Genomic DNA, 72,089 nt, shown 5'->3' on the forward strand with positions numbered 1-72,089 from the left:
TTCGTAACTTTTCGGTCTCACCGAAAGAGCGGATCGGTCCCACCGAGATTGCAATGTAAATTCAGTGTTTCCTTTTTGTAACTTTTCGGTCTCACCAAAAGAGCAAATCGGTCCCACCGAGTTTGTCTGACCAACTCTCTGGTTAGCTAATTACCAAACTCGGTCTCACCGAGTTTGTGTAATCGGTCTCACCGAGATTACGTTATGCCCAAACCCTAACCATATCGGTCCTACCGAGTTGCATGTCAGTCCCACCGAAAATCTCTAACGGTCACTAGGTTTACCTTTTCGGTCCGACCGAGTTTGTTGATTCGGTCCCACCGAGATTGGAAAACTGTGTGTAACGGTTGGATTTTGTGTGGAGGCTATATATACCCCTCCACCTCCTCTTCATTCGTGGAGAGAGCCATCAGAACACATACACAATTCCAACTCATATGTTCTGAGAGAGAACCACCTACTCATGTGTTGAGACCAAGATATTCCATTCCTACCATATGAATCTTGATCTCTAGCCTTCCCCAAGTTGCTTTCCACTCAAACCTTCTTTCCACCAGATCCAAATCCTATGAGAGAGAGTTGAGTGTTGGGGAGACTATCATTTGAAGCACAAGAGCAAGGATTTCATCATCAACACACCATTTGTTACTTCTTGGAGAGTGGTGTCTCCTAGATTGGCTAGGTGTTACTTGGGAGCCTCCGACAAGATTGTGGAGTTGAACCAAGGAGTTTTTAAGGGCAAGCAGATCGCCTACTTCGTGAAGATCTACCGCTAGTGAGGCAAGTCCTTCGTGGGCGATGGCCATGGTGGGATAGACAAGGTTGCTTCTTCGTGGACCCTTCGTGGGTGGTTGCTTCTTCGTGGACCCTTCGTGGGTGGAGCCCTCCATGGACTCGCGCAACCATTACACTTCGTGGGTGGAGCCCTCCGTGGACTCGCGCAACCGTTACCCTTCGTGGGTTGAAGTCTCCATCAACGTGGATGTAGGATAGCACCACCTATCTGAACCACGGGAAAAACATCCGTGTCTCCAATTGCGTTTGAATTCTCCAAACCCTTCCCTTTACATTCTTGCAAGTTGCATGCTTTACTTTTCGCTACCAATATACTCTTTGCATGCTTGCTTGAATTGTGTGATGATTGCTTGACTTGCCCTACAATAGCTAAAATCTGCCAAGAACTAAAATTGGGAAAAGGTTAAGTTTTTATTTGGTCAAGTAGTATAATCACCCCCCTCTAGACATACTTTCGATCCTACACAAACTTTGAGGTGTGATGTGGGTCCTTGATCCAGCACCTGGCTCCAAATACTCTGAAGTAACTGACATTTGGCTTCTTGCCAGTAAGGAGCTCATAAGATGTCTTGTTCAGAAGCTTGTGAAGATAAACACGATTGATTGTATGGCATGCAGTATCAATGGATTCAGGCCAGAATTTTTTTTGGAGTCTTGTATTCATCTAGCATTGTTCTGGCCATCTCAATGAGTGTTCTGTTCTTGCGTTCGATGACGCCATTCTGCTGTGGCGTGTACGGGGCCGAGAATTCATGTGTGATGCCCAAGGTATCAAGATATGTATCAAGGCCAGTGTTCTTGAATTCAGTGCCATTGTCACTTCTGATGTGCTTTATCTTGGCGCCATAATTGTTCATAGCTCGATTGGCGAAGCGTCTGAAGACATCCTGCATTTCAGTCTTGTAAAGGATTATGTGCACCCAAGTATATCTAGAATAATCATCAACAATGACAAAGCCATAGAGACAAGCAGTAGTAGTAAGAGTAGAGTAATGAGTGGGACCGAAGGGATCCATGTGAAGCAGTTTGAAGGGTCGAGTAGTAGTCATGATTGTCTTCGAGGGATGTTTGGCCCTCGTCATCTTTCCTGCCTCACAGGCACCGCATAAGTGATATTTCTTGAACTTGACACCCTCGATGCCTATGACATGCTTCTTCTTTGCCAGGGTGTGGAGGTTCCTCATGCAAGCATGCCCAAGCCTCCGATGCCAGAGCCAGCATTTTGAAGCTTTTGCTAGAAGACATAAGGCAAGCTGTGGTCCTGCTGAGAAATCTACCACGTACAAATCATCTTTTCGATACCCTTCAAATACTAGAGACTTGTCAGATTCCTTTAGTACAAGGCAACAATATTTTCCAAATATTACGATCATGTTCAAATCGCAAAGCATTGAGACAGACATTAAGTTGAAGCCAAGGGATTCAACAAGCATGACTTTATCCATGTGTTGATCCCTTGAGATTGCAACTCTACCTAGACCCAATACCTTACTTTTACCAGTGTCAGCAAATGTGATGTGGCTCTTGTTGGATGGACGTAAGGTTGAGTCCATAAGAAGGCTTCTTTTGCCAGTCATGTGATTTGTACACCCACTATCAATAATCCATTCTGAAGACGCTGGTGTCGTACCCTACAGTGCAGTTAGGGGGATAGGCTTCACCAAGAGCATTATGAAGCAAAAACATTTGACGAACCAGTGGGATATGAAAGCTTAGATCCAGATTAGGACTAATAGGGAGAGTAGCAAGCGATTCAGGAACGAAGTACATAGTAAGACCATTCGGGCATTTGATCTTGCACCCTACAAGATGTTTAAGGTCCCCAGCAATAGCGTCAGACGATTTTGGTTTTCTACTGGAGACCTTTCCCTGCAAAAGAGAGTTAAGCTTTCTTAGCCACCCACATCTTCAAGGGTGGCTTAGAAGCAATAAGTCTAAGCGCAGCATCTGAGAATTTTGGCTTTGGAGCCCTAGCAAACAGTCTTGCAGGTGGACAATAGTACTCATAAGAATAAGCAGAATAGTTCTTGGTCTTATGAACATGACGGTTTGATGAACCGCTCTCATATTCATATGCCTGAGTATGGTTTCCCTGCAAAACATTTGCGTTAGTGCGACTCAGGTGATTCCTCTGTCTGTATGAAGCCTTTGGACCGTATGAAGCCTTTGGTCTGAGGTTTGTCTTCTTCACGTGAGGTGTCATGATGACATTCACAGGAAGATTCTCCAGACACCTTTTTGGAACCCAGATCTTCTTCATAGGCGGTCCATTCCTGCAGTTAGTACCAATGTACCTGGCAAACACTTCACCATTCTGATTCTTAAACAGTATATAGTTTGCATCAAAGGATTCATCAATGATAATGGGGTTAGCACAAGTGAAGCCAGATAGATGGGATGGATCTGCTGAAGGTTCCTTTGCAGCAACCCACATGGTTTTGGGGTACTACTCAGGTTTCCAGTAAGAGCCATCAGCATTCATTTTCCTTACGAACCCAACACCCTCTTTCCTCGGGTTTCGGTTCAGAATCTGCTTTTTGAGGACATCACATAGTGTCTGATGCCATTTAAGACTTTTGTACATCCTTGTTTCAAGCAATGTCTTCAACCTAGCATTCTCATCAGCAATAGTGGTGGTATCCTCAGCAGAGGGATTAGTTTCCACATCAACAGTTGAAGATATTGCAACAACAGTAGCAGTAGAACATTCAGCAACAGAAGTAGCATTATCACGCTCAATGCATTTAAGACATGGTGGTTCAAATCCTTCCTGAGCGGAACTGATCTGTTTGGCGCGAAGTGACTCGCTTTCCTTTTGAAGATCTTCATGAGCCGCTCTCAATTTCTCAAGATCTTGCTTCCTTTGAAGATAATCATAGGAAAGCTTTTCATGAGTTGTTCAGAGAGTTTCATGACGACTTCAAGTTCCTGATACTTAACGAGAAGATTTTTTATGTCTTCAATTAAGGATTCAGATCGAGTCATTTCAGCACCTAACAGATCATCGCTTCTGTCTAACAGTTTTTGAATATGTTCCATAGCTTTCTGATGTTCAGTTGCAATTTTAGCAAGTGTTTTGTAGCTGGGTTTTGAACCACAATCAGAGTCATCGTCACTAGATGTTTGATAGTGAGTAGTGCGTGTGTTTACCTTGGCACTGCATGCCATGAAGCAGTAGGTAGAAGCGGAGTAGTCCTTGTCATTTGCATCGGTGTCGGTGATGAAGTCATTGTCTTCAGTGTTGAAGATGGACTTGGCAACGTATGCTGTAGCCAGACTTGCGACGCCTGAATCGGACTCCTCCTCAGACTCCACGTCCGCCTCCTCAGAAGCAGACTCCTCCTCTGAATCCATTTCCTTGCCAACATTTGCACGTGCCTTGCCAGATGAGCTCTTCTTGTGTGATGAAGACTTTGAGGAAGACTTGGAAGAAGAATTTGAGTATTTCTTCTGAGAGACAACACATACACAATTCCAACTCATATGTTCTGAGAGAGAACCACCTACTCATGTGTTGAGACCAAGATATTCCATTCCTACCATATGAATCTTGATCTCTAGCCTTCCCCAAGTTGCTTTCCACTCAAACCTTCTTTCCACCAGATCCAAATCCTATGAGAGAGAGTTGAGTGTTGGGGAGACTATCATTTGAAGCACAAGAGCAAGGAGTTCATCATCAACACACCATTTGTTACTTCTTGGAGAGTGGTGTCTCCTAGATTGGCTAGGTGTTACTTGGGAGCCTCCGACAAGATTGTGGAGTTGAACCAAGGAGTTTGTAAGGGCAAGGAGATCACCTACTTCGTGAAGATCTACCGCTAGTGAGGCAAGTCCTTCGTGGGCGATGGCCATGGTGGGATAGACAAGGTTGCTTCTTCATGGACCCTTCGTGGGTGGTTGCTTCTTCGTGGACCCTTCGTGGGTGGAGCCCTCCGTGGACTCGCGCAACCATTACCCTTCGTGGGTGGAGCCCTCCGTGGACTCGCGCAACTGTTACCCTTCGTGGGTTGAAGTCTCCATCAACGTGGATGTAGGATAGCACCACCTATCCGAACCACGGGAAAAATATCTGTGTCTCCAATTGCGTTTGAATTCTCCAAACCCTTCCCTTTACATTCTTGCAAGTTGCATGCTTTACTTTCCGCTGCCAATATACTCTTTGCATGCTTGCTTGAATTGTGTGATGATTGCTTGACTTGTCCTACAATAGCTAAAATCTGCCAAGAACTAAAATTGGGAAAAGGTTAAGTTTTTATTTGGTCAAGTAGTCTAATCACCCCCCCTCTAGACATACTTTCGATCCTACAAGTGGTATTAGAGCTTTGGTCTCCATTTGCTTTGATCTCCATAGCTTTTGGTGGTCATAGCCTTGGTTTCACAACCTAGGAGAGTATGGCGTCTAGCGAGGGAAATTATCACCGTAGAGGTCCTTACTTTGATGGTACTAATTTTGCTAGTTTGAAGCATAAAATGAAAATGCATATTCTTGGACATAACCCCGCCGTTTGGGCTATTGTGTGTGATGGTTTGCAAGGTGACTTCTTTGATGGGAAAGAACCAAACCGTGAAGCTACCGCGGATGAGTTGAAGATGTTGCAATACAATGCTCAAGCTTGTGATATTCTCTTCAACGGATTGTGCCCCGAAGAATTCAAAAAAATCAGCCGTCTTGAGAATGCAAAGGAAATTTGGGACACTTTGATTGATATGCACGAAGGTACCGACTCCGTCAAGGAATCCAAGTTGGATGTGCTTCAAAGTCAACTTGACAAGTTCAAAATGAAGGATGGTGAAGGTGTCGCTGAAATGTACTCTAGGCTTGCTCTCATCACAAATGAGATTGCCGGCTTAGGAAGTGAAGAGATGACCGATAGATTCATCATGAAGAAGATTCTAAGAGCCTTGGATGGAAAATATGATACCGTGTGCACATTGATCCAAATGATGCCCAATTACAAAGATCTCAAGCCAACGGAGGTGATTGGAAGAATTGTTGCTCATGAGATGTCACTTAAGGATAAAGAGGAACTTCACAACAAATCAAGTGGTGCCTACAAAGCCTCATGTGAAGCCCCTACATCATCAAGTGAGAAACAAAACTTCAATGAAGAATTGAGCTTAATGGTGAAGAACTTCAACAAGTTCTACAAGAGTAGAAGCAAAGATAGAAGCTTCAAGTCAAGGTCCTACAATGACAAAAGATCTTCTAGTCAAGAGCGAAACTGCTATAGTTGTGGAAGACCCAGACACTATTCCAATGAGTGTACGGCTCCCTACAAGAGAAGAGAAGATTCTCCAAAAAGAAGAAGCAAAGAATCACCACCAAGAGAGAGAAGGAGTAGAGATGATCGTTATGAACGAAGATACTCACGGAGAAGCAAGGATTCGGAAAGGAAGGAAAATCATCAAGGAGCTACACAAAACGAAGACATCAAGCTCATGTTGGTGAATGGGTATCCGGCTCCGACTCCGACAGCCACTCCGAGAGAAGTTATCACTCCGACTCCGAAGATACTCAAGATGAAGGTGTTGCCGGTCTAGCACTTGTGTCAACCAACTCCTACGACATATTTGACTCACCAAATGAAGGAATTGGAAGATGCTTCATGGCCAAAGGTCCTAAGGTAACACACCCCGAGTATGTTGATTTCAATAGTGATGAAGATGACTTGTTAGGTGATGATTTGCTTGTTGACAACTCTAGTGATGAATACTATGATGAAACGTCAATTAATCATGCTAATCAAGATAAAACGAATGACAATGATAAGGAGAAGATTGAGGCTCTAACTAAAGAACTAAACACTCTTAAGTTAGCTCATGAAACTATCTTCGAAGATCATCAAGAACTTTTAAGAGCTCATGAGAAATTACGCTTTGAAAAGCTCAATCTTGAGCAAGAGCATGAGTTCTTAAAAGCAATCAATGATGATCTCCGCAAGAAAAGTTCTTCTTACATTGCCAAGCGTTTACTCTTATCCACTTACATGCCTCAAGTCAAGTCTAGTAACAAGAACAAGAAAGATTCTTCCTCTAGTAGTAACAATGATCATGCTAAATCCAATATTGTTGCTTCTAGTAGTTCTCTTGATTCCACTAATGATTCTCTTAGCCAAGTTACACTTGAGCAAGAAAATAGCTTATTGAAGGGAATTATAGAGAAAGGAGTGTACAAAAGCCTTGCCGGGAGTAAGCAATTCGAGGAAATTGTGCGCAAGCAAGGAATGCACTGGAAGAATCAAGGTGTTGGTTTTGAACGAAAGTTCAATGCCAATGGAGTTGAGTGGGAAGAAGATCAATACCCCAAGACAAAGTTTGTTCCTCAACAAGAGAAGTATGATACTTCTTTCAAGGGGACACAAGCTCAAGATGATCTTCCACCACAAGACTACAAGCAAAAAGGCAAGGACAAGCTTCAAGAGGAAATTGATGCATTTGAAGAAGCTCCTAACACCTTAGTCAAGTGGATTCCCAAGACTACTTCAAGTTCCACTTCATCAAGTACGACTACAACTCCAAGGATTCCCATCAAGATGGTGTGGATCCAAAAGAAGAAGAACTAGAGAGTTCTTGAGGGTGACTCCGCCAACATACTTCACTCTTATCATTTTGGCAAGAACAAGTGCAATCAACTTCCACATCTTGCACTAGTTCAAGGAGTCACAAACCCTCTTGTTGGTAAGACAAGGGACAAGGTAACCTAAAAGTTTTCATGGACATCATCTTGTGTGTGCATCACTCTATGTCTATGGATATCCTTGTTTGTTCCTTGTGGGACTAATCCATGTAGGTATTGAAAGTGCAATTCACTCAAACGGATAGCTCCAAGTGATCTACATCAACATTGAGCATCCACATCTTCAACATCTACATGAAGTCATCATCGACAAAACCCGAGGTTAGTTCATCCCTCTAAGGGGGGATATCACATCTAGGGGGAGCTTTACTCTAAGACTTGAGCTAAAGCAACTCTAAAGATGTGAACACAACAATGCTTTATGTAAAAGTGGTAACCCCACTTGAGCTTAAACGATGAGTATGACCTATGATCAAGTGTTCTCACTTGACTCCTAAGTCAATATACTCATATATAGATGACCTTGTCATCGCAAATTGCTTGATAGATGCTAGAATTGGTTGTGCATGCCTTGTCACATATTTCATTTGCCATCTTATTGTGTGAGCATGCTGGTTGCATATTTTACTCATTCGAGGACATCCACTTGTTGTTCTGATTGTTTGGTTTTATTTCCTTTTGCCAAGTGGATGGACAAGAATGCCTAAGAACCTCCTCTAGCTATCTATGCTTTTCTCGTCTCAAACTCTATTCATGCTACATCACAAAATTTGATCAAGTCAGATTCGAACCACTCTGTGTGAGGAGTGCTCGGAGTCCCCGATTCGTCATAGACTTAAACTTCCAAAACCTCTTTATGATTCTCGGTCTGACCGATACCCTACTTTCGGTCCTACCGAGATCATTAAGTTGATCTAAGTTTTCGATCTCGGTGCAACCGATTTGAACCATTCGGTCACACCGAGTTGCAACAACTGTATATAGTTTTGCATCTCGGTGCCACCGAGTTGTTCCACTCGGTCACACCGACAGGGTCGGGCTATATATAGTCACAGGAAAAAATTTGGAAATTTCTCCGAACCCCTTCGCCCGCGCGATAGCCTGCTCTGCCAACTTGGTCTCCGGATCGTCTCCTCGCCGCCGGCCGCCTCCAGTCACTGGTCTCCATCGCCGTCAATGGAATTCAAACCTGCCGTTGCCGCCATAGCGAGTCTCCGCCGAACTAGGGTATGGACTCGATCACAGTGCTATTCCCCGTCCGATTCCTAGCACATTGTGTTCTTAATGATTATTGCCATGATTGAAACACTCCTATCCAGTCAATGCGTTCGTAGATTAGTTTTGATTCGAAAATTTTAGGGTTAGGTTTCCGCCGAAACCATCTCGGACCCACCGAGTTGAAAAACTCGGTCCCACCGATTTGGCTCATGCCATTGCACAAGTGAGACTCGGTCTGACCGAGAATTACTTATCGGTGTGACCGATTTTGGAACTTTGTGAAACCCTAGCAGTCTCGGTGCCACCGAACTATGACTCGGTCTGACCGAGTTCACTAGTTTAGGTTCCAAAACTGCTTCGGTATCACCGAGTTTAAAAATCGGTAGATCCGAGATGATCTCAGTGGGAAACTAAAAGTATGATTTTGAATCATTCTTTTGCAAAAATCTCTGCATTTTGTGATGTTCATCCACTCTACCTCATCTATAAACTATTCACAGGGTCAGCAGTCAGCTTGTTCATCATGTCAGAACAGCCAGTGCAGATGAGTGAGGGAAGTAGTCGCTCAAGTTCTTCAGATGAAGGCAGCAGGAGCACCCCTAGCAATCTGCCAAAAGCTGCCACAAGACAAAGGAAGAAGAGAACCTCAGAATCAGAGGATGAGGACTATGTGGCAGAAGAGGAAGCAACTTCAAAGAGAGTAGTGCTCGAGAAGGAACATGGCTCAGATCAAGGCACAAAGCCAGGATTGAAAATCAAAAGGCCAGCAGGCAGGCAGCCTATATCAAAGGCCAGAGCTTCAACTGAGAAGCCCACTCCCATTGAGCCAGTTGCTGCTGAAGGCAAGAAAAGGAAGGAAAGGGTCAAGAAGACCGTAGCCAGAGTGCTTGGAAAGGCTTCCATCATGGAAGAAGAGAAAGAAGAAGAGGTTGCTGCACCAGCACCTAAGGCACCTAAGCTTATGGGTGATGCTATCAGGACAGGGGCTGCTGCATCCAAGCCCAAAGAAGCACCCAAAGCTGCCTCCAAGCCCAAGTCTGCCCCAAAGAGAAATACGAGGAGCATACCTGCAACTGAAAAGAACAAGGCCCTAGTGCCTCAAGCTGCTGAAGAAGATGATGAAGAGCATGTTCTGAGAAAGCTCAAGCCCAAGATCCCAGACCACAATGATGCTCATCCTGTGGTTGAGGACATGAAGCTCAGAAGAGACTCAGGGCTGAGGAAGTGGAGAGAAGAAGATCCGTATGCTTCAGGGAGAAGAACTGATGTTGATTATAGGTTTCACACTAAGGAACAGCAGGACTTCTATGAGACAGTTTTGTTGGACAAGAAGCCCATAGTTTGTGACATGAGATGGGTTGATTGGGAGTACATCAAGGACAACGAAGAGTACTACCCTGGAGTGCAGGACAGCTTCAATGCTTGTGGAGTAGCAGACTTTGTTGGGCAGAAGCTCACAAAGTGGAACGAGGAACTCATTATGAAATTCTACTCCATAGCACATTTCTACCCAGATGGAAAGATCACATGGATGTCTGAAGGTACGAGGTACCAATCTACTGTTGCTGAGTGGGCACAGCTCATCAATGCCCCAGAGGAGCATGAGGATGACTTGGATATCTATGCCAAGAAGAAGATGGACCACAACTCTATGTCCAATATGTACAAGGAAATTCCAAACGAGGCACTTGATACTTTCAAGTTTGGGTCTGTGCATTATCTTCTGTCAGGGCTGCCAACCATTAACTGGATCCTTAGGCACACTCTGTTGCCCAAGTCAGGTGATCACAAGATGATCAGAGGCCATGCAATCAATTTACTTCATGTATTTGATGTGCCTCAGAAATTCAAGGTCATGAGCCTCATAGTAGAAACTATCAAGAGGACTGCAGCAGATCAGAAGAGGAGTTGTGGTTATGCCCCTCAGATTCAGGAGTTAATCAACTCGAAGATGGGCACAGGCATATACTTGTTGGACAAGGAACACTTGCCTATTCATCCAGACTTTGAGGACAACCAAGTTGTCATGACTGAGAATGAGCCATCATCTGCCCAAGCACAAGCCAAGAAGGAGAAGGCGAGGAAGGAGAAAGCTGCCAAGATGCCTACTCAGGAGGAGGCATCTGAATATTTCCTGAAAACCAAACAAGAGCAGCTTGGTTACCTGATTGCATCCACCCTGCGGATTGAGAAAGGACTAGCCACCCTAACTCAGAACCAGGCAAGCCTAGAGAGAATCGTAGAACAAAAGTTCTATGACTTGGATGTCAAAGTGACAGAGATTCAGACTGCAGTGGAGCAACTTTAGGATGACATGCAGGAGAGGAGAGGCAAGACTACAATTGATGCATTTGCCAGAGTGCCAAGAGCTCAGAGATCACATGCAGTGCCAGTTGCTGACACCAGAGCCACCACTTCTGCACCAGCTACAGCTTCAGTTCCACCAGCTCCAGCATCTACTTCAGCCTCAACTCCAACCACGTCTACAGAAGGCTTCATCCTTGGAGTGCTCCGGACTCCACCACCACCTGAAGATCAAGCCTGAGTGTCGACTTAGCACTATGCATTTTCTACGAACTTTTTGGTAATTTGTTGCCAAAGGGGAGAAAAATGTATAGATCATAGGCTTCGAAAGAGAGAGTGTTGATTTTTTCTCTCTTGTTTTATTTGGTGGTTTTTCGAACTTTGTTTGCTTTTGTGTGAGATACTATGTCATTGCTCATGAGACATTGATGATCATGTGTTTGATCATAAGCTACACTTAATGTTTGCTTAATATTATCATCTTATCTATCTTATGTGATCATTCACTATTCTTGGTGATGAGTGCATGTATTTCATTCTTATCATTTTAAGCGCTCCACCAAGATGTATGTAACATGGAAGAGTAACCCATGATTCTAACTCTTTGTGCATTTGCAGTCCAAAGCAAATTTTAAATATGCACAAATTTAGGGGGAGCTCTTACTTGTCACATACTTCTCAAAGCGACGATATATTTCATGCTTATTATCATTTGTCGAAGCTTTGATCTATATGTTGTCATCAATTACCAAAAAGGGGGAGATTGAAAGTGCAACTATCCCTAGGTGGTTTTGGTAATTCATAACAACATATAGCTCATTGAGCTAATGCTATTCCAAGATGACTATTTCAGGAAAGCTCAATGATTGGCATGGCATGGATGTGAAAGTGGAACCCTCAAAATGCTAAGGATAAAGGATTGGCTCAAGCTCAAAAGCTCAAGACTCTTCATTTTATATTTTAGTGATCCAAGATCACATTGAGTCTTTAGGAAAAGCCAATACTATCAAGGGGGGATGAGGTGTTGCTTAATGAGCCTTTTGCTTCATGTGCTTAGTGATATGCTCCAAAACCCTCAACTACTTTCCCATATACACATATGACCTAAACCCTAAGCCAAACTCGGTCCTACCGATTCTTTCTATCCAGCGCCACCGAGTTTCACTTGTCATAAGCCACTGCCAAACCCTAGCAATTCGGTTCTACCGATAGGGATCTCGGTCTCACCGAGATGGGATTGCAAACTCTCTGTTTCCCTTTTGTAACTTTTCGGTCTCACCGAAAGAGCGGATCGGTCCCACCGAGATTGCAATGTAAATTCAGTGTTTCCTTTTTGTAACTTTTCGGTCTCACCAAAAGAGCAAATCGGTCCCACCGAGTTTGCCTGACCAACTCTCTGGTTAGCTAATTACCAAACTCGGTCTCACCGAGTTTGTGTAATCGGTCTCACCGAGATTACGTTATGCCCAAACCCTAACCATATCGGTCCTACCGAGTTGCATGTCAGTCCCACCGAAAATCTCTAACGGTCACTAGGTTTACCTTTTCGGTCCGACCGAGTTTGTTGATTCGGTCCCACCGAGATTGGAAAACTGTGTGTAATGGTTGGATTTTGTGTGGAGGCTATATATACCCCTCCACCTCCTCTTCATTCATGGAGAGAGCCATCAGAACACATACACAATTCCAACTCATATGTTCTGAGAGAGAACCACCTACTCATGTGTTGAGACCAAGATATTCCATTCCTACCATATGAATCTTGATCTCTAGCCTTCCCCAAGTTGCTTTCCACTAAACCTTCTTTCCACCAGATCCAAATCCTATGAGAGAGAGTTGAGTGTTGGGGAGACTATCATTTGAAGCACAAGAGCAAGGAGTTCATCATCAACACACCATTTGTTACTTCTTGGAGAGTGGTGTCTCCTAGATTGGCTAGGTGTTACTTGGGAGCCTCCGACAAGATTGTGGAGTTGAACCAAGGAGTTTGTAAGGGCAAGCAGATCGCCTACTTCGTGAAGATCTACCGCTAGTGAGGCAAGTCCTTCGTGGGCGATGGCCATGGTGGGATAGACAAGGTTGCTTCTTCGTGGACCCTTCGTGGGTGGTTGCTTCTTCGTGGACCCTTCGTGGGTGGAGCCCTCCGTGGACTCGCGCAACCATTACCCTTCGTGGGTGGAGCCCTCCGTGGACTCGCGCAACCGTTACCCTTCGTGGGTTGAAGTCTCCATCAACGTGGATGTAGGATAGCACCACCTATCCGAACCGTGGGAAAAACATCTGTGTCTCCAATTGCGTTTGAATTCTCCAAACCCTTCCCTTTACATTCTTGCAAGTTGCATGCTTTACTTTCCGCTGCCAATATACTCTTTGCATGCTTGCTTGAATTGTGTGATGATTGCTTGACTTGTCCTACAATAGCTAAAATCTGCCAAGAACTAAAATTGGGAAAAGGTTAAGTTTTTATTTGGTCAAGTAGTCTAATCACCCCCCCTCTAGACATACTTTCGATCCTACACAAACTTTGAGGTGTGATGTGGGTCCTTGATCCAGCACCTGGCTCCAAATACTCTGAAGTAACTGACATTTGGCTTCTTGCCAGTAAGGAGCTCATAAGATGTCTTGTTCAGAAGCTTGTGAAGATAAACACGATTGATTGTATGGCATGCAGTATCAATGGATTCAGGCCAAAATTGTTTTTGGAGTCTTGTATTCATCTAGCATTGTTCTGGCCATCTCAATGAGTGTTCTGTTCTTGCGTTCGACGACGCCATTCTGCTGTGGCGTGTATGGGGCCGAGAATTCATGTGTGATGCCCAAGGTATCAAGATATGTATCAAGGCCAGTGTTCTTGAATTCAGTGCCATTGTCACTTTTGATGTGCTTTATCTTGGCGCCATAATTGTTCATAGCTCGATTGCCGAAGTGTCTGAAGACATCCTGCACTTCAGTCTTGTAAAGGATTATGTGCACCCAAGTATATCTAGAATAATCATCAACAATGACAAAGCCATAGAGACAAGCAGTAGTAGTAAGAGTTGAGTAATGAGTGGGACTGAAGAGATCCATGTGAAGCAGTTCGAAGGGTCGAGTAGTAGTCATGATTGTCTTCGAGGGATGTTTGGCCCTCATCATCTTTCCTGCCTCACAGGCACCGCATAAGTGATCTTTCTTGAACTTGACACCCTCGATACCTATGACATGCTTCTTCTTTGCCAGGGTGTGGAGGTTCCTCATGCAAGCATGCCCAAGCCTCCGATGCCAGAGCTAGCATTTTGAAGCTTTTGCTAGAAGACATAAGGCAAGCTGTGGTCCTGCTGAGAAATCTACCACGTACAAATCATCTTTTCGATACCCTTCAAATACTAGAGACTTGTCAGATTCCATTAGTACAAGGCAACGATATTTTCCAAATATTACGATCATGTTCAAATCGCAAAGCATTGAGACAGACATTAAGTTGAAGCCAAGGGATTCAACAAGCATGACTTTATCCATGTGTTGATCCCTTGAGATTGCAACTCTACCTAGACCCAATACCTTACTTTTACCAGTGTCAGCAAATGTGATGTGGCTCTTGTCGGATGGACGTAAGGTTGAGTCCATAAGAAGGCTTCTTTTGCCAGTCATGTGATTTGTACACCCACTATCAATAATCCATTCTGAAGACGCTGGTGTCGTACCGTACAGTGCAGTTAGGGGGATAGGCTTCACCAAGAGCACTGTGAAGCAAAAACATTTGACGAACCAGTGGGTTATGAAAGCTTAGATCCAGATTAGGACTAATAGGGAGAGTAGCAAGCAATTCAGGAACGAAGTACATAGTAAGACCATTCGGGCATTCGATCTTGCGCCCTACAAGATGTTTAAGGTCCCCAGCAATAGCGTCAGACGATTTTGGTTTTCTACTGGAGACCTTTCCCTGCAAAAGAGAGTTAAGCTTTCTTAGCCACCCACATCTTCAAGGGTGGCTTAGAAGCAATAAGTCTAAGTGCAGCATCTGAGAATTTTGGCTTTGGAGCCCTAGCAAACAGTCTTGCAGGCGGACAATAGTACTCATAAGAATAAGCAGAATAGTTCTTGGTCTTATGAACATGACGGTTTGATGAACCGCTCTCATATTCATATGCCTGAGTATGGTTTCCCTGCAAAACATTTGCGTTAGTGCGACTCAGGTGAGTCCTCTGTCTGTATGAAGCCTTTGGACCGTATGAAGCCTTTGGTCTGAGGTTTGTCTTCTTCACGTGAGGTGTCATGATGACATTCACAGGAAGATTCTCCAGACACCTTTTTGGAACCCAGATCTTCTTCATAGGCGGTCCATTCCTGCAGTTAGTACCAATGTACCTGGCAAACACTTCACCATTCTGATTCTTAAACAGTATATAGTTTGCATCAAAGGATTCATCAATGATAATGGGGTTAGCACAAGTGAAGCCAGATAGATGGGATGGATCTGCTAAAGGTTCCTTTGCAGCAACCCACATGGTTTTGGGGTACTACTCAGGTTTCCAGTAAGAGCCATCAGCATTCATTTTCCTTACGAACCCAACACCCTCTTTCCTCGGGTTTCGGTTCAGAATCTGCTTTTTGAGGACATCACATAGTGTCTGATGCCCTTTAAGACTTTTGTACATCCCTGTTTCAAGCAATGTCTTCAACCTAGCATTCTCATCAGCAATAGCGGTGGTATCCTCAGCAGAGGGATTAGTTTCCACATCAACAGTTGAAGATATTGCAACAACAGTAGCAGTAGAACATTCAGCAACAGAAGTAGCATTATCACGCTCAATACATTTAAGACATGGTGGTTCAAATCCTTCCTGAGCGGAACTGGTCTGTTTGGCGCGAAGTGACTCGCTTTCCTTTTGAAGATCTTCATGAGCCGCTCTCAATTTCTCAAGATCTTGCTTCCTTTGAAGATAATCATAGGAAAGCTTTTCATGAGTTGTTCAGAGAGTTTCATGACGACTTTCAAGTTCCTGATACTTAACGTGAAGATTTTTTATGTCTTCAATTAAGGATTCAGATCGAGTCATTTCAGCACCTAACAGATCATCGCTTCTGTCTAACAGTTTTTGAATATGTTCCATAGCTTTCTGATGTTCAGTTGCAATTTTAGCAAGTGTTTTGTAGCTGGGTTTTGAACCACAATCAGAGTCATAGTCACTAGATGTTTGATAGTGAGTAGTGCGTGTGTTTACCTTGGCACCGCATGCCATGAAGCAGTAGGTAGAAGCGGAGTAGTCCTTGTCATTTGCATCGGTGTCGGTGATGAAGTCATTGTCTTCAGTGTTGAAGATGGACTTGGAAACGTATGTTGTAGCCAGACTTGCGACGCCTGAATCGGACTCCTCCTCAGACTCCACCTCTGCCTCCTCAGAAGCAAACTCCTCCTCTGAATCCATTTCCTTGCCAATAAACGCACGTGCCTTGCCAGATGAGCTCTTCTTGTGTGATGAAGACTTCGAGGAAGACTTGGAAGAAGACTTTGAGTATTTCTTCTTCTTCTTGTCGTCAGAGTCATATTCCTTGCTCTTCTTCTTCTTTTTGTTCTCATTGTCCCACTGTGGACACTCAGAAATGAAGTGGCCAAGTTTCTTGCACTTGTGACATGTTTTCTTCTTGTAGTCATGAGCAGAAGCTTCATCATTCCTTGAGCTTGATCGGGAAGACTTTCTGAAGCCTTTCTTATTGGTGAATTTTTGGAACTTCTTGACAAGCATAGCAAGTTCCCTTCCAATGTCTTCAGGATCATCCGAACTGCTGTCAGATTCTTCTTCAGATGAGGAGACAGCTTTTGCCTTCAAGGCACGAGTTCGCCCATAGTTTGGACCGTAGATATCTCTTTTCTCAGAAAGCTGAAACTCATGTGTGTTGAGCCTCTCAAGTATGTCAGACGGATCGAGTGTCTTGAAATCAGGACGTTCTTGAATCATAAGGGCTAGGGTGTCAAACGAACTATCAAGTGATCTCAGTAGTGTCTTGACGACTTCATGTTTGGTGATCTCAGTAGCGCCGAGGGCTTGAAGCTCATTTGTGATGTCAGTGAGTCGGTCAAATGTGAGCTGGACATTCTCCTTGTCATTTCGCTTGAAGCGGTTGAAGAGGTTGCGAAGGACACTGATTCTCTGATCTCTCTTGGTTGAGACGCCTTCATTGACCTTGGAGAGCCAGTCCCAGACCAGCTTAGATGTTTTCAAAGCACTCACACGGCCATACTGTCCTTTGGTCAGATGACCACAGATGATATTCTTGGCAGTAGAGTCCAGTTGAACGAATTTCTTGACATCAGCAGCAGTGACACCTTCTCCAGCCTTGGGAACGCCGTTCTCGACGACATACCATAGGTCGATGTCAATGGCTTCAAGATGCATGCGCATCTTATTCTTCCAGTAGGGATATTCAGTTCCATCGAAGACGGGGCACGCAGCAGAGACTTTAATTATCCCTGCAGTCGACATAGCTAAAACTCTAGGTGGTTAAACCGAATCACACAGAACAAGGGAGCACCTTGCTCTGATACCAATTGAAAGTGCGTTATATCGACTAGAGGGGGGTGAATAGACGATTTTTATGGAAGTCTTCAATACGTGGAAGTTATGAAGACAAATGATAGAAATAAACCTATTACCCTGCAGCGGAAGGTAGACTACACTAGGCAAGCCATAGTCAAGTATTCAATAGAGTGAAAGCACAATGACTTAATAGTAGCAATGTAGTAAGGATCAGGTAGGAAGATATTATGAAGCCATATAAAACATGCAGTCACTCAGTGAAGACAAAAGATAGTGCAAACATACAATGACTTCACAAGGAGTAACAGTAAGTAAAGGGAAGGGAAGATGAAACCAGTGACTCGCTGAAGACAATGATTTGTTGGACCAGTTCCAGTTGCTGTGACAACTGTACGTCTGGTTAGGGCGGCTAGGTATTTAAACCTTAAGACACACAATCCCGGACACCCAGTCCTGAACACGCAGCTCAGGACACCCAGTCCTCACCGTATTCCCCTTGAGCTAAGGTCACACAGACCTCGCCCAATCACTCTGGTAAGTCTTCAAGGTAGACTCCCAAACCTTCATAGACTTCGTTCACCGGCAATCCACAATGTCTCTTGGATGCTCAGAACGTGACGCCTAACCGGCTGGAGGATGCGTAGCCCTCAAGTGTAATAAGTCTTCAGATCACACAGACAAGAAGACTTAAGTGATGCCTAATTCTCTTTGGCTCTGGGTGGTTAGGGCTTTATCCTCGCAAGGAATTCTCTCTCAAAGGCTTCGAGGTGGGTTGCTCTCAAACGACAAAAGTCGTACTCTGAATCTGAGCAGCCAACCGTTTATGGTTGTAGGGGGTGGGCTATTTATAGCCACTTGGCAACCCGACCTGATTTGTCCGAAATGACCCTGGGTCACTAAGGAACTGACACGTGTTCCAACGGTCAGATTTCAAACTCACACGGCAACTTTACTTGGGCTGCAAGCAAAGCTGACTTGTCCGACTCTAGACAAGATTCGCTCTCATAGTCTTCACTCGAAGACATAGGTTTAGGTTAGGCATCAGTTTAGTCATTCTGACTGGTTCTCTTGGACCCCACTTAACAGTACGGTGGTTCCTATGACTCAACACAAAAGAAAGAGAACTACGAAAGATCTAAGTCTTCGAGCTCCATAGGCTTCATGTGGTGTCTTCTCTTGTCATAGTCTTCAATGTGAATATCTTCATATACCACCTTTGACTTCAATGTCTTCATACAATTTTTAGGGGTCATCTCTGGTAGGAAAACCGAATCAATGAGGGACTTCTACCTGTGTTATCCTGCAATTCTCACAAACACATTAGTCCCTCAACTAGGTTTGTCGTCAATACTCCAAAACCAACTAGGGTTGGCACTAGATGCACTTACATATGGTCAAGACGTGATGAGATATAAGTTGTTGTATAAGATGATCATGTTTTGTTGAAGTTATCGGCAACTGGCAGAAGCCTTATGGTTGTCTCTTTATTGCATAAGATGCAAGCACCAAATAATTGCTTTACTTTATCGCTATGTGATAGCAATAGTTGCAAGAGCAATAGTTGGAGAGATGACCATGTGACGACACATTGATATAGATCAAGATGATGGAGATCATGGTGTCATGCCGGTGACGATGGAAATCATGACGATGCTTTGGAGATGGAGATAAAAGGCACAAGATGATGATGGCCATATCATGTCACATATTTTGATTACATGTGATGTTTATCTTTTATACATGTTATTTTGCTTAGTTCGACAGTAGCTTTATAAGATGATCTCTCACTAATTATCAAGGTACAAGTGTTCTCCCTAAGTATGCACCGTTGCGAAAGTTCTTCGTGCTGAGACACCACGTGATGATCGGGTGTGATAGGCTCTACGTTCAAATACAACGGGTGCAAAACAGTTGCACACGCGGAATACTCAGGTTAAACTTGACAAGCCTAGCATATAACAGATATGGCCTCAGAACATGGAGACTGAAAGGTCGAGCGTGAATCATATAGTAGATATGATCAACATAGTGATGTTCACCATTGAAACTACTCCATCTCACGTGATGATCGGACATGGTTTAGTTGATATGGATCACCTGATCACTTAGAGGATTAGACGGATGTCTATCTAAGTGGGAGTTCTTAAGTAATATGATTAATTGAACTTAAATTTATCATGAACTTAGTCCTGATAGTATTAGCATATCTATGTTGTAGATCAAAAGCTCGCGTTTAGCTCCCCTGTTTTATTTTTGATATGTTCCTAGAGAAAACTAAGTTGAAAGATGTTAGTAGCAAGGATGCGGATTGGATCCGTGATCTGAGGTTTATCCTCATTGCTGCAGAGAAGAATTATGTCCTTGATGCACCGCTAGGTGACAAACCTATTGCAGGAGCAGATGCAGATGTTATGAACGTTTGGCTAGCTCAATATGATGACTACTTGATAGTTTAGTGCACCATGCTTAAACGGCTTAGAATCGAGACTTAAAATACGTTTTGAACGTCATGGACCATATGATATGTTCTAGGAGTTGAAGTTAATATTTCAAGTAAATACCCGAGTTGAGAGATATGAAGTCTCCAACAAGTTCTATAGCTAAAAGATGGAGGAGAATAGCTCAAGCAGTGAGCATGTGCTCAGATTGTCTGGGTACTACAATCGCTTGAATCAAGTGGGAGTTAATCTTCCAGATAAAATAGTGATTGACAGAATTCTCTAGTCACCATCACCAAGTTAGTAGAACTTCATGATGAACTATAATATGCAAGGGATAACGGAAACGATTCCCAAGCTCTTTGTGATGCTGTAATCGACGAAGGTAGAAGTCAAGAAAATCATCAAGTGTTGATGGTAAATAAAACCACTAGTTTCAAGTAAAGGGACAAAGGGAAGAAAGGGGAACTTCAAGAAGAACGGCAAACAAGTTGCTGCTCAAGTGAAAAAACACAAGTCTGGACCTAAGCCTGAAACTGAGTGCTTCTACTGCAAAGGGATTGTTCATTGGAAGCGGAACTACCCCAAGTAATTGGAGGATAAGAAGGATGGCAAAGTGAACATAGGTATATTTGATATACATGTTATTGATGTGTACTTTACTAATGTTTATAGCAACCCCTCAGTATTTGATACTAGTTCAGTTGCTAAGAATAGTAACTCGAAACGGGAGTTGCAGAATCAACAAAGACTAGTTAAGGGTGAAGTGACGATGTGTATTGGAAATGGTTCCAAGATTGATATGATCATCATCGCACACTCCCTATACTTTCAGGATTAGTGTTAAACCTAAAATAAATGTTATTTAGTGTTTGCATTGAGCATAAATATGATTGGATCATGTTTATTGCAATACGGTTATTCATATAAGTTAGAGAATAATTGTTGCTCTGTTTACATGAATAAAACCTTCTATGGTCATACACCCAATGAAAATAGTTTGTTGGATCTCGATCGTGGTGATACACATTTTCATAATATTGAAGCCAAAAGATGCAAAGTTAATAATGATAGTGCAACTTATTTGTGGCATTGCCGTTTAGGTCATATTGGTGTAAAGCGCATGAAGAAAATCCATGCTGATGGGCTTTTGGAATCACTTGATTATGAATCAGTTGATGCTTGCGAACCATGCCTCATGGGCAAGATGCCTAAGACTCCGTTCTCCGGAACAATGGAGCGAGCAACAGATTTGTTGGAAATCATACATACTGATGTATGTGGTCCGATGAATATTGAGGCTCGCGGCAGGTATTGATACGTCCATTTTGCATCATGCTTTTATATCGATATTTATTGCATTATGGGCTGTTATTTCACATTATGTCACAATACTTATGGGTATTCTCTCTTATTTTACAAGGTTTACATAAGGAGGGAGAATGCCGGCAGCTGGAATTCTGGGCTGGAAAAGGAGCAAATATTAGAGACCTATTCTGCACAACTCCAAAAGTCCTGAAACTCCACGGAATACCTTATAATAAATAATGAAAAATCCTCGCCAAAGATGAAGACCAGGGGGCCCACACCCTTTCCACGAGGGTGCCCCCCTAGGGCGCGCCCCCCTACCTCATGGGCCCCCTGGTGGCTCTCCGATGACCATCTTCTGCTATATGAAGTTTCCGTCGAGAAAAAAACCAGAAGCAACCTTTCGGGATGAAACTCCGCCGCCACGAGGCGTAACCTTGGCGGAACCAATCTAGGGCTCCGGCAGAGCTGTTCTGCTGGGGAAACTTCCCTCCCGGAGGCGGAAATCATCGCCATCATCATCACCAACGCTCCTCTCATTAGGAGAGGGCAATCTCCATCAACATCTTCATCAGCACCATATCATCTCAAAACCCTAGTTCATCTCTTGTATCCAATTCTTGTCTCCAAGCCAGGATTGGTGCTAGTAGGTTGTTAGTAGTGTTAATTACTCCTTGTAATTGATGCTAGTTGGTTTAATTGGTGGAAGATCGTATGTTCAGATCCTTTATGCATATTATTACCCCTCTGATTATGAATATGAATATAATTTGTGAGTAGTTATGTTTGTTCCTGAGGACAAGGGAGAAGTCTTGCTATTAGTAGTCATGTGAATTTGGTATTCGTTCGATATTTTGATGAGATGTATGTTGTCTAGCCTCTAGTGGCGTTATGTGAACGTCGACTACATAACACTTCACCATTATTTGGGCCTAGAGGAAGGCATTGGGAAGTAATAAGTAGATGATGGGTTGCTAGAGTGACAGAAGCTTAAACCCTAGTTTATGTGTTGCTTCGTAAGGGGCTGTTTTCGATCCATATGTTTCATGCTATGGTTAGGTTTACCTTAATACTTTTGTTGAAGTTGCGGATGCTTGTAATAGAGGTTAATCATAAGTGGGATGCTTGTTCAAGTAAGAACAACACCCAAGCACCATTCCACCCACATGTCAAATTATCAAAGTACCAAACACGAATCATATGAACGTGATGAAAACTAGCTTGACGATATTCCCATGTGTCCTCGGGAGCGCTTTCCTTATATAAGAGTTTGTCCAGGCTTGTCCTTTGCTACAAAAAGGATTGGGCCACCTTGCTGCACTTTATTTACTTTAATTACTTGTTGCTTGTTACAAATTATCTTATCACAAAACTATCTGTTGCCACTTATTTCAGTACTTGCAGAGAATACCTTGCTAAAAACCGCTTATCATTTCCTTCTGCTCCTCGTTGGGTTCGACACTCTTACTTATCGAAAGGACTACGATAGATCCCCTATACTTGTGGGTCATCAAGACTCTTTTCTGGCGCGGTTGCCAGGGAGTGAAGCGCCTTTGGTAGGTGGAATTTGGTAAGGAAAAATTTATATAGTGTGCTGAAATTTACTGTCACTTGTTACTATGGAAAGTAATCCTCTGAGGGGCTTGTTCGGGGTATCTTCACCCCGACCAGTAGAGCAAAGAGTTGCTCCTCAACCTACTGAACCTATTGAAAATGAAATTCCTTATGAGTATCCTTCGGGTATGATAGAAAAACTGCTAGCTAATCCTTTTACAGGAGATGGAACAATGCATCCTGATGAACACCTAATATATGTGTATGAAGTTTGTGGATTATTTAAGCTTGCAGGTATACCCGATGATGTTGCTAAGAAGAAGGTCTTCCCTTTATCTTTGAAGGGAGACGCTTTGACATGGTATAGGCTATGTGATGATACGAGATCATGGAACTATAGAAGATTGAAATTGGAATTTCATCAAAAGTATTACCCTATGCATCTAGTTCATCATGACCGCAATTATATATATAATTTTTGGCCTCGCGAAGGAGAAAGCATCGCTCAAGCTTGGGGGAGGCTTAAATCAATGTTATATTCATGCCCCAATCATGAGCTCCCAAGAGAAACAATTCTTCAAAAAATTTATGCTCGGCTTTCTGAAAATAATCACACCATGCTCGATACTTCTTGTGCTGGATCTTTTATGATGAAGACTATTGGATTTAGATGGGATTTATTGGATAGAATTAAACGCAACTCTGAAGATTGGGATCTCGACAAAGGTAAGGAGTCAGGTATGACACCTAAGTTTGATTGTGTTAAATATTTTATGGATACCAATATTTTCCGTAAGTTTATCACTAAATATGGACTTGATTCTGAGATAGTAGCTTCTTTCTGTGAATCTTTTGCTACTTATGTTGATCTCCCTAAAGAGAAGTGGTTTAAATATCATCCTCCCATATAAGTAAAAGTAGCTGCACCAATTAAAGTTGAAGAAAAGATTGTCACTTATAATGATCCTATTGTTCCTACTTGTTATGTTGAGAAACCACCTTTCCCTGTTAGGATAAAGGATCATGTTAAAGCTTCAATTGTGGTTCGTAAAAGCAATATTAAAACATATACACCTCCTGAGCAAGTTAAGGTAGAACCTAATATTGCTATTGTTAAAGATCTCTTGTCTGATAATATTGATGGGCATGTTATTCAGTTCTGCGGTGAAACTGCTAGAATTGCTAAACCTTGTGCTAAAGATAAACAAAGACCTGTGGTAGGTGTGCCTGTTATTTCTGTTAAAATAGGAGAACATTGTTATCATGGCTTATGTGATATGGGTTCTAGTGCTAGTGTTATACCTTATGACTTGTATAAGGAAATCAAGCATGAAATTGAACCTACTGAGTTAGAAGATATTGATGTCACAATTAAACTTGCTAATAGAGATACTATTTTAGTAGTGGGAATTGTTAGAGATGTTGAAGTCTTGTGCGGGAAAACTAAATATCCTACTGATTTTCTTGTTCTTAGTTCCCCACAAGATAGCTTTTGCCCCATTATATTTGGTATACCTTTCCTAAACACTGTTAATGCTACCATAGATTGCAAAAGGGATGTTGTTACTATCGGTTTAGATGATACGACTCATGAATTTAACTTTTCTACATTTAGTAGACAACATCGTGAAGAAGAATTACCTAGTAAGGATGAAATTATTTGTCTTGCCTCTATTGCCGTACCTCCTAGTGATCCTTTAAAACAATTTTTGCTAGACCATGAAAATGATATGTTTATGAATGAAAGAAGGGAAATAGACGAAGTATTCTTTAAACAGGAACCTATTCTGAAAAACAATTTGCCTGTTAAAATCCTAGGGGATCCTCCTCCACCCAAGGGTGATCCATGTTTGAGCTTAAACCGTTACCTGATTCTCTTAAATATGCTTATCTTGATGAGAAAAAGATATATCCTGTTATTATTAGTGCTAACCTTTCAGAGCATGAAGAAGAAAGATTATTGAGAACTCTGAAGAAGCACCATGCTGCTATTGGATATACTCTTGATGATCTTAAGGGCATTAGTCCCACTCTATGTCAACATAAAATAAATTTGGAAGCAGATGCCAAACCAGTTCGTGATCCTCAACGACGTCTGAATCCTAAAATTAAAGAAGTGGTAAGAAAGGAAATACTAAAGCTTCTGGAGGCAGGTATAATTTATCCCGTTGCTGATAGTAAGTGGGTAAGTCATGTTCATTGTGTCCCTAAGAAGGGAGGTATTACTGTTGTTCCTAATGATAAAGATGAATTGATTCCACAAAGAATTATTACAGGTTATAGGATGGTAATTGATTTCCGCAAATTAAATAAGGCTACTAAGAAAGATCATTACCCCTTACCTTTTATCGATCAAATGCTAGAAAGATTATGCAAGCATACACATTACTGCTTTCTAGATGGTTATTCTGGTTTCTCTCAAATACCTGTGTCGGCTAAAGATCAATCAAAGACTACTTTTACATGCCCTTTTGGTACTTTTGCTTATGGAAGTATGCCTTTTGGTTTATGTAATGCACCTGCTACCTTTCAAAGATGCATGATGGCTATATTCTCTGACTTTTGTGAAAAGATTTGTGAGGTTTTCATGGATGACTTTTCCGTCTATGGATCTTCTTTTGATGATTGCTTGAGCAATCTTGATCGAGTTTTGCAGAGATGTGAAGAAACTAATCTTGTCTTGAATTGGGAAAAGTGCCACTTTATGGTTAATGAAGGTATTGTCTTGGGGCATAAAGTTTCTGAAAGAGGTATTGAAGTTGATAAAGCCAAGGTTGATGCTATTGAAAAGATGCCATGTCCCAAGGACATCAAAGGTATAAGAAGTTTCCTTGGTCACGCCGGATTTTATAGGAGGTTCATTAAGGACTTCTCAAAAATTTCTCGGCCTCTGACTAATTTATTACAAAAAGATATACCATTTGTCTTTGATGATGATTGTGTAGAAGCATTTGAAATACTTAAGAAAGCATTAGTCTCTGCACCTGTTGTTCAGCCACCTGATTGGAATTTACCCTTTGAAATTATGTGTGATGCTAGCGATTATGCTGTAGGTGCTGTTCTAGGGCAAAGAGTTGATAAGAAATTAAATGTTATCCATTATGCTAGTAAGACTCTACACAATGCTCAAAGAAATTATGCTACTACTGAAAAAGAACTTTTAGCAGTTGTATTTGCTTGTGATAAGTTCAGACCTTATATTGTTGATTCTAAAGTAACTATCCACACTGATCATGTTGCTATTAAATATCTTATGGAGAAGAAATATGCTAAACCTAGACTTATTAGATGGGTTCTCTTGCTATAAGAATTTGATTTGCATATTGTTGATAGAAAAGGAGCTGAGAACCCCGGCGCAGACAACTTATCTAGGTTAGAGAACATTCTTGATGACCCACTACCTATTGATGATAGCTTTCCTGATGAACAATTAAATGTCATAAGTACTTCTCGTAGTACCCCTTGGTATGTTGATTATGCTAATTACATAGTTGCTAAGTTTATACCACCTAGCTTCACATGCCAACAAAAGAAAAGGTTCTTCTATGATTTGAGACATTACTTTTGTGATGACCCACATCTTTATAAAGAAGGAGTAGATGGTGTTATTAAACGTTGTGTACCTGAGCATGAACAGGAACAGATCCTACACAACTGCCACTCTGAAACTTATGGAGGACACCATGCGGGAGATAGAACTGCACATAAGGTATTGCAATCCAGTTTTTATTGGCCTACTCTCTTCAAGGATGCCCGTAAGTTTGTCCTATCTTGTGATGAATGTCAAAGAATTGGTAATATTAGTAGACGTCAAGAAATGCCTATGAATTATTCACTTGTTATTGAACCATTTGATGTTTGGGGTTTTGATTATATGGGACCTTTTCCTGCCTCTAATGGATATACACATATTTTAGTTGCTGTTGATTATGTTACTAAGTGGGTAGAAGCTATTCCAACTAGTAGTGCTGATCATAACACTTCTATTAAAATGCTTAAAGAAGTTATTTTTCCGAGGTTTGGAGTCCCTAGATATTTAATGACTGATAGTGGTTCACATTTTATTCATGGTGCTTTCCGTAAAATGCTTGCTAAATATGACGTCAATCATAGAATTGCATCTCCGTATCACCCACAGTCTAGTGGTCAAGTAGAATTGAGTAATAGAGAACTTAAATTAATTTTGCGAAAGACTGTCAATAGGTCTAGAAAGAATTGATCCAAGAAACTTGATGATGCATTATGGGCCTATAGAACTGCATATAAAAATCCTATGGGTATGTCTCCGTATAAAATGGTATATGGAAAAGCATGTCACTTACCTCTCGAACTAGAACATAAGGCATATTGGGCTATTAAAGAGCTCAATTATGATTTCAAACTTGCCGATGAAAAGAGGTTATTTGATATTAGCTCACTTGATGAATGGAGAACCCAAGCTTATGAAAATGCCAAGTTGTTTAAAGAAAAGGTTAAAAGATGGCATGACAAAAGGATACAAAAGCGTGAGTTTAATGTAGGTGATTATGTATTGCTATACAACTCTCGTTTAAGATTTTTTGCAGGGAAACTTCTCTCTAAATGGGAAGGCCCCTATGTTATCGAGGAGGTCTATCGTTCCGGTGCCATAAAAATCAACAACTTCGAAGGCACAAATCCGAAGGTGGTAAACGGTCAAAGAATCAAACATTATATCTCAGGTAATCCCATAAATGTTGAAACCAATATTATTGAAACCGTAACCCCAGAGGAATACATAAGGGACACTTTCCAGAACGTTTCAGACTCCGAAAAGAAATAGGTATGTGGTACAGTAAGTAAACCGACTCCAAAACAATTTTTAAGGCAATATTTCTCCGTTTTGGAATATTTAGAAAAATAGAAAATTAAGTAGCAGTCAGGGAAGGACACGAGGGCCCCATGAGGGTGGATGACGCGCCCTACCCCCCCTGGGCGCGCCCCCTACCTTGTGAGCCTTCTGGACTCCGTTTTCTTGCACGATGTGTATTTTGGTCGGTAAAAATTCACTATATATTCTCCCGAAGGTTTTGACTCCCGTATCACGCAAATATCCTCTGTTCTTGTTTTGGGCTGTTCTCTGTCAGGGTTGTCAAGGCCAGGCATCATGTCATCCCCCTCCTCCAACAACGGTGACAAAGATGCCTGGCTAATGAAGATAGAGCTGAAGAGGGAAGAACCCATGGAGATCAACAAGGATGAGGGGATCAAGAAGGCCGCGGAGAACCAAGCTCCGGCAACAGAAGACATCCTTCAACCTGATCACAACCTTCTTACCCCAACTGAGATTGAAGCTTTCCAGATGATTGAGTTAACTCGTATTCAAAACAAGTATCTCACAAGTGAAAATATTTTGTTGAAGGAGCATATCTTTGCACTCAAGGGCATTATTCGCAAGCTAGAGGACCTCTTACGCTCGATGTGCGACTATCCATCACCTCCATCTTCACCAACCAAGGTGATATAATCACATGGGTATGGGCACTCCCCTTGGTAACCGCCAAGCTTGGGGGAGGTGCCCCGGTATCGTATCACAATCACAACTCCTATCTTTACCGTTTTCCTTAGTTCGATCCTATTAGTAGTATTTTGATCTAGTAGAATAAAGTTTATGGCATGATCTAGTTTTGAGTTTTGCCTTATGATCTTTCTATGTAATCGAGTCCGTGAGCTATATAATAAAGATTAGTGTTGAGTCAAGGGCTTGATTTTCTTGCTATGATCTTGGGTGAATAAAAGAAAAGAGAAAAAGAATAAGAAGAAATAAAAGTTCATATTGATCTTATTGATAGTAATGACTTCACATAGAAAGAGTGTGATGATTAAAAGTTGTTGGGAGTTGGCAGACATAGAGTTGGTCATCGTTTCAATTAATAGGAAGTAATAAGGAAAGAGAGGTTTCACATATAAATATACTATCATTGACATCTTTTATGATTGGGGGCACTCATCAAAATATGACATGCTAAAGAGTTGATGTTGGACAAGGAAGACAACGTAATGGGTTATGCTTTCTTATATCTGAGATAAAGTATGTTGTCATGGATCATCCAACATGTTGAGCTTGCCTTTCCCCCTCATTCTAGCCAAATTCTCAGCACCAAGTAGAGATACTACTTGTGCTTCCGAATACCCTTAAACCAGTTTTGCCATGAGAGTCCACCATATCTACCTATGGATTGAATAAGATCCTTCAAGTAAGTTGTCATCGGCGCAAAGCAATAAAAATTGCTCTAAGTATGTATGATTAGTGTGGGAGAAATAAGCTTTATACGATCTTGTGACGTGGAAGTAATAAAAGCGACGGACTGCATAATAAAGGTTCATATCACAAGGGGCGATATAAAGTGATGTTCTTTCGCATTAAGATTTTGTGCATCCAACCATAAAAGCGCATGGCAACCTCTGCTTCCCTTTGCGAAGGGCCTATCTTTTATTATTATCTTCTACCTTATGCAAGAGTCATGGTGATCTTCACCTTTTCCCTTTTACATTTTATCCTTTGGCAAGCACAATGTGTTGGAAAGATCCTGATAGATATATCTAATTGGATGTAGGGGGGCATGAGTTACTATTGTTGACATTACCCTCGAGGTAAAAGGTTGTGGGGCGAAACTATAATCCCATATCTTTCTCTGTGTCCGATTAAAACTCCGTAACCACAAGTATTGCGCGAGTGTTAGCAATTATGAAGGACTAGATGATAGTTGAGTATGTGGACTTGCTTTTTAGCTCTGACAAAGACTCTTTCTGATGTTATGATAAATTGCAATTGCTTCAATGACTGAGGTTATAGTTTGTTGGTTCTCAATAAGGTTTCTGATTCATACTTTTGCATTGAATAGATCATCACTTGAACATAAGTAATCATATGACGATATCTATGTATGTTGCTGTTAAGAGAATAATCATGATGCCCTCATGTCCATATTTTATTTTTATCGATGCCTCTACCTCTAAACATGGGGACATATTTATTGTTATCGGCTTTCGCTTGAGGACAAGCGAGGTCTAAGCTTGGGGGAGTTCATACGTCCATTTTGCACCATGCTTTTATATCGATATTTATTGCATTATGGGCTGTTACTTCACATTATGTCACAATACTTATGGCTATTCTCTCTTATTTTACAAGGTTTACATGAGGAGGGAGAATGCCGGCAGCTGGAATTCTAGGCTGGAAAAGGAGCAAATATTATAGACCTATTCTGCACAACTCCAAAAGTCCTGAAACTCCACGGAATACCTTATAATAAATAATGAAAAATCCTCGCCAAAGATGAAGACCAGGGGGCCCACACCCTTTCCACGAGGGTGGGCCCCTCCTAGGGTGCCCCCCTACCTCGTGGGCCCCCTGGTGGCTCTCCGATGACCATCTTCTGCTATATGAAGTCTTTCGTCGAGAAAAAAACCAGAAGCAACCTTTCGGGACGAAACTCCGCCGCCACGAGGTGGAACCTTGCTGGAACCAATCTAGGGCTCGGCAGAGCTGTTCTGCCGGGGAAACTTCCCTCCCGGAGAGGGAAATCATCGCCATCGTCATCACCAACGCTCCTCTCATCGGGAGAGGGCAATCTCCATCAACATCTTCATCAGCACCATCTCATCTCAAAACCCTTGTTCATCTCTTGTATCCAATTCTTGTCTCCAAGTCCGGGATTGGTGCTAGTAGGTTACTAGTAGTGTTAATTACTCCTTGTAGTTGATGCTAGTTGGTTTAATTGGTGGAAGATCATATGTTCAGATCCTTTATGCATATTATTACCCCTCTGATTATGAATATGAATATGCTTTGTGAGTAGTTACGTTTGGTCCTGAGGACAAGGGAGAAGTCTTGCTGTTAGTAGTCATGTGAATTTGGTATTCGTTCGATATTTTGATGAGATGTATGTTGTCTAGCCTCTAGTGGTGTTATGTGAACGTCGACTACATAACACTTCACCATTATTTGGGCCTAGAGGAAGGCATTGGGAAGTAATAAGTAGATGATGGGTTGCTAGAGTGACAGAAGCTTAAACCCTAGTTTATGCGTTGCTTCGTAAGGGGCTGATTTGGATCCATATGTTTCATGCTATGGTTAGGTTTACCTTAATACTTTTGTTGTAGTTGCAGATGCTTGCAATAGAGGTTAATCATAAGTGGGATGCTTGTTCAAGTAAGAACAACACCCAAGCACCGGTCCACCCACATGTCAAATTATCAAAGTACCGAACGCAAATCATATGAACGTGGTGAAAACTAGCTTGACGATATTCCCATGTGTCCTCGGGAGCACTTTTCCTTATATAAGAGTTTGTCCAGGCTTGTCCTTTGCTACAAAAAGGATTGGGCCACCTTGTCGCACTTTATTTACTTTTGTTACTTGTTGCTCGTTACAAATTATCTTATCACAAAACTATCTGTTGCCACTTATTTCAGTACTTGCAGAGAATACCTTGCTGAAAACCGCTTATCATTTCCTTCTGCGGCTCTTTGGGTTCGACACTCTTACTTATCGAAAGGACTACGATATATCCCCTATACTTGTGGGTCATCAGGTATCATTATTTTTTGATCTTCACAAATGATTTGAGCAGATATGAGTATATCTACTTGATGAAACACAAGTCTAAAACATTTGAAAAGTTCAGAGAATTTCAGAGTGAAGTGGAGAATCATCGTAACAAAAATAAAAGTTTCTACGATATGATCGCAGAAGTAAAATATTTGAGTTACAAGTTTTGCCTTCAGTTAAAACAATGTGAAATAGTTTCACTACTCACGCCACCTGGAACACCACAGTGTAATGGTGTGTCCGAACATCGTAACCGTACTTTATTAGATATGGTGCGATCTATGATGTCTCTTACCGATCTACCACTATCGTTTTGGGGTTATGCATTAGAGACAGCTACATTCACGTTAAATAGGGCACCATCTAAATCCGTTGAGACGACACCGTATGAACTATGGTTTGGGAAGAAACCTAAGCTGTCGTTTCTTAAATTTTGAGGTTGCAATGCTTATGTGAAAAAGTTTCCACGTGATAAGCTCAAACCCAAATCGGAGAAGTGCGTCTTCATAGGATACCCAAAAGAAAATGTTGGGTACACCTTCTATCACAGATCCAAAGGCAAGATATTCATTGCTGGGAATGGATCCTTTCTAGAGAAGAAGTTTCTCTCGAAAGAAGTGAGTGGGAGGAAAGTAGAACTTGATGAGGTAACTGTACCTGCTCCCTTATTGGAAAGTAGTTCATCACAGAAATCTGTTCCTATGACTACTACACCAATTAGTGAGGAAGCTAATGATGAAGATCATGTAACTTTAGATCAAGTTACTACTGAAACCTCGTAGGTAAACCAGAGTGAGATCCGCATCAGAGTGGTACGGTAATCCTGTTCTGGAGGTCATGTTACTTGACCATGATGAGCCTATGAACTATGAGGAAGCGATGATGAGCCCAGATTCCACGAAATGGCTTGAGGCCATGAAATCTGAGATGAGATCCATGTATGAGAACAAAGTATGGACTTTGATTGACTTTCCCAATGATCGGCGAGCCATTGAGATTAAATGGATCTTCAAGAGGAAGACGGACACTAATAGTAGTGTTACTATCTACAAAGCTAGAATTGTCGCAAAAAGGTTTTCGACAAGTCCAAGGTGTTGACTACGATGAGAGTTTCTCACTCGTATCTATGCTTAAGTCTGTCCGAATCATGTTAGCAATTGCCACATTTTATGAAATCTGGCAAATGGATAAACAAAACTGCATTCCTTAATGGATTTATTAAAGAAGAGTTGTATATGATGCAACCAGAAAGTTTTGTCAATCCTAAAGGTACTAACAAAATATGCAAGCTCCAGCGATCCATCTATGGACTATGCAATCATCTCGGAGTTGGAATATACGCTTTGATAAGTTGATCAAAGCATATAGTTTTATACAGACTTGCGGTGAAGCCTGTATTTACAAGAAAGTGAGTGGGAGCACTACAGCATTTCTGATAAGTATATGTGAATGACATATTGTTGATCGGAGATAATGTAGAATTATTCTGCAAAGCATAAAGGAATGTTTGAAAGGAGTTTTTCGAAGAAAGACCTTGGTGAAACTGCTTACATATTGAGCATCAAGATCTATAGAGATAGATCAAGAGGCTTGATAAGTTTTTCAATGAGTACATACCTTGACAAGATTTTGAAGTAGTTAAAAATGGAACCGTCAAAGAAGGAGTTCTTGCCTGTGTTACAAGGTGTGAAGTTGAGTAAGACTCAAAACCCGACCACGGCAGAAGATAGAGAGAGAATGAAAGTCACTCCCTATGCCTCAGCCATAGGTTATATAAAGTATGTCATGCTGTGTACCAGACCTATTGTATACCCTGCCCTGAGTTTGGCAAGGGAGTACAATAGTGATCTAGGAGTAGATCATTGGACATTGGTCAAAATTATCCTTAGTGGAATAAGGATTTGTTTCTTGATTATGGAGGTGACAAAAGGTTCATCGTAAAGGGTTACGTCGATGCAAGTTTTGACACTGATCCAGATGACTCAAAGTCTCAATCTGGATACATATTGAAAGTGGGAGCAATTAGCTAGAGTAGCTCCATGAGGAGCATTGTTGACATAGAAATTTGCAAAATACATACGGATCTGAATATGGCAGACCCATTGACTAACTTCCCTCACAAGAAAAACATGATCACACCTTAGTACTCTTTGGGTATTAATCACATAGCGATGTGAACTAGATTATTGAGTAAACCCTTTGGGTGTTGGTCACATGACGATGTGAACTATGGGTGTTAATCACATGGTGATGTGAACTATTGATGTTAAATCACATGGCGGTGTGAACTAGATTATTGACTCTAGTGCAAGTGGGAGACTGAAGGCAATATGCCCTATAGGCAATAATAAAGTTATTATTTATTTCCTTATATCATGATAAATGTTTATTATTCATGCTAGAATTGTATTAACTGGAAACACAATACATGTGTGAATACATAGACAAACAGAGTGTCACTAGTATGCCTCTACTTGACTAGCTCGTTGATCAAAGATGGTTATGTTTCCTAACCATAGACACGAGTTGTCATTTGATTAACGGGATCACATCATTAGGATAATGGTGTGATTGACTTGACCCATTTCGTTAGCTTAGCACTTGATCGTTTAGTTTGTTGCTATTGCTTTCTTCATGACTTATACATGTTCCTATGACTATCAGATTATGCAACTCCCGTTTACTGGAGGAACACTTTGTGTGCCACCAAACGTCACAACGTAACTGGGTGATTATAAAGGTGCTCTACAGGTGTCTATGAAGGTACTTGTTGGGTTGGCGTATTTCGAGATTAGGATTTGTCACTCCGATTGTCGGAGAGGTATCTCTGGGCCCACTCGGTAATGCACATCACTATAAGCCTTGCAAGCATTGCAACTAATGAGTTAGTTGCGGGATGATGTATTACGAAACGAGTAAAGATACTTTCTGGTAACGAGATTGAACTAGGTATTGAGATACCGACGATCGAATCTCGGGCAAGTATCATACCGATGACAAAGGGAACAACGTATGTTGTTATGCGGTTTGACCAATAAAGATCTTCGTAGAATATGTAGGAGCCAATATGAGCATCCAGGTTCCACTATTGGTTATTGACCGGAGACGTGTCTCGGTCATGTCTACATAGTTCTCGAACCCGTAGGGTCCGCACGCTTAAAGTTCGATGACGGTTATATTATGAGTTTATGTATTTTGATGTACCGAAGGAGTTCGGACTCCCGGATGAGATCGGGGACATGACGAGGAGTCACGAAATGGTCGAGATGTAAAGATCGATATATGGGACGACTATATTCGGACATCGGAAAGGTTCCGAGTGATTCGGGTATTTTCGGGACTACCGGAGAGTTACGGGAATTCGTATTGGGCCTTAATGGGCCATACGGGAAAGGAGAGAAAGGCCTCAAAGGGTGGCCGCACCCCTCCCCATGGGCTGGTCCGAATTGGACTAGGGAGGGGGGCGCCCCCTTCCTTCCTTCTCCTTTTCCCTTCCCTTTCCTTCCCTCCTACTCCTACTACTTGGAAGGGCTCCTAGTTCTACTAGGAAAGTGGGAATCCTACTCCCGGTGGGAGTAGGACTCCCCTAGGGCGCGCCATAGAGAGGTCCAACCCCTCCCCCCTCCACCCATTTATATACGTGGCCAGGGGCACCCCATAGACACAACAATTGATCCCTTGGATCTCTTAGCCATGTGCGGTGCCCCCCTCCACCATAATCCACCTCGGTCATATCGTAGCGGTGCTTAGGCGAAGCCCTACATCGGTAGAACATCATCATCGTCACCACGCCGTCGTGCTGATGGAACTCCCCCTCAAAGCTTGGCTGGATCGGAGTTCGAGGGACGTCATCGAGTTGAACGTGTGCAGAACTCGGAGGTGCCGTGCGTTCGGTACTTGATCGGTCAGATCATGAAGACATGCGACTACATCAACCGCGTTGTGCTAACGCTTCCGCTTTCGGTCTACGAGGGTACGTGGACAACACTCTCCCCCTCGTTGCTATGCATCACCATGATCTTTGCGTGTGCGTAGGAATTTTTTTTGAAATTACTACGTTCCCCAACAATAAGGGGATGCAATTCTATGATTAACATCATACTTAGCAAGCATTTTACGAAAAGCACCATGAATGAAATGTGATCCACCATCAGTCATTAAATATCTAGGACTTGATGTCTACTACACAACCTTGTTCTTGTAGACGTTGTTGGGCCTCCAAGTGCAGAGGTTTGTAGGACAGTAGCAAATTTCCCTCAAGTGGATGACCTAAGGTTTATCAATCCGTAGGAGGCGTAGGATGAAGATGGTCTCTCTCAAGCAACCCTGCAACCAAATAACAAAGAGTCTCTTGTGTCCCCAACACACCCAATACAATGGTAAATTGTATAGGTGCACTAGTTCGGCGAAGAGATGGTGAAACAAGTGGTATATGGATAATAGATAAAGGTACTTATAATCTGAAATTATAAAAACAGCAAGGTAACAAGTGGTAAAAGTGAGCGTAAACGGTATTGCAATGATAGGAAATAAGGCCTAGGGTTCATACTTTCGCTAGTGCAAGTTCCCTCAACAATACTAACATAATTGGATCACATAACTATCCCTCAACATGCAACAAAGAGTCACTCCAAAGTCCCTAATAGCGGAGAACGAACGAAGAGATTATGGTAGGGTACGAAACCACCTCAAAGTTATTCTTCCCAATCAATCCGTTGGGCTATTCCTATAAGTGTCACAAACAGCCCTAGAGTTCATACTAGAATAACACCTTAAGACACAAATCAACCAAAACCCTAATGTCACCTAGATACTCCAATGTCATCTCAAGTATCCATGGGTATGATTATACGATATGCATCACACAATCTCAGATTCATCTATTCAACCAACACATAGAACCTCAAAGAGTGCCCCAAAGTTTCTACTGGAGAATCACGACGAAAACGTGTGCCAACCCCTATGCATAGGTTCACGGGCGGAACTCGCAAGTTGATCACCAAAACATACATCAAGTGAATCACGTGATATCCCATTGTCACCACAGATATGCACGGCAAGACATACATCAAGTTCTCAAATCTTTAAAGACTCAATCCGATAATATAACTTCAAGGGAGAAACTCAATTCATTACAAGAGAGTAGAGGGGGGAAGAAACATCATAGGATCCAACTATAATAGCAAAGCTCGCGATACATCAAGATCGTATCACCTCAAGAACACGAGAGAGAGAGAGAGATCAAACACATAGCTACTAGTACATACCCTCAGACCCGAGGGAGAACTACTCCCTCCTCGTCATGGAGAGCACCGGGATGATGAAGATGGCCACTGGAGAGAGATTGCCCCCTCCAGCAGGGTGCCGGAACGGGTCTAGATTGGTTTTCGGTGGCTACGGAGGCTTCTGGCGGCGGAACTCCCGATCTATTGTGCGTTCTGGAAGTTTTACGATACGTAGGTATATATGGGTGAAAGAAGTATGTCCGTGGAGCTTCAGCGGCCCCACGAGGCAGGGGGGCGCGCCCTAGGGGGGCGCGCCCCCCACCCTCGTGAGCACCTCCCTTGGCTCCTGACGTGGGGTCCAAGTCCATCCAGTAGCTTTCCTTCCAAAAATAACTTCTCCAGTTGATTTCGTTCCGTTTCGACTCCGTTTGATATTCATTTTCTTCGAAACACTGAAATAGGCAAAAAAATAACAATTCTGGGCTGGGCCTCCGGTTAATAGGTTAGTCCCAAAAATAATATAAAAGTAGATAATAAAGCCCAATATTGCCCAAAACAGTAGATAACATAGCATGGAGCAATCAAAAATTATAGATACGCTGGAGATGTATCAAGCATCCCCAAGCTTAATTCCTGCTCGTCCTCGGGTATGTAAATGATAAAAGAAAGAATTTTTGATGTGGAATGCTAGTTGGCATAATTTCATTGTAATTTTTCTTAATTGTGATATGAATATTCAGATCCGAAAGATTCAAGACAAAAGTTCATATTGACATAAAATAATAATACTTGCATACTAACTAAGCAATCATGTCTTCTCAAAATAACATGGCCAAAGAAAGTTCATCCCTACAAAATCATATAGTTTAGTCATGCTCCATTTTCGTCACACAAGAATGCTCTCATCATGCACAACCCCGATGACAAGCCAAGCAATTGTTTCATACTTTAGTAATCTCAAACCTATAAACTTTCACGCAACACATGAGCGCGAGCCATGGATATAGCACTATGGGTGGAATAGAATAATGAGGGGGGTTATGTGGAGAAGACAAAAAAAGGAGAAAGTCTCACATCAACGAGGCTAATCAATGGGCAATGGAGATGCCCACCGATTGATGTTAATGCAAGGAGTAGGGATTGCCATGCAACGGATGCACTAGAGCTATAAATGTATGAAAGCTCGACAAAAGAAACTAGTGGGTGTGCATCCAACTTGCTTGCTCACGAAGACCTAGGGCACTTGAGGAGGCCCATTGTTGGAATATACAATACAAGTTCTATAATGAAAAATTCCCACTAGTATATGAAAGTGATAACATGAGAGACTCTCTACTATGAAGATCATGGTTCTACTTTGAAGCACAAGTGTGGTAAAAGGATACTAACATTGTCCCTTCTCTCTTTTTCTCTCATTTTTTGGGCCTTTTTTAATGGCCTTTCTCTTTTTTAGGCCTTTCTTTTTTTATTTCTCACTTGGGACAATGCTCTAGAAAATGATGATCATCACACTTCTATTTATTTACAACTCAATGATTACAACTCGATACTTAGAACAAGATATGACTCTATATGAATGCCTCCAGCGGTGTATCGGGATATGCAATGAATCAAGAGTGACATGTATGAAGAATTATGAATGGTGGCTTTGCCACAAATACTATGTCAACTACATGATCATGCTAAGCAATATGACAATGATGAATGTGTCATGATGAACAGAATGATGGAAAGTTGCATGGCAATATATCTCGGAATGGCTATGGAAATGCCATAATAGGTAGGTATGGTGGCTGTTTTGAGGAATATATAAGGAGGTTTATGTGTGACAGAGCGTATCATATCACGGGGTTTGGATGCACCGGCGAAGTTTGCGCCAACTCTCAATGTGAGAAAGGGCAATGCACGGTACCGAAGAGGCTAGCAAGGATGGAAGGGTGAGAGTGTGTATAATCCATGGGCTCAACATTAGTCATAAAGGAATCACATACTTATTGCAAAAATCTAAAAGTCATCAAAAACCTCGGCACTACGCGCATGCTCCTAGGGGGATAGATTGGTAGGAAAAGACCATCGCTCGTCCCCGACCGCCACTCATAAGGAAGACAATCAAATAACACCTCATGTTTCAAATTTGTTACACAACGTTTACCATACGTGCATGCTACGGGACTTGCAAACTTCAACACAAGCATTTCTCAAATTCACAACTACTCAACTAGCACGACTTTGATATTATTACCTCCATATCTCAAAACAATCATCAGGCATCAAACTTCTCTTAGTATTCAATACTCTATATGACTATTCTTGGATGCCTAGCATGTTATGATTATTTAGGCAAATTACCATGCTATTAAGACTCTCAAAATAATCTAAGTGAAGCATGCGAGTTCATCTATTTCTTCAAAATAAAACTTCCACCATGCTCTAGAAGATATAAGTGAAGTACTAGAGCAAATGACAAACTACTCCGAAAGATATAAGTGAAGATCAATGAGTAGTCGAATAATTATGCAACTATGTGGAGACTCTCTAACATTTAATAATTTCAGATCTTGGTATTTTATTCAAAAAGTAATCAAAGCAAAGTAAAATGACATTCTAAGAATGGCAAACATCATGTGAAGAAGCAAAAACTTAGGATCAACCGAAACTAACCGATAGTTGTTGAAGAAGAAAGGTGGGATGCCAACCGGGGCATCCCCAAGCTTAGATGCTTGAGACTTCTTGAAATATTATCTTGGGATGCCTTGGGCATCCCCAAGCTTGAGCTTTTGTGTCTCCTTAATTCCTCTCATATCATGGTCTCCCTAAATCTCAAAAGCTTCATCCACACAAAACTCAACAAGGACTCGTGAGATAAGTTAGTATAAACCATTGCAAAAACCTTATCATACTCTACTGTAGCAAATCACTAAAATTATTATTCAACATTGCATACTAAATTCCTCTGCATATTTAATAGTCCTATCCTCAAATAGAATCATTAAAGAAGCAAACATATGCAAACAATGCAAACATAACAGCAATCTGCCTAAACAGGACAGTCTGTAAAGAATGCAGCAACATCCATACTTCCCTAGCTCCAAAAATTATGAAAGAAAATTACCAGTGTATTAAATTTATCAGAGATTAATATGCAAAAGGTTTCGACATTTTATCACATTCTGAATTTTCTAGGGAATTATTGCAATAGCGGTAAACTTTCTGTTTTCAAACAGCAATATGTGGACTTGTAACATAGGCATAGTAAAGACTATCAATGCCACTTTTATTAGAATAAAAGATGCAAAACATTGTTCTAAATAACAGCAAGCAAATCCTAACAAAATAAATTGACGCTCCAAGCAAAACACATATCATGTGGTGAATAAAAATATAGCTCCAAGTAAAGTTACCGATGAATGAGGACGAAAGAGGGGATGCCTTCCGGGGCGTCCCCAAGCTTAGGCTCTTGGCTATCCTTGAATATTACCTTGGGGTGCCTTAGTCATCCCCAAGCTTTGTCTCTTGCCACTCCTTATTCCATAGTCCATCGAATCCTTACCCAAAAGTTGAAAACTTCACAACACAAAACTTAACAGAAAACTCGTAAGCTCCGTTAGTATAACAAAATTAATCACCACTTCAAGGTACTGTAATGAACTCATTATTTATTTATATTGGTGTTAAACCTACTGCATTCCAACTTCTCTATGGTTTATAAACTATTTTACTAGCCATAGATTCATCAAAATAAGTAAACAACACAATGAAAACAGAATCTGTCAAAAACAGAACAGTCTGTAGTAATCTGGATCAAACGTATACTTCTGGAACTCATAAAATTCTCAAATAAATTGATGGACCTGAGGAATTTATCTATTAATCATCTTCAAAAATAATTAACTAAATATCACTCTCCAGATAAAAATGGCAGCAATTCTCGTGAGCGCTAAAGTTTCTGTTTTTTACAGCATGATCGCAAAGACTTTCCCCGAGTCTTCCCAAAGGTTCTACTTGGCACAAACACTAATTAAACACATAAAACCACATCTAAACATAGGCTAAATAATTTATTTATTACTAAACAGGAACAAAAGGCAAGGAACTAAAATAAAATCGGGTTGCCTCCCAACAAGCGCTATCGTTTAACGCCCCTAGCTAGGCATGATGATTTCAATGATGCTCACATAAAGGATAAGAATTGTAACATAAAGAGAGCATCATGAAGAATATGACTAGCACATTTAAGTCTAACATACTTCCTATGCATAGGGATTTTGTGAGAAAACAACTTGTGGGAACAAGAATCAACTTGCATAGGAAGGTAAAACAAGCATAATTTCGAAATTTTAAGCACATAGAGAGGAAACTTGATTTATTGCAATTCCTACAAGCATATGTTCCTCCCTCATAATAATTTTCAGTAGCATCATGAATGAATTCAACAATATAACCAGCACCTAAAGCATTATTTTCATGATTTACAAGCATAGAAATTTTATTACTCTCCACATAAGCAAAATTCTTCTCATGAATAATAGTGGGAGCAAACTCAACAAAATAACTATCATGTGATTGAAAATTAAGATCAAGATGACAAGTTTCATGGTTATCATTATTCTTTAAAGCATACGTGTCATCACAAAAATCATCATAGATAGGAGGCATGCTTTCATCATAATAAATTTGCTCATCAAAACTTGGGGGACAAAAAATATCATCTTCATCAAACATAGCTTCCCCAAGCTTGTGGCTTTGCATATCATTAGCATCATGGACATTCAAGGAATTTATACTAACAACATTGTAATCATGCTCATCATTCAAATATTTAGTGCCAAACATTCTATAGATTTCTTCTTCTAGCACTTGAGCACAATTATCCTTTCCATCATACTCACGAAAGATATTAAAAAGGTGAAGCGTATGAGACAAACTCAATTCCATTTATTTTATAGTTTTTCTTTTATAAACTAAACTTGTGATAAAACAAGAAACTAAAAGACTCGATTGCAAGATCTAAAGATATACCTTCAAGCGTTAACCTCCCCGGCAATGGCGCCAGAAAAGAGCTTGATGTCTACTACACAAACTTCTTCTTGTAGACGTTGTTGGGCCTCCAAGTGCAGAGGTTTTTAGGACAGTAGCAAATTTCCCTCAAGTGGATGACCTAAGGTTTATCAATCCGTAGGAGGCGTAGGATGAAGATGGTCTCTCTCAAGCAACCCTGCAACCAAATAACAAAGAGTCTCTTGTGTCCCCAACACACCCAATACAATGGTAAATTGTATAGGTGCACTAGTTCGGCGAAGAGATGGTGAAACAAGTGGTATATGGATAATAGATAAAGGTATTTATAATCTGAAATTATAAAAACAGCAAGGTAACAAGTGGTAAAAGTGAGCGTAAATGGTATTGCAATGATAGGAAATAAGGCCTAGGGTTCATACTTTCGCTAGCACAAGTTCCCTCAACAATACTAACATAATTGGATCACATAACTATCCCTCAACATGCAACAAAGAGTCACTCCAAAGTCAATAATAGCGGAGAACGAACGAAGAGATTATGGTAGGGTACGAAACCACCTCAAAGTTATTCTTTCTAATCAATCCATTGGGCTATTCCTCTAAGTGTCACAAACAGCCCTAGAGTTCGTACTAGAATAACACATTAAGACACAAATCAACCAAAACCCTAATGTCACCTAGATACTCCAATGTCACCTCAAGTGTCCGTGGGTATGATTATACGATATGCATCACACAATCTCAGATTCATCTATTCAACCAACACATAGAACCTCAAAGAGTGCCCCAAAGTTTCTACCGGAGAATCACGACGAAAACGTGTGCCAACCCCTATGCATAGGTTCATGGGCGGAACCCGCAAGTTGATCACCAAAACATACATCAAGTGAATCACGTGATATCCCATTGTCACCACAGATACGCATGGCAAGACATACATCAAGTGTTCTCAAATCTTTAAAGACTCAATCCGATAAGATAACTTCAAAGGGGAAACTCAATTCATTACAAGAGAGTAGAGGGGGGAAGAAACATCATATGACCCAACTATAATAGCAAAGCTCGCGATACATCAAGATCGTATCACCTCAAGAACACGAGAGAGAGAGAGAGAGAGAGATCAAGCACATAGTTACTGGTACATACCCTCAGCCCCGAGGGAGAACTACTCCCTCCTCGTCATGGAGAGCACCGGGATGATGAAGATGTCCATCGGAGAGAGATTGCCCCCTCCGGCAGGGGGCCGGAACGGGTCTAGATTGGCTTTCGGTGGCTACGGAGGCTTTTGGCGGCAGAACTCCCGATCTATTGTGCGTTCTGGAAGTTTTAGGATACGTAGGTATATATGGGTGAAAGAAGTACGTCGGTGGAGCTTCGAGGGCCCCACGAGGCAGGGGGCGCGCCCCCACCCTCGTGAGCACCTCCCTTGGCTCCTGACATGGGGTCCAAGTCCATCTGGTAGCTTTCCTTCCAAAAATAACTTCTCCAGTTGATTTCGTTCTGTTTCGACTCCGTTTGATATTCCTTTTCTTCGAAACACTGAAATAGGCAAAAAAACAGCAATTCTGGGCTGGGCCTCCGGTTAATAGGTTAGTCCCAAAAATAATACTCCCTCCGTTCCTTGATATAAGGTGTATAGATTTTTGAGAAAAAGTTCAAAATATAAGGTGTATTGCCTTGCACCACATATTTGAATAACTTCTTAAGGGATTTGATTACATTTCCTTACATAGGGCAAGCTCCTCTATTTTCTCATATTAATTAGTCAGGTGTAGTCTTGCCCAAAACTTGTGAAATTTTCCCTCCATCTGCATTCTTTAATTTTCGTGCCAAAAACTATACACCCTATATTTAGGAATGGAGGGAGTATAAAAGTGGATAATAAAGCCCAATATTGCCCAAAACAGTAGATAACATAGCATGGAGCAATCAAAAGTTATAGATACGTTGGAGACGTATCAGGACTCCAAACCTTGAAAAAATAACTTCTTTAAGCATTTTAATAGAAGTGTTATGATCAGCACTACTAGTTGGAATAGCTTCTACCCACTTAGTAACGTAATCAACAGCAACTAGAATATGTGTATAACCATTAGAGGAAGGAAAGGGTCCCATATAGTCAAAGCCCCAAACATCAAATGGTTCAATAACGAGTGAATAATTCATATAGGATAAACTTACGTGTGTCCTTGAAGAGAGTAGGCCAATAAAAACCAGATTGCAATACCTTATGTGCAGTTCTATCTCCAGCATGGTGTCCTCTAGAAGCTTCGGAGTGACACTTGCATAGGATCTGTTCCTGTTCATGCTCAGGTACACAACGTCTAATAACACCATCTACTCCTTCTTTATAAAGATGTGGGTCATCCCAATAGTAATGCCTCAAATCATATAAGAACTTTTCTTTTGCTGGTATGTGAAACTAGGTGGTATAAACTTAGCGACAATGTAATTAGCATAATAAGCATACCATGGAGGAGTATGAGAAGCATTTATGAAATTTAATTGCTCATCAGGAAAGCTATCATCAATAGGAAGTGGGTCATCAAGCACATTTTCTAACCTAGACAAGTTGTCTGCAACGGGGTTCTCAGCTCCCTTTCTATCAACAATATGCAAATCGAATTCTTGTAGCAAGAGAACCCATCTAATAAGTCTAGGTTTAGCATCTTTCTTTTCCATAAGATATCTAATAGTAGCATGATTAGTGTGAATAGTTACTTTAGAATCAACAATATAAGGTCTGAACTTATCACAAGCAAATACAACCGCTAAGAATTCTTTTTCAGTAGTAGCATAATTTCTTTGAGCATTGTCTAGGGTTTTACTAGCATATTGAATAAAATTTAATTTCTTATCAACTCTTTGTCCTAGAACAACACCTACAGCATAATCACTAGCATCGCACATAATTTCAAAGGGTAAATTCCAATCAGGTGGCTGAACAATGGGTGCAGAGATCAATGCTTTCTTAAGTATTTCAAATGCTTCTACACAATCATCATCAAAAATAAATGGTATATCTTTTTGTAATAAATTAGTCATAGGCCGAGAAATTTTTGAGAAGTCCTTAATGAACCTCCTATAAAATCCGGCGTGACCAAGGAAACTTCTTATACCTTTGATGTCCTTGGGACATGGCATCTTTTCAATAGCATCAACCTTAGCTTTATCAACATCAATACCTCTTTCAGAAACTTTATGCCCCAAGATAATACCTTCATTAACCATAAAGTGGCACTTTTCCCAATTCAAGACAAGATTAGTTTCTTCACATCTCTACAAAACTCGATCAAGGTTGCTCAAGCAATCATCAAAAGAAGATCCATGGACAGAGAAATCGTCCATGAAAACCTCACAAATCTTTTCACAAAAGTCAGAGAATATAGCCATCATGCATCTTTGAAAGGTAGCAGGTGCATTACATAAACCAAAAGGCATACGTCTACAAGCAAAAGTACCAAAAGGGCAAGTGAAAGTAGTCTTTGATTGATCTTTGGCTGACACGGGTATTTGAGAGAAACCAGAATAACCATCTAGAAAGCAAAAATGTGTATGCTTGGATAGTCTTTCTAGCATTTGGTCGATAAAGGTAAGGGGTAATGATCCTTTTTAGTTGCCTTATTTAATTTGCGGAAATCAATTACCATCCTATAACCTGTAATAATTCTTTGTGGAATCAATTCATCTTTATCATTAGGAACAACAGTAATACCTCCCTTCTTAGGGACACAATGAACATGACTTACCCACTTACTATCAGCAACGGGATAAATTATACCTGCCTCCAGCAGCTTTAGTATTTCCTTTCTTACCACTTCTTTAATTTTAGGATTCAGACGTCGTTGAGGATCACGAACTGGTTTGGCATCTGCTTCCAAATTTATTTTATGTTGACATAGAGTGGGACTAATGCCCTTAAGATCATCAAGAGTATATCCAATAGCAGCATGGTGCTTCTTCAGAGTTCTCAATAATCTTTCTTCTTCATGCTCTGAAAGGTTAGCACTAATAATAACAGGATATATCTTTTTCTCATCAAGATAAGCATATTTAAGAGAATCAGGTAACGGTTTAAGCTCAAACATGGATCACCCTTGGGTGGAGGAGGATCCCCTAGGATTTTAACAGGCAAATTGTTTTTCAGAATAGGTTCCTGTTTAAAGAATACTTCGTCTATTTCCCTTCTTTCATTCATAAACATATCATTTTCATGGTCTAGCAAAAATTGTTTTAAAGGATCACTAGGAGGTACGGCAATAGAGGCAAGACAAATAATTTCATCCTTACTAGGTAATTCTTCTTCACGATGTTGTCTACTAAATGTAGAAAAGTTAAATTCATGAGTCGTATCATCTAAACCGATAGTAACAACATCCCTTTTGCAATCTATGGTAGCATTAACAGTGTTTAGGAAAGGTATACCAAATATAATGGGGCAAAAGCTATCTTGTGGGGAACCAAGAACAAGAAAATCAGCAGGATATTTAGTTTTCCCACACAAGACTTCAACATCTCTAACAATTCCTATTGGTGAAATAGTATCTCTATTGGCAAGTTTAATTGTGACATCAATATCTTCTATCTCAGCAGGTGCAATATCATGCATAATTTCTTTGTATAAGGAATAAGGTATTGCACTAGCACTAGCACCCATATCACATAAGCCATGATAACAATGATCTCCTATTTTAACAGAAATAACAGGCATGCCTACCACCGGTCTGTTTTTATCTTTAGCAAAAGGTTTAGCAATTCTAGCAGTTTCATCAAGGAAATGAATGACATGCCCATCAATATTATCAGACAAGAGATCTTTAACAATAGCAATATCAGGTTCAACTTTAATTTGCTCATGAGGTGTATAAGTTTTAATATTGCTTTTATGAACCACAGTTGAAGCTTTAGCATGATCCTTTATCCTAACAGGGAAAGGTGGTTTCTCAACATATGCAGTAGGAACAATAGGATCATTATAAGTGACAATCTTTTCTTCAACTTTAATAGGTGCAGCTACTTTTACTTCTATGTGAGGATGATATTTAAACCACTTCTCCTTGGGGAGATCAACATAAGTAGCAAAAGATTGACAGAAAGAAGCTACTATCTCAAAGTCAAGTCCATATTTAGTGCTAAATTTACGGCAAACATCAGTATCCATAAAAGATTTAACACAATCAAAACTAGGTGTCATACCTGACTCCTTACCTTTGTCGAGGTCTCAATCTTCAGAGTTGCGTTTAATTCTTTCCAATAAATCCCATTTGAATTCAATAGTCTTCATCATAAAAGAGCCAGCACAAGAAGTATCAAGCATGGTGCGATTGCTATCAGAAAGCCGAGCATAAAATTTTTGAATAATCATTTCTCTTGAGAGCTCATGATTGGGGCATGAATATAACATTGATTTAAGCCTCCCCCAAGCTTGAGCGATGCTTTCTCCTTCACGAGGCCAAAAATTATATATATAATTGCGATCACGATGAACAAGATGCATAGGATAAAACTTCTGATGAAATTCCAATTTCAATCGTTTGTAATTCCAAGACCCCATATCATCACATAGCCTATACCATGTCGATGCATATCCCTTCAAAGATAAAGGGAAGACCTTCTTCTTAACAACATCTCCGGGTACACCTGCAAGCTTAAATAATCCACAAACTTCATCCACATATATTAGATGCTCATCAGGATGTTTTGTTCCATCTCCTAAAAAAGGATTAGCTAGCAGTTTCTCTATCATACCCGAAGGAATTTCAAAGCAGATATTTTCATTTTCAGTAGGTTCAGAAGGTTGAGGAGCAACTCTTTGCTCTACTGGTCGGGGTGAAGATACCCCAAACAAGCCCCTCAGAGGATTACTTTCCATAGTAACAAGTGAGAGTAAATTTCAGCACACTATATAAATTTTTCCTTACCAAATTCCACCTACCAAAGGCGCTTCACTCCCCGGCAACGGTGCCAGAAAAGATTCTTGATTACCCACAAGTATAGGGGATCTATCGTAGTCCTTTCGATAAGTAAGAGTGTCAAACCCAACGAGGAGCAGGAGGAAATGATAAGCGGTTTCCAGCAAGGTATTCTCTGCAAGTACTGAAATAAGTGGTAATAGATAGTTTTGTGATAGGATAATTTGTAAGGAACAATAAGTAACAAAAGTAATTAAAGTGTAGCAAGGTGGACAAGCCTGGACAAACTCTTATATAGAGAAAAGCGCTCCCGAGGACACATGGGAATATCGTCAAGCTAGTTTTCATCACGTTCATATGATTCGCGTTCGGTACTTTGATAATTTGGTATGTGGGTGGACCGGTGCTTGGGTACTGCCCTTACTTGGACCAGCATCCCACTTATGATTAACCTCTATTGCAAGCATCTGCAACTACAACAAAAGTATTAAGGTAAACCTAACCATAGCATGAAACATATGGATCCAAATCAGCCCCTTACGAAGCAACGCATAAACTAGGGTTTAAGCTTCTGTCACTCTAGCAACCCATCATCTACTTATTACTTCCCAATGCCTTCCACTAGGCCCAAATAATGGTGAAGTGTCATGTAGTCGACGTTCACATAACACCACTAGAGGAGAGACAACATACATCTCATCAAAATATCGAACGAATACCAAATTCACATGACTACTAATAGCAAGACTTCTCCCATGTCCTCAGGAACAAACGTAACTACTCACAAAGCATAAACATGTTCATAATCAGAGGGGTATTAATATGCATATAGGATCTGAACATATGATCTTCCACCAATTAAACCAACTAGCATCAACTACAAGGAGTAATTAACACTACTAGCAACCTACTAGCACCAATCCCGGACTTGGAGACAAGAATTGGATACAAGAGATGAACTAGGGTTTTGAGAGGAGATGGTGCTGATGAAGATGTTGATGGAGATTGCCCTCTCCCGATGAGAGGAGCATTGGTGATGACGATGGCGATGATTTCCCCTTCCGGGAGGGAAGTTTCCCCGGCAGAACAGCTCCGCCAGAGCCCTAGATTGGTTCCGCCAAGGTTCCGCCTCGTGGCGGTGGAGTTTCGTCCGAGAAGATGGCTTGTTATTTTTTTCCCATCGAAAGACTTCATATAGCAGAAGATGGCCACCGGAGGGTGCGTCCCCCACCCTCGTGGGCAGGGTGTGGCCCCCTTGGTGAATCTCTTCCGCTAAGTATTTTTTATATATTCTAAAAACGTCTTCCATGAAGTTTCAGGACTTTTGGAGCTGTGCAGAATAGGTATCTAATATTTACTCCTTTTCCAGCCCAGAATCCCAGCTGCCGGCATTCTCCCTCTTTATGTAAACCTTGTAAAATAAGAGAGAATAGGCATAAGTATTGTGACATAATGTGTAATAACAGCCCATAATGCAATAAATATCGATATAAAAGCATGATGCAAAATGGACGTATCAATGTGTGGTTCGATGAAGCTAATGGCTCGCAGAGAGAGCACCTACCTCCTGTGACAGATGAAATACCTCCTAAGGAATCTATTAAGTTCAAGGCTACAGAGGATGTCATTCCTACTGAAGAGTCTGCTGAAGAAGTCATTCCAGAACATGAAGAATGTCATGCTGATGCACCTGAAGAAAATGGTGCTGAAGAAAATGCTGATCGAATTCCTCAACGACAACCCGCTCATCCTCGCATCGCAAATGAAGTGCAAATTGAGAAAATCATCAGCGACATCAACATTCCAGGTCCTCTCACACGCTCAAGAGCTCCACATTTATCTAACTTTTGTGGGCACTTTGCTTTCGTCTCTGTCACAGAGCCCACTAAGGTAGATGAAGCATTTCTGGAGCCTGAGTGGATTCAAGCTATGCAAGAGTGAAAGTGCTAGTGATCGACTAGAGGGGGGGTGAATAGGCGATTTTTATGTAAGTCTTCAAAACATGGAAGTTTCGAAGACAAACGATAGAAACAAACCTATTACCATGCAGCGGAAGGTAGACTACACTAAGCAAGCCATAGTCAAGTATTCAGAGAGATGAAATCACAAAGACTAATAGCAGCTAGGCAGTATAGATCAGGATGGAAGATAGTATGAAGCTAACCAGAACAGCAGTTACACAGTGAAGACAAAATAGATAATGCAAACAGGCAATGACTTCACAAGGACCAATATGCAGATAAAGTGATGGGAAGGATGGAACCAGTGGCTCGTTGAAGACAATGATTTGTTGGACCAGTTCCAGTTGCTGTGACAACTGTATGTCTGGTTAGGGAGGCTGAGATTCAACTCAGAAGACCGCGTCTTCACCTTATTCCCCTTGAGCTAAGGACACCCAGTCCTCGCCCAATCACTCTAGTAAGTCTTCAAGGTAGACTTCCAAACCTTCACAGACTTCATTCACCGGCGATCCACAATGACTCTTGGATGCTCAGAACGCGACGCCTAACCGGCTGGAGGATTCACAGTCCTCAAGTGTAATAAGTCTTCAGATCACACAGACAGGAAGACTTTAGTGATGCCTAACACTCTTTGGCTCTGGGTGTTTAGGGCTTTGTCCTCAGAAGGAATTCTCTCTGAAAGGCTTCGAGGTGGGTTGCTCTCAAACGACAAAAGCCGTACACTAACTCTGAGCAGCCAACCATTTATGGTTGTAGGGGGTGGGCTATTTATAGCCACTAGGCAACCCGACCTGATTTCTCCGAAATGACCCTGGGTCACTAAGGAACTGACACGTGTTCCAACGGACAGATTTCAAACACACACGGCAACTTTACTTGGGCTACAAGCAAAGCCGACTTATCCAGCTCTGGATAAGATTTGCTCTCATTGTCTTCGCTCAAAGACATAGGATTTTGATTAAGCATCACTTCAGTCATTCTGACTGGTTCACTTGGACCCCACTTAACAGTACGGTGGTTCCTATGACTCAACAGAGAAGAAAAAGAACAACGAAACAACTAAGTCTTCGCGCTCCATAGTCTTCACGCGATGTCTTCTCTTGTCATAGTCTTCAATGTGAATGTCTTCACATACCACCTTTGACTTCAGTGTCTTCATACATTTTTAGGGGTCATCTCTGGTAGGAAAACCGAATCAATGAGGGACTTCTACCTGTGTTATCCTGCAATTCTCACAAACACATTAGTCCCTCAACCAGGTTTGTCGTCAATACTCCAAAACCAACTAGGGGTGGCACTAGATGCACTTACACTCTCTCCCTTTTTGGTGATTGATGACAAACTGGTTGAAGTTTTCAACGGGGAATAAAATATGTGAACTTTTAAAGGATAGGGTATTGTCTTCATAAGTGGCAAAGGCTCCCCTGAAGATGTGCATATAAGTAATTTGCTCTTGGAATGCAAATGCACATGGCAGGTTGTACTTGTGGAGATCCTCTTCAACTTATGATGACAATTTATCATGCATGATTTGATGTAACAAAGATAATGACATGCATAATGAAAAATGGACGTCTGCAAAATGACCTAAGTGCGGAAGTTATCATCGCACATGCGGAATTTATCATCGCATCACAGAATAGCAAATAAGTAACAGACGACCATCGAGTTTAAGTGTTACAACTCAAAGAACCAAATGTATCGAAAAGCAAGAGTTGTAAGTACTTGGCAAAAGTAGCAAAAGGTAAAGCAACCACCCATATGGACCCGCTTGAAGACTATCAACTCATATGCTTCTCCCCCTTTTGTCAGTAATGACCAAAAAGGTTTGAAGACATAGAGCGCCTACTCGTTCCCATGAGGTGCAGACAAGGCAGCAGGGTCGTCGTTGAGGTCCGGTGGTGCAGAAGAACTGGGTGCAGTGTCGACACGCGCTGAGGTTGGAGGAGGTGAAGTTGCATCATCTTGGTCATCGATGACTCTGGCAGTCATTGTCGCAGCTGAGGACGAATAGTCAGAGTCTTCAAGTGAGGGAGTCCGACGCAAGTGAGCATTCCTTGGAGGAGTGGAGTCAAATTTGAATCTTTCGGTGAAGCCATCGTCCTGCAGATCAGCTTCAGCACTAAGCAATGTCAAACTCTTCCACGACCTCCGACAGGTTTCATGAGTAACAAAGGCATTCTTGGTGGCAAGATTGCGAATGCGGTTGACATCCACCAAGAGGCTTTGCATCTGACTCTTGAGCCAGTTGTGATGCTTGTCTTGTTTCCGGTGTAGCGCGACGAGAAGCTCTCGGTCATTGAGAACATGAGAACGCCTCTGAGGCCTTTGCGCAATGGTGCTTCTAGTGGCATCAGTTTGAGCATGAGGGGCGCGTGTGTTGCCAGCCAAGGGATAAACACGCGAGACTGCCTGAACTCCTTCAATGGGCTGGGTGAAGCTTTGGTGATCAGCATTGTGAAGATAAATGGGATCCTTAGCAGGCTCTGGGTAAATAGCTTCAACAAACAGATCAACCTCCGGCAAGAAGACAAGATGATTGCACGCAGACGGCTGATAGTTGATGGCAGAGTGAAGCTTGATAAGGCGCATTACCCATGGAGCATAGAACTTCAGACCAAAAATGTCGGAGCCAGATGCAGCTAACTGCCTGATGAAGAAGTCTTGAGCATTGAAGCTGATGCCATTGAAGATATAGAAAACCAAAGTCTTCATTGCTCCTTCAAGCTTCGCTGCAGATGAATGTCCTTTGACGGGCCATAGAGTTTTTTTGATGATATGATAAATGGTGCGAGGCGGATACTCTAGGTCTTCAACAAAGAATTCAGATAGGTAGTCAGCGTCATGAGGCAAAGGCTTCATCATGCTCAACATTTGGCTCATGTTGGGTTCTGGCTTCTAAAAAATGCTCTCCAAAGCATTCTGGTGTTGTTGACAACCTGGTTCATAGTATTCACCAAGAGTGAGCAGGCCTGTGAGCTCAATGATATCAAGAGCTTTGGCTTCATCATGGACATTGCATGTCATTCACTCAAGGACCCAAGTCTTTGGATCCCTGTTGTAGCCTCAAATGTGAAGAGTTGCATAGAACTGTAGCAGAAGCTCTTCATTCCAGTGTTCCTTATCTTTGACAAACTGTAGGAGTCCAGCGTCTCTGAAGCAATCCAACGCTTCTTCAAGGCAGGGCAGGCCAGCTATAGCTTCAGTGTCGAGACACATATGTGGAAATATGCGCCCTTGATTGTATAAGACGCAGGAATAGTAGCTGCGCTGCTGATAGCTCTAGAACCGATCTGATGAAATGCGAGGTTTGGTGTAAGGGTTCTTGGCGCTGTTGAAGATGGTGTTATGTGCCACGAAGCCATTCACATTGAAGACCCCAGGTGAAGTTGTAGTGCATGGGAATCGTGGAAGTCTTGGCTTGGGCTTTTGGACGGGAGGTCTATGCTCGACATGATAGTCAAATTGTGGACCCACAGCAGGTGGAGGAACCAGAATGGGCCATCGGACCATAACAGGCTGACCACGATCAAATGCCAGCTCAATTGTATGAGGTCTTGGAGGGGGTACAGGAGCATTTTCATTGTCGTTGATATGGGCTTCAGGGGCCACATGGGCTTCAGGTGCTGCAGTATTGGCTTCGGGCGCTGCAGTGGCTTCAGGTGCTTGCACTTCTGGTACCGCATGAGCTTCAGGCACCACATTAGCTTCAATCATGACAACGTTATTGGCTTCAGTGGTGATGTGGGTGGCCGCCTCAGGATTGTTAACCTCCACTTCAGAAGCTGGAGAATCGGACACGTTCTCCTCGAGAACAACATCTTGGTGGGACGGGGGTGTAGCAACTCTTTCTACTTCAACTCTTGGTTCTTCTTCTTCATCGGCTGATGCAGCCGGAATATCTGCAGCCATTTTGGCTCCAAACTCTGACACGTGCACAATGGGAGTGACTTGGGGCCTTGGTCCTTTGCGAAGCCTGCGTAATGCTGGCGACGCTTGCAGAGATGGAGTTTGCTGGGCCTCAAAGTCATCATCATCTTGCACGGGTGAGGTGACTTGTGGTTGGGGAGAACTTAGGGTGTCTTGTCGTTGTGGGTGATCAGCCCACGATGCATCATGAGCAGTTGGCGTCAGAGGACGACCAATGCTGATGAGTTTGTTGTGCGTGAGCACAGGCAATGATACCAACTGGTGCTCGATCTGAGGAAGGACTTCATCATCTTCAACAATGTCGTGAGGACCAATGTCTTCAGCTGCGGTGGGGTCAACAGCTGGATTGTCTTCAGCTTCAGGAGACTCTGTGGAAGCAGGCTCATGAACTATCACTTGGTGTTCTTGATGTTCAGACGCAGGAATGAGCCACTGAGATTGGCTCGACATCAAGGGGCTCTGTGGGAGCAGCCCGGTCTCTCTTCTTGGTTTTTCGTTTCTTGGTTGGGGGAGCATCATCAGTGGTGGCCTTGGTCTTGCGCTTCCTGGCTTCAGCTTTAGCTTCCCTTGTTTTCTTCAGTTCTGAAGCCACTATGGGGACCTTAGGCTTCAAGCCTGTCATACTGGCTGGGAAGACAATTGGATGTACTTCCTGCCTTGGTGCTTCGGGTTCTGCCATAGCTGGCTTCTTCTTCTTCCTGGCCTCCATTCGGGGGTCGATGCCTGGTCGCCCCAAAGCCTTGCGCTTTTCAGCTTCATTGTATCCCTGAACACATTTAGCAGCAAGATCCTTCATGCGCTCACGAGAACCTTTGGCTTCTTCGTGTTTCATGCAGAATGCTTCCTTGAGCTCATGCATCATGACCTGGAAGTTCTGAATGTCTTCAACAGTGAGCTTGGCCATATGCTTCTTGAACCGAGCCTTTTCATAATCTATCTTATGCTTCAGCTCAACAATTTTCTGAGCTAGAGCCAGCTAAGCAGCAATGGCTCTGTGGAAGGCGACACTGAGGCCAATGGGAGGCTGAAGATCATCAAAGCTAACATTTGGGCTGTCAAACCACTCATCAATGAACTTGTTTAAGATTTCAACATCAAAGAGAGGAAGGTCATTGAATATTTCCGCCTCTTGCTTGCTCTTGATCAACTGCTCAAGCGCGTCAACGCCAAGATCGTCGTTGCTGGACAGATCAATGGCATCATTCTCGTTGCGCAGAACAGCAGCAGGGGTCAGTGCTTGGCTGGTGGGTTGCATGGGCATCTTCACTTTGGAGGGCTTGGAGATGCGTGACAGATCTTCAGACTGCACACTGTGTTCAGGAGGTGCAGTGGCCAGAGGCTTCGCCCGTGAAACCTTTGGTGCAGGGGCAGGCTTTGAAGTTTTAGGTTTCTTCAGCTTCTTTGGCTGCGGTGGTGCAGGCGCTTCGTCAGAATTAGCGTCGTCTGCAGGTTGATCCACGACTGCCCCTTGAACCTTTATGTGAGTAATTAGACCTTCTAAGTTATAGAAGGGCCCAACCAGATTGGGTTCAGCTTCGCGTGTGCCGTCAGCACGAGGAGCAGAGGGGCCTGGATTGAAGTCTAATCCCCGTGACTTCTTGTTTTCTTTGGCCGAGTTCTTGGCAAACTGAAAGTTGCGCTTGAACAAACTGTCGTCACGGCACCATAGTAATGAAGATGGGTCTGCATCGGCAGGCTGTGGTCCACGGACCATGCAAGGATAGAAGCCTTGTTTAATGCCTTCAGCTCTGGATCTGGGTTGAAGATTTCTGTACAAGATGTCTCCCCACGGTCACTTGATGGCATTCTTCTCAGCATACTCCTGGGTCACGAACCTGTACTTGAACCATTGTTCTGCCCAATATCTTCGAATCCATTGGATTCGGGTTTTCCGCTGATTGTAGTCCTCCTCTGGATCTATCTTGTACAACTCATAGAGGTCAGGAGGCAAATCTCTTGAGGTGTTGCCACGACGCTGTCTGCCACCCTTCCTTGCAGATTTCTCTGTTGCCATGAAGTTTAGACTGAAGGGCTTCAAAGCTGTCAAAGTCTTCCGTCTACTGGTCAGACAAGAACTGGCTTCAGGAGAATTTATATGATGTTGTAAGAACTCTGCAAATGAATGCAGACTATGAGAACCAAGGGATTCTCCCAGGGACATGTACCTGTGACAGCATTAAAGGTGCGAGGGAAGGGGAAGAGGTCATATGCATTCTTAGAAGATTTTGAAGATAAATTAGTTTAGAAGACATTGACCTCATAGTGCGAAGACATTCACTCATAGGTAGAGAGTTGGTTCCAGATTTGTACGAATCCACGAATAAGTACAAGTGAGGAATCTAACTACTTTGTGAAGCATAAGTGAATATACTAGGCATGTTATGAGATGCAGTATGAGATAGATCCAACTTGTGTGAACAGAAACTACTTGTGGTAGAAAAGGATGAATCTATCGGATCAAAAGGACTGTAAAAAGGAGGTTTTATTTACCACACGAGGAACTGCTAGACGAAGTGGGAGAGGAGGCCGAGCAGTTCGACCTTCCATGCCCTAACTTGGTGACGGAGGACACCTACGGTGACGGCGGAGAAGACGATGTCCGCGGCCGGCGTGAGGACAACGTCGGTGAGGTCGCGACAGCTAAGCACTTCGTCGTCGGCGTCTTCGAGGGCTAGCGGTGGCGCTAGGGTTTGTGCGAGAGTGGAAGAAGAGATAATGACTGGGGTGAGGCGTGTATTTATAGGGACAGGGACGGCACAGTGTTATTACACAGGTGCCCCTGGCGGTTCACATCTGAAGGACACGTGGCGATCATGCAACACATTGGAGGTTGTTCCATGTTCCCACGCACGGCTGGATTGTCGGGTGGTCGTTCCCACTTCTCCGGGTTTCAGGTTGAAGGATTTAGCATTGAAAATAGATTAATGTTTGTCTCTGTGTCTTCTGCTGACAAGGACGCAGAGAAGACATTTTGACAGTGTCAATAGAATGCATATGATTTGGATAGATAGACTTAAGATAGAAGCATAGAGGGGTTAGGGTCCGATCACATTCACTTAGTTCAAAAGATTCAACGTGAAGACATAGCTATAAGTGAATGTTGTAGAGGACAGAAACCAAATTGAAGATAAACATGAGGCCATGTTAACATTGAAGACAAACAGAAAGCGAAGACTTTGCAAATGTAACGCCATGTGAAAAACACTTCTAAGGGAAGAATTTGGTGGTGGCGTTACCCACCGTATAGGAAGTATTAGACCCAGACACGGCGCACAATTATCGTGGCGCTCCGAAGTCAAATTCCACGTTAATGTATTCACACTCAGAATGTAAGTCTTCATTGATTGAAGACATACATTACTTCGTCTGTAGCACATCTAAGTCATCAACATGCATAAGTGTTAGGATGTGTGCCTGATCACACGACATTTGAGGATTCCAAGATATTTAGCTCACACCGTAACTTGCAAAACCTCTTCTCATCCAAGGGCTTGGTGAAGATATCTGCCAGTTGCTCTTCAGTGTTGACGTGTATGATATCAATATCTTCCTTCATGACATGATCTCTGAGAAAACGATGACGAATTTCAATGTGCTTTGTCTTCGAGTGCTGAACTGGGTTGTTAGCAATCTTGATGGCGCTCTCGTTGTCGCAGTAGAGTGGCACTTGCTTCAGATGAATGCCATAGTCCTTGAGTGTTTGCTTCATCCATAGAAGCTGAGCGCAGCAAGATCCAGCAGCAATGTATTCAGATTCAGCAGTGGAGAGAGATACACAGTTCTACTTCTTTGAAGACCAACATACAAGTGATCGTCCCAGAAAGTGACATGTGCCTGATGTAGACTTGCGATCCACCTTGTCACCAGCATAATCAGCATCCGAGAATCCAACTAGATCAAACTCTGAGCCCTTTGGATACCATAATCCTAGTGTTGGGGTGTGAGCCAAATATCGAAGAATTCGCTTCACAGCTAAGTGATGCGATTCCTTTGGTGACGCTTGGAATCGGGCACACATGCAAACACTAAGCATGATACCTGGCCTAGATGCACATAAATAAAGCAAAGAACCAATCATGGAGCGATATACCTTTTGATCGAACTGTTTACCATTGTCGTCGGGACCCAGATGGTGTTTAGCTGGCATTGGCGTCGTGTAACCTTTGCAGTCTTGCATTCCAAACTTCTTCAGGCAATCTTTGAGGTATTTCTCTTGAGATATGAAGATGCCGTTGCGTTGCTGTCGTATTTGAAGACCAAGGAAGAATTTCAACTCTCCCATCATGGACATCTGATATTGCTCTTGCATCATGTATCCAAACTCATCACTGTATTTCTGATTAGTGCAGCCAAAGATAATGTCATCCACATATATTTGGCACACAAACAGTTCACCATCATATGTCTTCATGAAGAGAGTGGGATCCAGGGAACCAAGTTTGAAGCCTTTGCTCTTTAGGAAGTCTTTGAGTGTGTCATACCAAGCTCGAGGGGCTTGTTTAAGGCCATACAATGCCTTGTTGAGCTTGTAAACCATGTCAGGATGTTTTGGATCTTCAAAGCCAGGCGGTTGTGCAATATACACTTCTTCTTCAGTCTTGCCATTGAGAAAAGCGCTCTTCACATCCATTTGATACAGAAGAATGTTATGATGATTTGCATAAGCCAGCAGTATGCGTATAGCTTCAAGCCTAGCCACAAGAGCAAATGTTTCATCGAAGTCAATTCCTTCAACTTGAGTGTATCCTTGAGCAACGAGACGAGCTTTGTTTCTGACAACTTGACCATTCTCATCTTGCTTGTTGCGATATATCCATTTAGTGCCTATGATATTGTGCTTACGAGGATCAGGACGCTTGACCAGTTCCCATACATTATTCAACTGAAATTGTTGAAGATCTTCTTGCATAGCTTGAATCCATTCAGGTTCCATGAAGGCTTCATCAACTTTCTTGGGGTTCAGATATTGAGACAAATGCGAAGTGTCCACAAAAATTTGCTAGTTGTATTGCCCTTGAATGAGTGAGTGGACCAGGTGCATTGATGCTGTCAATTATTCTCTCAATCTGTACTTCATTTGCAACACGAGGATGAACAGGACGAAGATTTTGCTCTTGCTGATCATTGTCATCGTTAGAAGGATTGTCTTCGGGCTGAGCATTGTCTTCAGGTTGATCAGGTGCAGAGATGATGATTTCCTCTTCAGGCTGAGCTTCAGACAGTATGATTTCTCCAGTTCCCATAAGCTTGATGGTTTCACTGGATGGAACTTCATCTAGCACATTTGGCAGGTGTTCTCTTTGCGAGCCGTTAGTCTCATCAAACCGCACATCCACAGTTTCAACTACTTTATAGTGAAAGAGGTTGAAGACTCTATAGGAGTGTGAATCCTTTCCGTATCCAAGCATAAAACCTTCATGTGCTTTTGGTGCAAATTTTGAAGTGTGATGTGGATCCTTGATCCAGCACTTGGCACCAAATACTCTGAAGTAACTGACATTTGGCTTCTTACCAGTGAGGAGCTCATAGGATGTTTTGTTCAGAAGCTTGTGAAGATAAACACGGTTGATGATATGGCATGCAGTATCAATGGCTTTAGGCCAGAACTTTCTTGGAGTCTTGTATTCATCGAGCATCGTCCGGGCCATCTCAATAAGTGTTCTGTTCTTGCGTTCCACGATGCCATTCTGCTGCGGCGTGTACGGAGCTGAGAATTCATGAGTGATGCCCAAAGTATCAAGACAAGTGTCGAGGCCGGTGTTCTTGAATTCAGTGCCATTATCACTTCTAATGTGCTTGATCTTGACGCCATAGTTGTTCATGGCTCGATTGGTGAAGCATCTGAAGACATCCTGCACTTCAGTCTTGTAGAGGATTATATGCACCCAAGTATATCTTGAATAATCATCAACAATGACAAAGCCATAGAGACAAGCAGTAGTGGTAAGAGTTGAGTAGTGAGTGGGACCGAAGAGGTCCATGTGTAGCAGTTCGAAGGGTTGAGTCGTTGTCATGATTGTCTTCGAGGGATGCTTGGCCCTCGTCATCTTTCCAGCTTCACAGGCACCTCATAAGTGATCCTTCTTGAACTTGACGCCCTCGATGCTTATGATATGCTTCTTCTTTGCAAGAGTGTGCAAGTTCCTCATGCCAGCATGCCCTAGCCTCCGATGCCAGAGCCAGCATTCTGAAGCTTTTGCAAGAAGACATACGGCAAGTTGTAGTACTGCTGAGAAATCTACCATGTACAAATCATCTTTCCGATACCCTTCAAAGACTAGAGACTTGTCAGATTCCATTAGAACAAGGCAACGATATTTTCCAAATATCATAATCATGTTTAAATTGCAAAGCATTGAGACAGACATTAAGTTGAAACCAAGGGATTCAACAAGCATCACTTTATCCATGTGTTGATCCTTTGAGATTGCAACTCTACCTAGACCCAATACCTTGCTTTTACCAGTATCAGCAAATGTGATGTGACTCTTGTCAGATGGACGTAAAGTTGAGTCCATGAGAAGACTTCGCTTGCCAGTCATGTGATTAGTACATCCACTATCAATAATCCATTCTGAAGCAGCTGGTGTCATACCCTACAGTGCAGTTAGGGGGATAGGCTTCACGAAGAGAATGGTGAAGCATAAACATTTGACGAGCAAGTGGATTATGAAAGCTTAGATCAAGGTTAGGACTGATAGGACAAGTAGCAAGCGACTCAGGAACAAAATACATAATAAGACCATTTGGGCATTTGATCTTGCACCCTACAAGATGTTTAAGGTCCCCAGCAATAGCTTCAGAAAAATTTGATTTTCGGCTGGAGACCCTTCCCTGCAAAAGAGAGTTAAGCTTTCTTAGCCACCCACATCTTCAAGGGTGGCTTCGAAGCAATGAGTCTAAGTGCAGCATCTGAGAACTTTGGCTTTGGAGCCCTAGCAAATAGTCTTGCAGGAGGACAATAGTACTCATAAGAATAAGCAGAGTAGTTCTTGGTCATATGAACATGGCAGTTTGATGAAACGCGCTCATATTCATAGGCCTGAGTATGGTTTCCCTGCAAAACATTTGCATTAGTGCGACTCAGGTGATTCCTCTATCTGTATGAAGCCTTTGGACCATATGAAGCCTGTGGTCTGGGGTTTGTCTTCTTCACTTGTGGTGTCATGACGACATTCACAGGAAGATTCTCCAACCACTTTTTCGGCACCCAGACTTTCTTCATAGGTGGCCCATACCTACAGTTAGTACCAATATACCTGGCAAACACTTCACCCTTCTGATTCTTAAATAGTTTATAGTTTGCATCAAAGGATTCATCAATAACAATGGGATTAGCACGAGTGAAGCCAGATAGGGTGGATGGATCCACTGAAGGTTCCTTTGCAGCAACCCATGTGGTTTTGGGGTATTGCTCAGGTTTCCAGTAAGAGCCATCAGCATTCATTTTCCTTTGGAACCCAACACCCTCTTTCCTAGGGTTTCGGTTCAGGATCTGCCTTTTGAGGACATCACATAGTGTCTGATGCCCTTTGAGACTTTTGTACAACCCTGTTTCAAGAAATGTCTTTAGCCTAGCATTTTCATCAGCAATAGCAGTGGTATCCTCAGCAGAGGGGTTAGTTACCACATCAACAGTTGAAGACATTGCAATAGTAGCAGCAGTAGAACATCCAGCAACAGAAGTAGCGTTGTCACGCTCAATGCATTTAAGACATGGTGGTTCAAATCCTTCCTGAGCGGAACTGATCTGTTTGGCGCGAAGTGACTCGTTTTCCTTTTGAAGATCTTCATGAGCCGCTCTCAATTTCTCAAGATCTTGCTTCCTTTGAAGATAATCATAGGAAAGCTTTTCATGAGTTGTCGAGAGCGTTTCATGACGACTTTCAAGTTCCTCATACTTAACATGAAGATTTTTTATGTCTTCAATTAAGGACTGAGATCGAGTCATTTCAGCGTCTAACAGGTCATCGCTTTTGTCTAACAGTTTTTGAATATGTTCCATAGCTTCCTGTTGTTTAGTTGCAATTTTAGCAAGTGTTTTGTAGCTGGGTTTGGAACCACAATCGGAGTCATCTTCACTGGATGTTCGGAGTCATCTTCACCTTGGCACCGCGTGCCATGAAGCAGTAGGTGGGAGCGGAGTTGTCCTTGTCATTAGCATCGGTGTCGGTGATGAAGTCATTGTCTTCAGTGTTGAAGATGGACTTGGCAATGTATGTTGTAGCCAGACTTGCAAGTTGCAACGCCAGAATCGGACTCCTCCTCAGACTCCACCTCCGCCTCCTCAGAAGCGGACTCCTCCTCTGAATCCATTTTCTTGCCAACAAACGCACGAGCCTTGCCAGATGAGCTCTTCTTGTGTGATGAAGACTTTGAGGAAGACTTGGAAGAAGACTTTGAGTATTTCTTCTTCTTCTTGTCGTCAGAATCATATTCCTTTCTCTTCTTCTTCTTCTTCTTGTTCTCATTGTCCCACTGCGGATACTCAGAGATGTAGTGACTAGGTTTCTTGCACTTGTGACATGTTCTCTTCTTGTAGTCATGAGCAGAAGCTTCATCATTCCTTGAGCTGGATCGTGAGGACTTTCTGAAGCCTTTCTTCTTGGTGAACTTCTGAAACTTCTTTACAAGCATAGCAAGCTCCTTTCCAATGTCTTCAGGATCATCTGAACTGCAATCAGATTCTTCTTCAGATGAGGAAACAACTTTTGCCTTCAAAGCACGAGTTCGCCCATAGTTGGGACCATAGATGTCTCTTTTCTCAGACAGCTGAAACTCATGTGTGTTGAGCCTTTCAAGTATGTCAGAAGGATCGAGTGCCGTGAAGTCAGGGCGTTCTTGAATCATCAGGGCTAGGGTGTCAAACGAGCTGTCAAGTGATCTCGGGAGTGTCTTGACGACTTCATGCTTAGTGATCTCAGTAGCGCCGAGGGCTTGAAGCTCATTTGTGATGTCAGTGAGTCGATCAAACGTGAGCTGAACATTCTCATTGTCGTTTCTCTTGAAGTGGTTGAAGAGGTTGTGAAGGACACTAATTATTTGATCTCTCTGGGTTGAGACGCCTTCGTTGACCTTGGAGAGCCAGTCCCAGACAAGCTTAGATGTTTCCAGAGCACTCACACGGCCATACTGCCCTTTGGTCAGATGACCACAGATGATGTTCTTGGCAGTGGAGTCTAGTTGAATGAACTTCTTGACATCAGCAGCGGTGACACCTTCACCAGCCTTGGGGACGCCATTCTTGACGACATACCAGAGGTCGACATCAATGGCTTCAAGATGCATGCGCATCTTATTATTCCAGTAGGGATATTCAGTTCCATCGAAGACTGGGCACGCAGCGGAGACTTTGATTATCCCTACAGTCGACATAGCTAAAACTCCAGGTGGTTAAACCGAATCACACAGAACAAGAGAGTACCTTGCTCTGATACCAATTGAAAGTGCTAGTGATCGACTAGAGGGGGCGGTGAATAGGCGATTTTTATGTAAGTCTTCAAAACATGGAAGTTTCGAAGACAAACGATAGAAACAAACCTATTACCATGCAGCAAAAGGTAGACTACACTAAGCAAGCCATAGTCAAGTATTCAGAGAGATGAAAGCACAAAGACTAATAGCAGCTAGGCAGTATAGATCAGGATGGAAGATAGTATGAAGCTAATCAGAACAGCAGTTACACAGTGAAGACAAAATAGATAATGCAAACAGGCAATGACTTCACAAGGACCAATATGCAGATAAAGTGATGGGAAGGATGGAACCAGTGGCTCGTTGAAGACAATGATTTGTTGGACCAGTTCCAGTTGCTGTGACAACTGTATGTCTGGTTAGGGAGGCTGAGATTCAACTCAGAAGACAGCGTCTTCACCTTATTCCCCTTGAGCTAAGGACACCCAGTCCTCACCCAATCACTCTGGTAAGTCTTCAAGGTAGACTTCCAAATCTTCACAGACTTCATTCACCGGCGATCCACAATGACTCTTGGATGCTCAGAACGTGACGCCTGACCGGCTGGAGGATTCACAGTCCTCAAGTGTAATAAGTCTTCAAATCACATAGACAGGAAGACTTCAGTGATGCCTAACACTCTTTGGCTCTGGGTGTTTAGGGCTTTATCCTCACAAGGGATTCTCTCTGAAAGGCTTTGAGGTGGGTTGCTCTCAAACGACAAAAGCTGTACACTAACTCTGAGCAGCCAACCATTTATGGTTGTAGGGGGTGGGCTATTTATAGCCACTGGGAAACCCGACCTGATTTGTCCGAAATGACCCTGGGTCACTAAGGAACTGACACGTGTCCAATGGTCAGATTTCAAACACACACGGCAACTTTACTTGGGCTACAAGCAAAGCTGACTTATCCAACTCTGGATAAGATTTGCTCTCATTGTCTTTGCTCGAAGACATAGGATTTTGGTTAAGCATCACTTCAGTCATTCTGACTGGTTCACTTGGACCGCACTTAACAGTACGGTGGTTCCTATGACTCAACAGAGAAGAAAAAGAACAACGAAACAACTAAGTCTTCGCGCTCCATAGTCTTCATGCGATGTCTTGTCTTGTCATAGTCTTCAATGTGAATGTCTTCACATACCACCTTTGACTTCAATGTCTTCATACATTTTTAGGGGTCATCTCTGGTAGGAAAACCGAACCAATGAGGGACTTCTACCTATGTTATCCTGCAATTCTCAGAAACACATTAGTCTCTCAACCAAGTTTGTCGTCAATACTCCAAAACCAACTAGGGGTGGCACTAGATGCACTTACAAAGAGGAATTACATCAATTCGAGCTCAACAACGTCTGGGAACTGGTCAAACGTCTAGATCCTCGAAAGCACAATATCATCGGCACAAAGTGGATCTACCGCAACAAGCAAGATGAAAATGGCCTTGTGGTGAGGAATAAGGCACGGCTTGTAGCTCAAGGCTACACACAGGTTGAAGGAATTGATTTTGATGAAACTTTTGCACTTATTGCTAGACTTGAAGCTATTCGCATATTACTTGCTGATGCTAACCATCATGATATCACTTTATATCAAATGGATGTGAAAAGTGCATTCCTCAATGGTAAGCTTGAGGAAGAAGTATATGTTGCTCAACCCCCAGATTTTGAAGATCCAAAGCATCCTGACAAAGTCTTCAGACTGAATAAGGCCCTCTATGGCCTCAAGCAGGCCCCACGGGCGTGGTATGATACCTTGAAGGAATTCCTCATGAAGAAAGGCTTCAAACCCGGTTCACTTGACCCAACTCTTTTCACTAAATCTTATGATGGTGAATTGTTTGTGTGCCAAATATATGTTGATGATATCATTTTCGGCTTTTGATCTCATTAGATTTTCAGACTCTGACTATGCTGGTGATCTTGTGGACCGCAAGTCAACATCTGGCACATGCCATTTCCTCGGACGATCTTTGGTTTGTTGGTCCTCGAAGAAACAGAACTGCGTATCATTGTCTACTGCTGGAGTTGAGTACATAGCTGCTGGTTCTTGCTGTGCTCAACTACTATGGATGAAGCAAACACTCAAGGACTACAGCGTCAACGTGAAGAATGTGCCACTCTACTGTGACAATGAGAGTGCCATCAAGATTGCTCATAACCCAGTTCAGCACTCGAAGACAAAGCACATTCAGATTCGTCATCATTTTCTTCGTGATCATGTGTTGAAGGGCGACATCTCTATTGAGCATGTGAAGACTGAAGAACAGCTAGCCGATATCTTCACTAAGCACTTGGATGAGAAGAGATCTAGCAAGTTGCGGTGTGAGCTAAATATCCTAGAATCTTTGAATGTTCTTTGAAAAGGACACTCATCCTAACACTTATGCAAAATTGATAACTTAGATGTGCAACACATGAAGAAACATTTTTTTCAATCAATGAAGAATAACACTCTAAGTGTGAAGAAATTAATGAAGAATTTGATTCTCAGAACCCTACAACAATTGTACGCGGTGTCTGAAATCATCATTCTTATACGGTGGGTCACGCCACCACCAAATGTTGAAAATCCTCAATTGAGTTTTTACTTAGTTCTTTGAAATTCCTCAGTTGTTTTTCAACTTGCATAGTCCTCACTAATTCCGTCGTTTTTCTTTGGCTATATATATATATACACATATATATATATGAGTTTACGTCCTCTACATCATTCACTTATTGCTATTTCTTCAAGTTGCTTGTTCTGAATGTGATCGGACCCTTCCCCCTCTATGCTAAACTCAACCTAGTCTATTCACAAATTCTTCATGTGCGTTCTATTTGAATCTCGTTCAAAATCTTCATTGTGTTCTTGTCAGCTGAAGAAATTGCGAACGGAACTTTAAAACCTATCTTATCTAAATTTTCGGCTTTGCCGCTCACACCGTTTTGCATTCTATGTGATGTTTATCTATTCACCCACGATCGCACACGAACGTCAGCTCTCTATACGTGGGTGACACATGTCAAACGAATGAGAAAGGTCAGGGGCACGTTCGTCCTATTTCCTCGGGCGAGCGGTTTTTTTCACTTCGACTATAAATACCCCTCTCCCTTCCTCACTTCACTTTTACTCCGCTCGATCTTACTCCCTCGCTCGAGCTTCCCAACCCTAGCGCCGTCGCTACCTCCATCATCGCCGGTGAGGAAGAGATTCACTGCCTCGACCTCGTCGTCGCCGTACTCACGCCGGAGGCGGATTTCTTCACTCCGCCGCCGCCGTAGCTGTCTTCCTCAGCCAAGTTAGGGCGTGGAAGATCTGAACCGACGAGCTTAAAATCTATACTTCCTAGTTCGTCGTGTTCTTCGTCAAGGGTAATTAAAAGTTACTTTTACTGCCCTTGTTGATTCTGATGTTTTCTTCAAATCTTCAAAAGGTGTTTATTCCTCAACTCTTCACACACTAAACACCTCACATATCATCTGTTCTTGATCTGTTTCTCTAAGCAACATTTTTCTTCAAGATTCCTCAATTGTGTGGATTTTCAAATCTGTAAAACTCTGGAACCTAAGTCAAAGAATGCTTAGTGAAATTCTTCAAGACTCATCTGGTCAATTTCCTCAAACTTGTTCTTTTTGCAAAAACTTTTGAGAACGCATATGACCTCTCCAAATTCTTCGCACCTATACTCTGTTCACAGGTACTTATGTCCGCTGCTGAATCATTAGGTTCTCATTAACTTAACTCATTTGCAGCGTTCCTCGAAGAAAAGTTGCATACCTCTTCAGAGAACTCAATTGTTAAAAACCCTCAGCTGAAGAAAATGACAGATGGCAAGAAACCTCAGAAGGGAGGAAAGAGGCCGGAAGTCAACACTGCGTTTGAAATCCCTGAGGACATATACAAGGATTATTGCACTCCTGATGAGGCCACTCATGGAAAGGAAACCAAGAATGAGCGTAAAGTGCGCATCCAAAGAATAGGGAGGAGATGGCGCGGGTATGGAGGGAATACAGATATGTCACTCCCAAGTATATGAAGAAATTCGCTCTTCATCCTCCATGCCCAAGACCTCCGTTGGCACCTGGCCAAGTAGCTGATCCCACCAGCCTCAAGCGTGGTGAGGATTATCCTGATGAATGGGCCAAGCGCAAGCCCAAGCTTGCCGGAGTTGCTAAGGAAACAGTGAGGAAATTCAATGAAGACTCTATTGCTGCTGCCCCTGCTGATACCTCTGCAAGTAAGCCCAAGAAGGCTATGCCAAAGAAGCCGACTCATAATTCAAGTGCTTATACTCAAATGCCCTCTCGGCCAAGTTCCTTAGCTATGCCCTCACGGCCAGTTTCTTCAGAGCCCTCATGGCAAATTCCTCAACCCTCACCTGCTCCTCCAAAGTCCTCAGCTGCTCCGACCAAATCCTCAGCACATGTGCATCTCGCCACGTGCCAAAGGACAGCAGACATCTCTATTGCCTCAGGAGCATCTGCTAGTTCCTCAGCACCACTGCATTCTTCAACTGGTCCCACTCTGTTGAAGACCAAGGCAACTGCTGGATGAGGCTCTCGACCAAGTCCTCAAAAGAAGCAGGTCACTTTTCAAGTACCGTCTGATGAAGACGAAGCTGGTGATGAAGAACTTGCTGAAATCATCAGGGACAGACAAGTCATGGCCGCTAGATCCAAAGGCACGAGTGTGCCTCTGCTTTTGGATCCAAAGTTGATCCTTGATTACATTGATCTCTGGCACAAGGACCCCAACACTCCCATTCCTGATTTCAAGTTGACTCCTGGCCAAAGTCATATGTTGACTCACTTCATTCAAGAAGAGAAATGGAAATTTGAGAAGGCCAGGCAAATCAAGAAAGCGCGGTACAAAAAGGAGCGCTTCCTGAAGAAAAACGTTGTCTCTATGACAACTGAAGAACTCGTCAATATGCAGTCTGAGATCAAGAAACTCAGTGATGAATTTGACGCATACCATGCTGATTGGCTGGGAGCCAAGATTCGTTTTGTGAGACTCGCTGACAACTTCACCTCCACTGTTGCTGCCCAATCGCAATAAGAAATTCCTCAGGCTGCTGCATCTGCTCAGCCTACTGAAGAAAATGCCAGCACCACTGATGACACTCAGGCTGCTGAAGAAAATGCTAATTCCAGGGCTGATGACTGCATTCCAGCTGCTGAAGAAATTGCCAGGGCAACCTCTAGTGTTGCGCCTGAAGAAAATGAAGAAGTCAGGGCAACTGCATCAGTTGTGCCTAAAGATCTTGAACCAAATTCCTCTGCTCCTCCTGCGACTACACCAACTCCTATTCCTCCATCTGCATCAGATGTGAAGAAGACCAAGGCTGCAGAGCGTGCAGCTGTGAAGAAAAGGAAGGCATCAACTGCATCAGATTCTTCAGCTCAGAAAAAAATGAAGCCACTGACAAGCTCCTATGACAATCCAATTGATGTTGTTCCTGTCTCGTCCATGCCATCAAAGGACCTTGTTCCTTTTGATGAAGAATACGTGATCCCAAGCGGATCAGATGTTGAAATTCCTTCCGCCGCTTCGTCAGAGCAGTTGGATGAAGAAATTGAAGTGGAAGAAAACCCTTCAACCCCAATTATCTCATCGCCCATGCCTCAGTTCACTGCTGAAGAGGCTGGTGTTGAAGAAATGGATGAAGAAGTCGATGTGGACATTGGATGCACCACGCCAGTGCTGAATGATGACTTTTGGGAAAGTCGGCACCCCAATTCTCCTTTGTTCACTCCTCTGCAACAAATTCCTCAGTCCCCAGTGACTACTGAAGTTCAAATGGGATCGGAAGAGCCTCATGCCACACCGTTTGTCCATGAAGAAATTCCAGCCACTAGTGCTGAACAAAATGTAAATGAAGAATTGAAGTCCCAGACTGCCACTGAAAAAGGACCTGAAAATCCTCAGCCTGTGGAACCTAAGATTGAGATCCCTGAGGTTGTGATGCAATTGACTGACACTCCTCACCCCAAGCCAAAGGATCCCTTCCCGAAGAAAAAAATTCAAGGCTGATGACTTCTTTGGCGAGCATGTATTCTTCACTGACTACAACACCTATGACTCTGCTCGTCTAAGGAGGAAGCGTTTCTGGACTGCAAGCCAGGCCAACTTCTATTCTTCACTGCTTTTCAACAAGGACAAAATCTTCTACCATGAACATATTCCTCACGTGGACATGGAATCACTGCCTTGTTTCTCTCCTGTCCTAGGTGTGCTTCATGATGCAGGCCTCCTCAACTTTTGATCTGACATTGTTGATTGGAATGAAGAGCTTATTCTTCAGTTCTACGCTACACTTCATATCACAGGTGATCTTGAAGATATCAATACTTGGGTCTTGGAATGGATGACCGATTACACTCACTATAAGGCACCGGCCTCTGAATTACTTCACGCCCAGCTCATCAGTCCACCCAGTGAAGGAACTCGCTGCCTGTACCAAGAACCTGAACTCACTACTCATTACATGCAAGTTCTAATGAAGCCTCTGAAGCCCGGTCAAGCCCCAAGGACCAAATTCCTTGTGAAGGACTTACTCTATGTGCCCAGAACAGTCTATCGCATTCTGACGAGGAGAATGAGTCCTATAAAAGGCCACGACTCATCTGATGAGGAAATTGTTGGCATCATGAAGAATATGCTATTCAACATCATTCATAGCATTCCTGTCAATTACTTTGATTTCTTCATGAGGACTCTGGCCAATGTTGCTCTCTCTCTGTTTGAGTTGAAGCCTTATACTCCTTGGATTATGAGATTCCTCAGAACAAGGTCTTCACTCAACTACAAGGCTGATTTTCAAAATCACCTCAGCTACCTGCCCCCGATTGAAGTCCTCAAGCAGACTTTTACTTCAACTGATGAAAAGGGTAAGGCACCTATTGTCATTGATGAAGGCATTCGTCCATTGGATGGTCAGTTTCGCAAAGCTGCATCTTATTCCACCAATGATGACTCTGCCACTCATGACTCTGCTGCAAATGCATCCAAGTCAAATCCTCAAGCCACAACTCCCAGGGTGATGACTGACCGTGAGCTGCTTCTTAGTCTTCATCAGAAAGTGGATCACAACCATAAATGGGTTAAGCGTCAGTTTGGTTCAATTCTCCACAACATGACTGCTACACATAATGCAGTGAAGAAAAATCATTACTACCTCCATGAAGTTTTCGGTCGCGCCTGGGCTGTCTTATCACATCTGTATGGCGAAGAAGATCTGAAGCAAATGGGTCTCAAGGAGAACTTTGACTGGTCTGCACCTCCTCCGAAGAAATTCAAGAAGGTCAAAGTTCCTACCTTGGTGGCCAGCTCCTATTCTTCATCTCGCGACACCGACGAGTATGAAGACTTGGACGACAATGCTGCAGGCCCTACAACGACAAACGACCCCAACAACGCTGGCACTCCTCCATCAACTTGATATTCTTCAGGGGCGTTAGTCCTCATTTTCGATCCTTTTGGTCATTCGATGACAAAGGGGGAGAAATTTGAGTTAGTCTTCAAGCGGGTCTACTTATATGTGCGTTTTTTTAAGTTACAACTCTCGTTCTTCTGAGACTTTATTCGATCGAGTTGTAAACATAAACTCTATGGTGGTCTGATACTTTTGCTGAGTTTTTTTGCATGCTTATTCCTCATTAATGTTAATGCATGCATGCTGAATTACATCAGTCACCATATTTCATCATGCATTTCAAATTCTTCATATTATATGTTAAATGCGTGTATGGATTACAAGATATAGGGGGAGATCTCCATGATTCTACTCTTCAAGTGTGCATTGCTTCAAAAGCAAATTCCTCACTATGCACATCTTCAGGGGGGGTTCTTCTATATCTTGCAATCAAAATCCTCAATTTCAGTATTTACACTTCATATGTTTATCCCCGTTGAAAACTTAACCTATATTGTTGCTACCTCTTGAGCATTGCGTTGGTTTTCCCCGAAGAGGACAGGATGATGCAGCAAAGTAGCGTAAGTATTTCCCTCAGTTTTTGAGAACCAAGGTATCAATCCAATAGGAGACTACGCGCGAGTCCCTTGTACCTGCACAAAACAAATAAATCCTCGCAACCAACGCGATAAGGGGTTGTCAATCCCTACACGGCCACTTACAAGAGTGAGATCTGATAGATATGATAAGATAATATTTTTGGTATTTTTGTGATAAAGATGCAAGGTAAAATAAAAGCAAAGTAAAAAGCAAAGGAAATAACTAAGTAGTAGGAGATTAATATGATGAAGATAGACCCGGGGGCCATAGGTTTCACTAGTGGCTTCTCTCGAGAGCATAAGTATTCTACGGTGGGTGAACAAATTACTGTTGAGCAATTGACAGAGTTGAGCATAGTTATGAGAATATCTAGGTATGATCATGTATATAGGCATCATGTCCGAGACAAGTAGACCGACTCCTGCCTGCATCTACTACCATTACTCCACTCATCGACCGCTATCCAGCATGCATCTAGAGTATTAAGTTAATGAAAATAGAGTAATGCCTTAAGCAAGATGACATGATGTAGAGGGATAAACTCATGCAATATGATGAAAACCCCATCTTGTTATCCTCGATGGCAACAATACAATACGTGCCTTGCTGCCCCTACTGTCACTGGGAAAGGACACCGCAAGATTGAACCCAAAGCTAAGCACTTCTCCCATTGCAAGAAAGATCAATCTAGTAGGCCAAACCAAACTGATAATTCGAAGAGACTTGCAAAGTTAACCAATCATACATAAAAGAATTCAGAGAAGATTCAAATATTGTTCATAGATAGACTTGATCATAAACCCACAATTCATCGGTCTCAACAAACACACCGCAAAATAAGATTACATCGAATAGTTCTCCACAAGAGAGGAGGAGAACATTGTATTGAGATCCAAAAAGAGAGAACAAGCCATCTAGCTACTAACTATGGACCCTTAGGTCTGAGGTAAACTACTCACACTTCATCGGAGAGGCTATGGTGTTGATGTAGAAGCCCTCCGTGATCGATGCCCCCTCCGGCGGAGCTCCGGAATAGGCCCCAAGATGGGATCTCGTGGATATAGAAAGTTACGGCGGTGGAATTAGGGTTTTGGCTCTGTATCTGATCGTTTGGGGGTACGTAGGTATATATAGGAGGAAGGAGTATATGTCGGTGGAGCAACAGGGGGGCCCACAAGGGTGGAGGGCGCGCTTGGGGGGGGGGGGGCTAGGCGCGCCCCCTACCTCGTGGCCTCCTCTTTTGTGTCTTGACGTAGGGTCCAAGTCTCCTGGGTCTTGTTCGTTGAGAAAATCACGTTCCCGAAG

Source organism: Triticum urartu, chromosome 6A, assembly GCF_056163025.1.
Source record: "Triticum urartu cultivar PI428250 chromosome 6A, HENAU_Tu73, whole genome shotgun sequence".
NCBI lineage: Eukaryota > Viridiplantae > Streptophyta > Magnoliopsida > Poales > Poaceae > Triticum > Triticum urartu.